This window comes from Pantherophis guttatus, chromosome 1, assembly GCF_059756535.1.
Source record: "Pantherophis guttatus breed Tessera chromosome 1, ASM5975653v1, whole genome shotgun sequence".
Lineage (NCBI taxonomy): Eukaryota > Metazoa > Chordata > Lepidosauria > Squamata > Colubridae > Pantherophis > Pantherophis guttatus.
Genome location: NC_142063.1, coordinates 301701087 through 301754480, shown reverse-complemented (window position 1 = coordinate 301754480; position 53394 = coordinate 301701087). Strand labels below are relative to the sequence as shown.

The 53394-nt window shown below is 38.4% G+C and overlaps 1 long non-coding RNA gene across 1 annotated transcript; it reads right to left on the bottom strand.

Moving 5' to 3' along the window:
* Window positions 1-22064: 22064 nt before the first annotated feature.
* Window positions 22065-52859, bottom strand: LOC148116911 (uncharacterized). The gene is made up of 2 exons (XR_015731540.1): window positions 52709-52859; window positions 22065-22535 (listed from the first exon to the last, which is right to left on the bottom strand). It is a non-coding gene; the product is annotated as an uncharacterized LOC148116911 (long non-coding RNA).
* Between the last annotated feature and the right edge of the window lie 535 nt (window positions 52860-53394).

Here is a 53394-nt window from a genome sequence, read left to right as displayed (position 1 = left end):
TTTTCAATAGATAATTGGAAAGAGAGAGAACAAAGTTTTTCTCTAGATGGAAATAGACACTCAAAAGAAGGAAAAACACTGTTCAGTCTGTTTTGGTTGATTCTGCTGCTTATTTGGAGAAGAAATTTGCCTGCATTCTAGGTTCCAGTTGAATTTTTCCTGGCAGATGAGCTTCTGTATAAAATGTAAGTCAATTCAAAATCATTCTTAGAGAAGAAGGAGAAATGTATTCTTTAATTTTTAATGGGATCTATTGATTCTCTTTTCATCCTTTAACTTTTAAAGCTTCAAATTAGATTTTCCTACAGCAGTATTAGATTACTGCTTCCATAATCCATGGACATGTTGGCTGAAAATCATGAGAGCTGTTAGCCAATACATCTGGAGGGCATCAAGCTGTGGAAGGCTGCCCTGGACAGTTTGTGAACAGGGTATCTAAATGACTGTTTTCTTCCATGTGAATCTTGATCATCTGGGTATCAAATAGGGAAGGCACTGCCATGCCTCTTTTGAGCTACTTCAAATCTTTCTGACTCAGGTTGTGAGTTAAATAATTAAATTGGACGGATATCCCAATGTAATTAAGAAGTTTTAATGTAAACACAGCTATTTATTTATTTATTTATTTATTTATTTATTTATTTATTTATTTATTTATTTATTTATTTATTAGATTTTTATACCGCCCCCTCTCCCGAAGGACTCGGGCGGTGAACAGCCAAAATTAAAAAACATACAATATAAACATTAAAATACGTTTAAAACAGAATTAAGTCCAAAATGGCTCCCCAATTTAAAACGCCTTACCCATGACCCTATAAATAAGACGAATTTAAAATTTAAAATTTTCACATTTAAAAAGGGGGAAGATTTAGGCCAGGCCAGCTTGATAAAATAGAAAAGTCTTAAGCGCGCGGCGGAAGGTGCGCAGATCCGGGATCCTACGTATCTCCGGGGGGAGCTCATTCCAAATCATAGGTGCCCCCACAGAGAAGGCTCTCCCCCTAGGGGCCGACAGCCGACATTGTTTGGCCGACGGCACCCAGAGGAGCCCCTCTCTATGGGAGCGTACTGGCCGGTGGGAGGCTATTGGTGGTAGCAGGCGGTCCCATAAATAACCAGGTCCTAAGCCATGGAGCGCTTTAAAGGTGATAACCAGAACCTTGAAGCGCACCCGGAAGACCACCGGGAGCCAGTGCAGCTCGCGCAGGAGAGGTGTTACATGGGAACTCCATGTCGCTCCCATCACCACCCGTGCAGCTGCACTCTGCGCCAGTTGGAGCCTTCGAGTGCACCTCAAGGGGAGCCCCATGTAGAGAGCGTTGCAGTAGTCCAGACGAGAGGTAACGAGGGCATGAGTGACTGTGTGTAGGGAGTCCCGATCTAGATAGGGACGCAACTGGCGGATCAGGTGAACCTGATGAAAAATCCTCCCGGACACGGCCATCACATGCTCTTCTAAAGACAGCCGTGAATCCAGGAGGACACCCAGGTTGCGAGCCCTATCCGTGGGGACCAATAATTCACCCCCAATAGTCAGCGATGGCACTAGCTGACTATATCAGGACGTCGGAAACCACAGCCACTCGGTCTTGGATGGGTTGAGCCTGAGCCTGTTCCTCCCCATCCAGATCCGTACGGCCTCCAGGCACTGGGACATCACTTCAAGGGCATCGTTGGGGTGGTCCGGGGTGGAGATGTACAGCTGGGTGTCATCCGCGTACTGATGGTACTTCACCCCAAAACCATGGATGATCTCGCCCAGCGGCTTTACATAAATGTTGAACAAAAGGGGCGAGAGGACCGATCCCTGCGGCACCCCACATATGAGGGGCCTCGGGGTCGACCTCTGCCCCCCTGTCAACATAGACTGCAACCGGTCAGAGAGAAAGGAGGAGAACCACCTTAGTACAGTGCCTCCCACCCCCAACTCTTCCAACCGGTGCAGCATGATACCATGGTCGATGGTATCAAAAGCCGCTGAGAGATCTACCAGGACCAGGACAGAGGAGCAGCCCCTGTCCCGAGCCCTCCAGAGATCATCAACCAACGCAACCAATGCCGTTTCCGTGCTGTACCCAGGCCTGAAACCCGACTGGAATGGATCCAGATACGACGCTTCATCCAGGTACTGGGGAAGCTGTCCCGCAACCACACTCTCAACAACCTTCGCCACAAAACGAAGGTTGGAGACTGGACGATAATTAGCCAATATTGCCGGGTCCAGGGAAGGCTTCTTGAGGAGGGGCCTCACCACCTTAAGGGTGGTGGGGAAGACACCCTTACCCAATGAAGCATTTATAATCCCCTGGAGCCAGCCTCGCGTCACCTCCCGGGAAGCCAGCACTAACCAGGAGGGACACGGGTCCAACAAACATGTGGTCGCGTTCAATCTACCCAGAATCCTGTCCACGTCATCTGGATCACAGGATCAAACTCATCCCAGATAACAGTCTCAAGACCTGCCTCTGTCACTCTTGCTGGATCTACCCAGTCAGAGTCCAGACCTTCTTGAATCTGAGTGATTTTGTCATACAGATACTGAACAAAGTCCTTGGCTCTTCCCTCCAAGGGGTCCTCCCGCGCTTCCTGGTGGAGCAGGGAGCGTGTCACCCTAAACAGGGCGGCCGGGCGATTATCTGATGATGCAATAAGAGCAGCAAAATGCGTACATTTTGCTGCTTTTATCGCCACTAGGTAAGTCCTAATATGGGATCTTACCAGTGTCCGGTCCGATTCAGAAAGACTAGCTCTCCAACTACTCTCTAGGTGTCTTTTCTGGTGCTTCATCTCCCTCAGCTCCTCGGTAAACCAAGGAGCCAGGCGAGATCCGTGCTGGGTCAGAGGCCGCAAAGGTACGACTCGATCCAGGGCCCCAGTGGCCGCCCTATCCCAGGCGGCCACTAGGTCTCCAGCCGAGGCGTGAGCCAGAACCTCAGGAATTGGCCCAAGCTCCGTGTGGAACCTATCGGGTTCCATCAGGCGCCTGGGGCGGTACCATTTTATCGGTTCCGCCTCCCTGCAGCGGGGTGCCGCAGTACGAAAGTCAAGGCGAAGGAGAGAGTGATCCGACCATGACAAGGGCTCAATGACTACATCCCCTATCTCAAGATCACTCAACCACTGTCCAGAGACAAAAACCAAATCCAGTGTGTTTCCCCCCATGTGCGTAGGGTCATGAATTAGCTGGGTCAGATCCATGGCCATCATGGAAGCCATGAACTCCCAAGCCACCTCAGACGTCTCACCCATGGACGGCAGGTTGAAATCCCCCATGACCATAAGTCTGGGGGTATCAACCGCCACCGCGGCGATAACGTTGAGTAGCTCAGGCAGGGTTGCTGCCACGTGGCAGGGAGCCAGGTACGTGATCAGCAAGCCCATCTGAACCCCATGGCCCCACTTCACAAGGAGGGACTCACAACCAGCTGTCTGAGGTACAGTGGTCTCCCTGGGCCTAAGGCCTTCTCTAATAATAACCGCTACTCCCCTGCCCCTCCCCTGTGACCTCGGCTGATGGAATGCGTGGAAGCCTGGTAGGCACATTTCTACCAGAGGGACCCCTCCCTCCGGGCCCAACCAGGTCTCCGTAATACCCGCCAGGTCCGCTCCCCCCTCCTGAACAAGATCACAGATGAGGGGGGCTTTATTTACTACGGACCTGGCGTTGCACAACATCAGACGAAGGCCCGGGCCATGAGGATCTGTGCAACCTGGCAAACGGGTGGAGCCTTGGGGGCCGGAGCACCCTACTGCTTGGAGACAGCGGGTGCGTGCTCCCTTAACATGATATGGCCCCCTGCTCCCCCTACATTGTGAATGTAGGTTGTTTTAGCTGGCTCAGAAATAGGATGTCTGATGCACACAGGTCCAATGTAGACAGAGAGGATAATGTCTCTCTCTGCACTATCATTCTTTCTTTCAAGAATGAATCTTGAAAGAGGTAAGTTTAAAGGAACTTGGAACATAAAAGAAGAAAGGTACATTCAGCTATTTGGGAAAGGTGTCCAGCCTGCATTACTGCTTTCATTTGGCCTGAACACCATCTGAGAATGATTGGTCTGATGTGACGATGCAGCCAGATATGATTGTCCTCCAGTTAACATTTAGAACAGCCATTCAAAATGAAGGTCGATAGTAGATTATATTAATCATCCTGTGATTTATCTGAAGATAATGTGTGTGTCATTACTTAATCAATTTTTATACTACATTTCCAAGAAGTACATATCAGATTTCTCAGATATGACTTCCCAGTTTCCATTATGACATCAATCATTCCATTTTCAATTGCAGAGCCCTTCTTGGGATCTCAGAATAGATAAGCCAATGCTATCAATAGAGATAGAGTAGGCAGAGCTCAAGGAAAAGAATGCAAATATAAAGCAGCTACTGGGTATCAAATGAACATAAGGATTGAGTCGGATTAAGGCATCACTTTCTTCATTTTAGTATCCTCAATTTTACCTTGCTGAGATCAAAAGCAATTCAAGTTCTAATTCTAACTGTTGAAAGCACTATATCATTGAGGGTAACCCAGTCCCAGACTCCTGTTGCTTTGGCAATTTTTCCTCCACCAGCAGGTTACAGAAAAAGAAGCAAGACTGTTTGCATTGTTTACTGAAGCACCAGGAGTGATTGCATTTGCAGATTTCCCAGATTAGGATCATCTCTCAACCATGTGAGATGTAAAACATCACATTCATATACATTTGCCAGATTGCCATCACTTGTATTTGATTTCATCCACAAAGTGTGCATACTTTTGGAATCAGGTTGTTTTTTCTATAGTTATTAGATTCTCTCTTTGAAATCAGATTCTGCCACTAAGGGAAAGCCAACCCATTTCCTGAATCCTACAAAGGGGACAGGCAGGGGATATGGTATGCAGCTATCCACATTGATACATGCATCCAATACAGCAGAAGTTTATTGGGGTGGTGGGTTCCTTAATAGTAGAAGCTGCCAAATAGCTCACTGTTTCCTTTAGGCTTGCCCAACTCTGCCATATGTAATTCATTTCTTCTGCAATTTCTCATCTTCCCATTTTTGTTTTAAAAGATGTGAACATTTGACATTTGACTAATGATAAAAATTTTCCCATGGACTTAAATTGTGCTATAATTTATCAACCCAAAGAACCATCCCTGAATGTCATACTAACTGTCCCACAAAAGTATCACATGATTTCTTTCCCAATCCCACAAGTGACAAGCTGTTCTAACAAAACATCATATGATTCATTCATTGGAAGAACAGGCATATCTGCCAAATCTGATTTCACTCAGTTTTTTGTTTTCTAAATCTCATCCAATTTCTGCATCAGTGAATTTTCATCCAATTTTCATCCAATTTCTCCATCAGTGAATTTGTTAAAAACAAATCACATAAAAAATTGGTACACAGTTCTTCCAACACATATATTCTAATTTATACATTTCAATATACAGTCTTTCTGGAGGAGTATACATTGCCTTCTAATAGGATGAGAAAGCCAATCATTTTCAACCAATGTGGACCTTTAATGGTATCTGGTATAGTTTAGATTGTGAATAGGAGTCATTGAGAAATACATCACTTGATTTTCTATCTGTAACCTCTCCATTCCTCCAGAACAGCCTAAAATATGCCAACAAAATCCAAAGGCAAAAGGATCTTCTCTAGATGTTATACTTTGAATGGTAGTTGCAAGTAAACCAAGACAGGAAGGTGCAATTGCTTTCCTGTCCTTTTTCTGGCCTTTGCATAGACATAAGATTGGCTATTGTGGGACCTGAAATTTCTTTGATACAATCTAGCTTGATTTTTATGAAGCTCTAATTCTTTTTTTGCTTTTTCATCAGGAGATCTGTATGATCTTTCTCTAGTCATCTGTATGAGTTTCAATCTATTTTGAGTCATGGGCCAAATTATCTCTGGACATGAATCTTGTGCAACCTTTCTTGCAGGATATATGCCTAAATTGTTTATGATCAATTTTCAACAATCTACCTGATGCTTATGGAAGCTTACAATTCAGCATGATTCTGATGAATTCCCATCACTTGTATATCTGTACATCAACACATATATTTCAAGACTGCTCATTCTAATTTCTAGCATTGTCCAACTTGGAAGGATGACTTTCAAATAGCTAATCTGGATCTTGAATAGCAAACTGTTTTTTTTTTTTTAAAGAAGAGGTGAAACGTAGAAGTTTTAATGAGAAAATTCCAGGCGCTAATGAGAATTGGGAAAGCCAGCATGAATTAAAAAGAGTAAGTGTTGAGAGTAATTATAAGTGGTCATTCCCAAGTAACAAGCAGCCTCTGTTCCTAAGAATTTTAACTGAGGCTTTGTGTAATTCTATTTCAATAGTTTGAGCAAAGCCAGAAAAGTCACATGCTGTAAATACATGAAGCAAGAAACTGATGTATGGCAAAGGAAGGGAAAATCTATATGGAAAAATGAGCAAATACAAATACAATCACTGGATAGAAAGTTGCCACATGTCGGTAATTAGGGGACATATAGGTTACACTGGGTGGGATTTCTTCATGTGTTCCAGATACATGGTTTTGTTTATAAGGCTCTATGGCTTTGCAGGAACACACCCACACACCCTTTCATTCTCTTAAATTAATAACACACCATTAAAGCTGTCTAGTCTCATAGATTATGCTATGCTTAGGCAGATAAGAGTTTTTTTTAAAAAAAAATCAGATGGTTGAAACATTAGTTTTTGAAATAATAATTTCCCAAAGGATATTAAATCATGCTTATATGGCATATGGGCTTCTCTTAGTTTCACCATCCAGAGTTCTCAATGTGAAAATGAGTGTAAAATTAGAGCTTTGAACTTCCTGTCTATTAATAGAAAAAAGCAAAATAAATCTTCCTAGAGATCTAGTGTATAAAGATATGCATCTTGCTTCAAACCATGGATAGGGTACATGGGATCTTTCAGATGTTGTTTGATCACTATAGCCAAGGTGGCTGAGGCTATTAGGAATTACAGTCCCAAATCTCTGGAGGACTAGAGAAGGTAACACACACTGAGTATGCATGTCCTTAAGTTGCATTTTATTTACCAGGTCAGAATTAAATGTAAATTAAATCTCTTTGGGTATGCTTTTATATCAGCAGTGTAGTATGATGTTATTGTCAATATTATTTTAAATCATGTTAATTTATTTACCAGAAATATCTTTCCGCCTTCAAGTGTGCACTTCAATTTAAAATATCAATTTAAAATAATGTACTATAATAAAATTATGTAATACTAAATTAATACAAAAGGAGAATTGGAAAAGGTATTTAGTGTGGCAATTCATAAAAGTAAAACTTAGACTTGAATGAAGCAGAGTAGGAACCATGTTGATACTTTTGAATTTTGGTGCTCGAGAAACTCTTGAGAGTACCTTGGATAGCCAAGAAATCAAACAAATTGATAATTGAATAAATTAATACAGAGTTCTCTCTTGAGATACAACTAACCAGGTTCATAAGAAGAACTAGCTCTCTAGAGAAGGCCCTGATGCTGAGGAAAGGTGAAGGAAAGAGAAGAAGAGGACAGCCAAAGCAAGATGGATAGACTCAGTTACAGTGGCAATGAGTGCAACCATTAGAAGACCTGGAGGACCACATTATAGACAGGTCATCATACAGAAAATCTATCTACTTATTGCTAAGAGTCAGATCTGTCCTCAACATAGTTCTTCCAATGCTGTACCCCGGTGGTGGGTTTCAAATTTTTTTACTACCAGTTCTGTGGGTGTGGCTTGGTGGGCATGGCATGGCTTTGTGGGTGTCGCTTGGTGGGCATGGCAGGGGAAGGATACTGTAAAATCTCCATTTCCTCCCGATCAGCTGGAAATTGGGAGGCAGAGAATAGATGGGGCGGGGCCAGTCAGAATTTTTACTACCGGTTCTCCGAACTACTCAAAATTTCTGCTACCGGTTCTGAACCGGTTCTGAACCTGCTGAAACCCACCTCTGCTGTATCCATTTATGATGTAATTGAGTGCATCCATCTTTCAGCTGATTAACCTCTTTTTACTTTCACCCGTCTCAGCATATAGTCTTTGTCAGAGAACTAGTCCTTCCAATGATGTGTTTGAAGAATGATGTGACTGAAAATTTTGTGTCGTGATAAATGAGTGAAACAAGAAGTACTTCCAATGTTCCTCACAGCTCTTAAATTGCACACATAACCAGTCAGTTGGGGTATTTCTGAATATGGATCTAATTCTCCTTTGAAAGGACATTAGTGGACAGATTGCAAGCATGGAGGACGGGTGCTAGATGAAGCAGGAAGAGCCCAGGCTCTATCTTTTTCAACATGCTTCAACAACTGTCTTGGTCTTTGCTTTCTCATATCCTTTCTCTCTTTTTCTTACCTGCATTCACTCTCTTGCTTTCTGCACCTGTAGAGAATGAGGAAAATATTGACAAAAATATGTAAAATAGTTACATAGGCAATGGGGACCAAATCATTCTTTAAATTCTGGTATACAAGATAATATTGGGAAGCAGATTCCCTGATTCACTGAAGTATAGGAAAGCAGGAGGTAAAGCCCAGTCACACTTGCAAAATTCAGTTTTTAAAGCCCATCTTGATAAAGTGTAATGCCGGTCTTCCTGTGGAATTGATTTTCTGGGGGGCTGGCAGCTCCTTTCATTTTCTCATGCTCTCTTTTGACCTTTCTCTCACTCTTGTCTTGCTCACTCATTTTCTGTCTCTGACTCACTCACTTAGTCTTGCTTTCTTTCTTGCTCCCTCTTGCTCTGTCTCACTTTCTCCCTGCCCCTATATTCCTATCTGTCAGCCAGCTCTTATTAGGCATGGAGTTAGCACTTTTTCCGAAGAGCAGGAGACATTAACAAGTCACATGCAAAAAAGACAGGTTTGGAAGAGTGTTATGCAAGCTCCATCATATGTTTTGGTTACCTCTCAGCTGGTTAAGAGGAACAGAACAGGACATATGGTTTGACTCCCTTTTAATGTCCCTTTCTCCATGCTTCACCACTAGGTGATGCAGAGGACTTGTCAAGGAGAATGGTGGCATTTTCTCTCACTGTCTCATGTGCCTTTCATTAGTGCCTGGATCCTGTCATTTGGACTATTTGGGGACTTGGTTTAGAGGTCTTTTCAAAGAGCACTAGATTATTGTGTCCAGAAATAGCTTGAGTGACTGGTGTAGTGAGCAACTCCAAACCTGTGACTTATCACTCAGGCAATTAGTGGTGGCCAAACCTTCTGTCCCAGACACCTCTCACATTCACTCAACCCTACTACATAACACATTATGAGAACCAGGTAATGCTTGATGGGAAGAGAAATGAAGCCAGGGTAATTCACCAATTGCTTTCTTTAAAACCATAAGGACAGCCTCAATTACTGCTCTCAATCCTGAGGCAGACTAGGACTTGGTATAATTATAAATATTTTTAATTCAATTTTAGTGGAATTATGTTTATAATTAAATTATAGAATCTTACAAACAGGAAAGTTTATATATCATGGGAATCTGCAATGGTTAATGCTCTTTTTCTTCAAGGGCATATAAGGGAGGTGAGCAAAAATTATAACTTTGTGTCTGTCATAAAGCAGAAATTAAAATAGGCTAGCCTTACTGATACATATGTGCCTATTTAACATTGCATATCTCCCGGTCTTGTTTTTCTTTCATGTTTTTTTTTCCATTCTGCCTAAAATTGGGTTCAAATTGAGTTCAAACCCTATAGAAATTTTTTTCCTATTAAGTTCTAAATGCATTAAATATTGCTGTTCAAACTTTGTCCAAACTTTCGTGCTGACTTCTTCACAAGTTTGCGGGTTTTGGTTTTCATTAACCTTTTTTTTGAGTTTTTCTCTTTTATTCTTCTTTTTTTGGCTTAAAATTTGCAGTCAACATTTATTTTTATCAGACTTTTTTTCTTTAAGATGTTTCATCAGTTTTGCATTTTGGACTGAATCCAATAACTTTGTCTCTTATTTTTGGCGATGTCAATTATCAACCTTTTGATTGTCAGTTCTTTTGGGCTAGTAAAGTGTGAAGTGTAAAAGATATTTAAAAATTAAACACACAGTACAACAGCTCACTGTCAAAACAAGGCAAAGAGGATGGAAATTCAGACAGAGAAGGCTTTAGAGAAACACTAAGTAACTGAAGTAAGGCAGTCCATACTGCATGTGCAAATGAGCCAAGCATCCCTTTCTTAGAAAGATTTATAATATGATCCTAAGATTGCTGCTAGGATTTGCTCCCTTATAAGCAAGGCTGGGGCTGCCTCTTTACACATTCTACTGGGGATTAAAAATAATAAGGCATAATAAGAGAGCCTGCAATACAGGTGGTCCTTGTTTTCCAGACACAATTGGGACTTGAAATTTGGACACTAAAAAGTTCAGTTGTTAAGTAGGTCATGTTCAATTTGCCATGGCCATTAAGTAAATCATGCAATTATTAAATGAATCTCACTTCCCCCATTCATTTTGCTTGTCAGAAGCTGCCTGGGAAGAATGGAAAATGCAATCATGTGATCCCAGAATGCTACAATGAAGACCCTTGCTGCCTTCCTGGTGACCAGCTCAAGGTCATCCAGTTGACTTTGTACCTAAGGCAGGACCAGAACTCACAATCTCCTGGTAAGTGGTTGCTTAACCACTATACCAAACTGGCTCCACCATTTCAAGTGTATAAACAACAGAACAAATCAGAAGGATGCAACAGGACAAATTGCAAAGCAAAATGTTTAGAACAATCTGACATGTGTTTTCCAAAGCGAATGTCTGAAACAAGTGTTATATGAACTATTCGAGCAGTAGGATTACAACTGACTTTAAAAAACAAATCTTTAACTGTATGCTACATTATTAAAGAATTTCTATAAAGGGGGAAAAAAACCTCTCAGTATTGTTGTGGATTTAAAACACAATCATGCATGGTCATTTAAAATGTATGGCTCCTTTGGCATCCTCATAGGAGTGGCAAAAAAGCAGCAACAAGTTAAATGGTTCCCCTGGAGAATCAGGATCTTGTAGGTCCCTCTGTTTTTCAGCTGGAAGCAATGCTTCTGCTTGAGTAATGTTCCAGATCCCTGTCTACTGACTGAAAGGACGGCTGCCTGCCAGCTGCTTGGCACAACCCCTCAACTTTCAGCAAGTTCTGAAAAGTAGTTCTCAATCCACTCTGAGTGAGATCATCCTGGAGGATAAGCAGGCTTGTTTTGCTATTCATTTGGGATGGCTTGAATCCCCAGCAAGTCGTGGTGTGGTAGGGCTCTTAGCCAAGAGTTATTTATTAGCATGATCTAAATGGAAGGAGAAGCTGAGGCCAATGTATTCAAGCTCTACAGTGACATCCTTATCCTCTAATAAGGAATATGTAAAGTGGGGCATCCAGATAATAAGCAGTTCATCATATCCGCTCAAGGCTCCACAACCTTCTCCCCCTTATGACTATGCTCTTTCCCTTGAGATTTCCTCACCATGTTTCCATTCTTTGCCTCACTCTCTTGGTCTCTACCTTCACAATACCACCAGATCCCAAGACTGCCTTCTTCCCAGTTCATCTACTTTTCTCTACTTTCATAGAATCCTAAGGTTGGAAAGGCTCTTGAAAGTTTTCTAGTCCAACTTTTTTTCCCAGAACAGGAATCCTCAGACTATCCCCAACAAATTGCCACCAAACTTTCTGGAAAATTTCCAGTGATGGAGCACTCACAGTTCCAGGAGATTAGTTGTTTCACTGCTTAATAACTTCTATTCAGAGTCAGGAAATCCCTCATTTAAAAATTATTGTTCTTTCTATTAAAAATGTGAAATCTACTTTGATCTTATTGTCTTCATGTAGCTATTTTAGGGCCCAATATGGAAACAGTTCGCCATTGATTTTTTTAAAAAAAATAATTATTTTTCAATCTACCCTACAGATCTGAAGTGTACCAGATTGATAAGGCTTGTCCAAAATCCAGATGTTCACTTTGGCATTCTATGGGATGAGTTTACCAATGCTATTATTGAAGTAGATTTTTCCATCTGAATCTTCAATTAAAAATAAAAACAAAGTCATTTTATAATAAATAGAATGAATACAAAATCAGATCACATTGGAATAGGACAAATCAATTATTCAAATCTCATAAAAGCAGCTATATTACTTTATATGAATAAATCTGTAATAAATCTCTATTACCAATATTGTCATCTTTATCTTGAAAAATAAATGAATGCTGACATTTAATCAGGGGATATCAAACAGTCTATACTGATTTATTAAAAAAGAGTTGCTGGCACTAAAGTGGTTTGTGATAAAGACATTGTCTATAGATACTAGCAATAGCAGTAGCACTTAGACTTATATACCACTTCACAATGCTTTACAGCCCTCTCAAGCAGTTTAAATGGAATTTTGAGTGGGATGTACTGTACCTTTTATATTTCCATTATTTCTCAAAGCCTTACAAGAGAAAGCGTAGCAGTGGAGATGCTACAATGTCTACAGGGGTGAAATTGTGTGGTGTCAAAATGATGAAGGAAGAGATTTTGCATCATGGCACAAGTCCAGGACCTTCTCTACATGTGTATCACAAATAGGGCTGCACCCTGAAATGCAACTCTCTAAGGGCTCTTTCATCTTTCTGACAAAAACAGTGAGAGTCTATGGATACTACTGGGTGATGCATGGTTTCTTTGATAGTTTTTGCCAAAATTGTATTGAAACAAGCACTTAATTAATATGGGCTGGAATTATAAAATAGAAAAATAAGTAATTGTATTGTCTCTTTGGAATGAAACACAAACCACTTATTAAGAACAGCAAACGTTCCTTTAATAGTAGACAAGCTATGTTGCTGTTGTTATATAGACAACAATACGAAATCCCAGGTTCCAGTTCATTAGCTGGTTTTGTTCCTTCATTTGCATTGAGATTTTCCCAAGAACCTAGGACATTTGTATACTTTCTATTTCAAAATGTGTACTAGTGTTTGAAAATGCCACAATATTTTAACTTCCTCATTTTGACTACTTTTTCCCAACTCTATATTTTTCATTATGGGCACATGATAATTTTTACAGATGTTCCAGTGAACCATTTTATGCTATGTTGTTGTTTATAATCAGTCTGTGCAATCTTTTTCTCTTCTTTGCACAATCTGCACTTTAAATAATTTGATGATTTTTCAGTTCTAGCCTTGATTGCACTAGTTCACACAGCTTGTGCTTGTGCAGCCAAAATCCAGTCTTCAGTTTCTCTTTCAGTGTTCCAGTTGTAAGCATTGCCAAGTTTCATCTTTATCCATTTTCCCTCTATTTTTTTGTTGAAATTGACTATGCAATGTTTTTCCTTGCCAGTATTCTGTTGTGTTTTTATTACATTATTTCAATGCTCATGTTTTGTTTCCTGTAGATTCAACAAGTTTCAATTTTTAACTTACATCAGTGCTTGCTCTTGACTGTGTTTTACATAATCAGCCAATGCATGCTTTTCTTCTTTTGATTATTTAACTGGAAGTAAATCTCTATCTCCACTTCTAAGGGGCAGCTATAATCTATCAATATCATTGTGGAATGATTGCATAGTCATAGTGAATAGTCAACACTTCTCTTGTTTTTTAGTTTAAACTGTCCAGTTCAACTTCCATCCAGTTAATAATTCCAGCAGTGTAGTTATGACATGTATGACCCAGGTAATGATGGTTTTGATGGTGTTCCTTTATTTAATTTTGTCTTTTGCATTTTTTTCTCAATCTTTGGGTGTATTCTTTACTAATCACATTTTTAATTGTTTATGTTTGATGTTATTAACTGTAAAATGCCCAGATGCTTGTAAGCTTCATCAAAATGACTCCTAATGGTTTGGCCATTCAGCATTTCAATTTCATAACTGCTTGTGATAGTTTCCTGGTTTACTGCCAATGTAGCACATAACTCTAGGCCAAATTCATTTGCTATATCTGTGCTAAAAAAAATTATGGTATTTGCCAATGACCAGATTTTGTTTTTTGATTTTTTTTCATAAAGATTCAGATCACCCACATAAAGCAAATATAAAGTTTATTAGTATTTTTTTGCTGTTTGATAGCTAAGATTTGTTTGCTTGTTTTTCAAAAGCACTGAAAGTGGGATCACAGCAATGGTAATAAGGGTATTTATTTATTTATTTATTTATTTATTTATTTATTTATTTATTTATTTATTTATTTATTTACTTACTTACTTACTTACTTACTTACTTCAAATTTATATACCGCCCTTCTCCCTAGGAACTCAGGGCAGTGTACAGCCAAATAAAAACACATAATAAATACATTAAGAACAGATTAAAAGGAAATATCTCAATTTGGCCCAAAATTTAAAAAGACAAACAAATTTAAAATCATTTAAAGGATTTTAAGGTATAATGTGTATCACCCCAGAAGATGCCTCTCCTATTGCTGACAAAACTATACATTTCATTTCCGACCACTGACTCTGTCGGTCTTCCACTACTTTATTACTTTTTCTATAAACATACTAAAGCCTTGGTAGTACAGTGGTCTAAAGCACCCTGTTATTAAGACCAGCTGCCTGCAATTACTGCAGGTTCGAATCTCGCCAGACTCAAAGTTGACTCAGCCTTCCGTCCTTTCTAAGATAGGTAAATTGAGGACCCAGTTGTGGGGGCAATAAGATGACTTTGTATAAAATATACAAAAGTATGAAGGCTATTGCTTAGCACATTGTAAGCTGCCCTGAGTCTCCGGAGAAGGGCGGCATATAAATCATTTTTTTTAAAAAAAATGTTTTTCTGAAACCAGTTGCTTCAAAACTTTTGATATTCCAGCTACATGGTAATAAATGAAACCCTTTTTATAATCAGTCCAGACCATATGAAAATTAGATTTCACCTTTTACAATTCCAAAATAATTTTATCAATCAGAAGTTCATCTTTTGTACCTCTGTTTTCCTTTTTATTTCTTTTCTGTTCTTCTGAAAGGATATCACTTTCTTTCAAATAATCTTGAATGCTGTTTGCTATTATGCCAGTGAGTAATTTAAACATTGTAGGCAAGCATTAGCAGCTATAGGTTCCTAGTATTGTCCATTTTGTTGGGTCTTTCTGAATCAGATAAGTCTTGTCAGTTGTTAACCAATTGCTGAGGTCTCCTTTAGGCAATTTTTCATTAATCTGTTTAGCTATAATTGGATGTAAGCTATTCTGATATTGGAGCCAAAAGTCATCCAATTGATAATTTCCTGGAGAAATCCATTTTTAAATCCTTTTCACACAATTTATAATAATTTCTACTGCTAATATTCGTTCTTCCACTTAATTCTTTACAAAATTCATACGTAAATTCTTTTATCCATCCAACATTTTTATTATAGTCTTTTGACTGTTCCATAGATTTTTCCAAACTTGGAATGTTTTCTTTTTGTTTGGTTTTCTGTTTTCAGAATTTCTGTTGCCATTTATACTTTGGTAGAATTGCCAATTGGAAAGAATTGAAATAGCTGATTTTGCTTAAATTGAATGATTTGTGCCTCATAGCATTAAATTTTCTTAGGTATTGCTGTTATCTGTTGCTTTATGATTTCCAAAACTTTTTCAATTTTTCTGGTGCTAAGCCAATACTTTTTTTTAATTAGGCTTGTCTTGTCTTTTAGGGTCTTTCTGATTTTTTCCCCAGTTGTGAATCCCTGAATGTTTTATTTCTAGTATGAATCTCCTTTAATCTGTTAATCTTTGATTAGTGATATTTGAGTCTGAATAAATATTTTCCACAATTCAAATATTTGATTTAAGTAGACCCATTTTGTTGGCTTCTATTTATAATAGCAGGCATAATGAATCAGAATCAGAATAGAGGTGGAAGGGACCTTGGAGGTGGAAGGGACCTTGGAGGTGGAAGGGACCTTGGAGGTCTTCTATAGGGTCTCCTGCTCAAGCAGGAGACCCTATACCATTTCAGGCAAGTGACTGTCCATTCTCCTTAAAAACCTCCAGTGGTAAAGTACCCACAACATCTGTTGCACTAGTTAATTGTCCTCACTGTTAGGAAGTTTCTCCTTAATTTCAGGTTGCTTCTCTCCTTGATTAGTTTCCATTCATTGTTTCTTGTCCTGCCCCCTGATGCTTTGGAAACTGGAGTGACCCTTTTAAGGATCCTAATTCACAATGCCATATTAGTAAAGGGACAAAGGTAGACTGATGGGGGCAACTAAGTTCTGTAGGAAACTTGAAGCATCTGACTATGCTTAGTTTAGAGGAGAGAAAATTAAGTTCTAATCAAATTGAAGAGGGAATGGACTTGTTCTCTATGGTCCCCAGGGATATGAGTAGAATTAAATGGTGGAAATTGTAGAATAATGGCTTTTGACTTACAAAAACATTAGAACAGAGTGTCTTGGCAGGTGGTAAGGCTTTGCTTTCCTGGGAGCTTTTAAGCAAAAGTTGTATAGCCATCTGTCATATGTTGGAGTTGCTTCTTGTGCTGAACAGACTAAATGACTTCCATGGTTCATTCTATTTTTTTTAATTCGGTCATAAAAGTATTCCTTTTGGCAAATATACCCTATCTGTATAATTTTTTTTATAGGTCTTCTGAATCAAAATACTGTATCCTTCATTAAGCAATCGTATCAGGAGTGGAAAGAAAAGGAAACCAATCCACAACAATGCTGTTGAGGAGAAGAGGAACAATTCAAAGGGGCAGCATTGCATCTATAATAAAGTCTTCTTTATTGGTTTGTCTCTCCATAGTGCCTCATTGTTTGGACTGTCACTCACTGGAATGAATGTGCTTTAGATGTTAACCCGCTCCCTCCTCAGCTCTGAATGCAGTCTACAAAAAAGAGAGGAGGAATCAAAGGATTATTGTTAACTGGACAAAAAGAGACAACATGTCTTGGGAAGCTAAAGAGATACATGCCCTGACTGAAGAAGGGGGTTGGGAGACAAGGTTGTCAAGCTTTATTAATGCCCTGAATAGGATGCTTCACTTTCACTGACTTCTTTTCAGCTTCACAGCATCTTTGGATTAGAGACTGGGCTGAAAGAGAGTAGCTGATAATCAAATGTATTAAGTCTGTAGCTCATAGTTGTCGACATGCACCCAGAAATAATGAAGAAATGTTATCAGTATTTAGGATTTCACTGGATCTCTGTTTGAGAAATTAGATTAGAACAGCCTGCTCAAAACTGGGAAAAGCCACTGAATAGGAATTTAGGGTGTTGTAATGCTAGCACATCTGGAGGATGTTGCAGAAGATAAGCTCAGAGCCTTATATCAGGAGAAAACAGAAGTCAGGGTTATGGGATGACTTGTTTTGTCCACGAATTGGCGACAAAAGCAAAAACATGGCTCTGAGAAAGAAGAAATGCGCTAATTCAGTCCATATGCTCCAGGATTTACATCTTAACTGGTAAAGATTGTAGATTATGACAATCTAATTTAGACCTCGAACAAGTGGTTACAGCTGAGAATTGGAAATGTTTGATCAGAACAGCATGTGTTTATTTATTTAATTAATAAATTCAGTTTGGACACCCTCGACCCCAAACTAAACTGACTCTGGGCTGTTCACAAATAGTAATATAAAACAGTACCAACCAAAACCAAGATGGCACTTGGACCTACTATACAAACATAAAACAAAAATAGCGATCAAAATAAAAGAATAACAGTGTTGGAAGGGAACTTGGAGATCTTCTGGTTCAGCCTTTCGCTCAAGCAAGAAAATCTATGCCATTTCAGACAAATAGTTGTTCAATCTCTTCTTAAAAAGCTCCACATCTTTGAAGGCAAGTTGTTCCACCAGTTAATTTTTCTGTCAGGAAATTTCTTCTTATTTCTTGATTGGTTCTTTCCTTAACCCTCCCAAGAGCCATACAATTTCTTTAAAGGGTCATCATATGATCTATCTCTGTGAGATCACATCATCCTCTTATACACACAAAAATATTATATATTCTGTATTTAAAATTGTATCTCCCATTTTCTGTCTTCTATCTCTGAAGTCTAAGGAAGAAACAGGGCAAGTGGAAACAGAAGTAATAGAAGACATTTCAGAATTGCAGTGACTAGTTCAAGACCAACAATTTAGATAACTATTGCTTTGTTTTCTTTTTTTAGAACATAAAAAGCTATTATATTTCAGTAAGTAATTATTATTGGTAAACTTCTAATATTGGAAACATTATGAATTAGAATTCCAGTTTCTAGGGAGCACAACAAGAAAATGCCATTGGACTCATATTCTTCACAGTTTTGTGTAGGCCTCAAACAGGTCATTGTGGCAACAGCTCAAGTAGGCCTTTTTTGTGATCCAGCAAAGGTTGGGTATGTTTGTTTAATATTCTTATGTTTTTAAATCCCCTAAATTAAAATTGATTTTCCTATATTGTCTAAATGCAAAGTTTTAGTCAGTCAAACCAACTGATCAATAAAGACCTTGCAAAAAATCAAAATAGATTGCTCTTTTTCAACCCCAACAAGAACACATGCCATGTAATCTTTATGAGGGTCCATTTTTGTATATGCATGGAGTAAGTCAAATCCTCCACAAGATATGCATCATAGACATACCTTACAATTTACACCTATCCAAACAGGGCAAATGCCTACAGCAAAGGTGTAAAATAAGTGGTCTGTCAGCCCCTAGTGACTTCCCAGAGTCTGTTTTGTGACCCCCCTCCCACCTGAGGCCCCTCTGGGTAGTAAGGAGAAAAAAACTTGGGGGCTTAAGGAGTAAAATGGATATTTAACCCTTACAAAAGATCAATGGATCTATTTTATCTGTCCTTCTACCCACCCACATATTGGGCCCTCTTTTTATCTTAGCACAGCCAGTTTTGGAATGTGCTTCATGGTTCATCCTTTAAGACAACAAAGCTATATATCCTTGGCCTATAAATCAGTGGTGAGCTGGAACCTTGATAGCACCAAATTATACTTGTGTGGAATTTATACACAGATTTACCTTCTCATCCAGGCCATTAAAATTTATCTCAGCTACAGTTATTTCAATGATAGAGATTAAATCAGTTCAAAAACTAAGTGCTGAGTACTTTCACATCATACTATGTCTAAGCTCTAATTAAGTGATGATGTGGAATAAGGATTTTATTACAGCTCTTATCTTCATCATGATTTCATTCTTTCTAAATCTGCCAAAGTAAACATAGATCCTTGTCTAAAAATCTTTCATGGCCTGCTATAGGTTGGATTATCAGGGCCCACATGAAAACCGTATGTGTGAAAATGCCATTTCTAAAGGCTATCCTTAGGGTCAAATGTTCAGCTGAGGTCTCCACTTCCTTCTCTTGCCTCTCCAGTGCAATGTATATTGGTGTTGATGTAACCCCTCAAAGAGAAGTGTGAGAACTGGAGTAATTTGTTCAAACCCTTCAATTCAACAATTTGGGTTCAAATGTAATCAGTTCCATTCCCAGACATCTAGTTAGCTAGAGGCATGAACTACCTTTCATCTATTTTCAGGTGCTTGATTTGCTGTGAGATCTTTTATCTGTCATCTTGCCCAGAGGTGGGTTTCAGCAGGTTCTAACCAGTTCTGGAGAACCGGTAGCAGAAATTTTGAGTAGTTTGGAGAACCGGTAAATACCACCTCTGACTGGCCCCACCCCCATCTATTCTCTGCCTCCCAAGTCCCAGTTGATCAGGAGGAAATGGCGATTTTTCAGTAACCTTCCCCTGGAGTGGGGTGGGAATGGAGATTTTACAGTATCCTTTCCCTGCCACGCCCACCAAGCCACACCCACCAAGCTATGCCACACCCACTAAGCCACGCCTACAGAACCGGTAGTAAAAAAATTTGAAACCCACCACTGATCTTGCCACATAGCAAGGGCTCCTCACCAAATGTGAGGATATGTTGTCACAAGGGAGCATCCTTCTCATCACCAAACCACTGCTGTTTTTGATCTGGTGTTCCAAGTTGAAAACATGTAGTGTTTTTAATCCTATGCTGGCAGAAGGCCTCCTATCTGGATGTTCCACATCACAGCAAAGAGGAGCTGTTGGAGCCTGGCAATCTGATGGGCTCTAAGTGGTCATCTGTTGATTTCCTCTCCCATGAAAAGCCCTCCCTTCCAGACGGACAATGATAGGGTGAGTGGTTGAAGGGATACAGGTGAAGCCAGGACAAGCCAGCCAGGAGCTGCTGAGAACCACATCGCCATGAACCAAAGTGTGGAGAAGAAGGAGCTCAAAGCCACAAGGTGCCTTGGCAGGGTGCTTCAGTGCAGTGGTGATAAAACAACATATAAATATTGACATTGTCAACAATTTCCATCTCCATAATATATTCCATCTGATCTCAATGAAAGGGTAGAGACCCACAGGAGACCCCAATTCTGCTCCACCTTTCATTCATGAGATTGATTGTCTTTCTGCTTGTAGATTATACTGGATAGGAGGGAGAAAGATGGCAGAGCTTGTACCCACATGGTCCTGAAAGTACCTCATGTTCTTGTGGGCAGGTAGCAACTTTAATCAAGGTGCATTGAAGATAGACTGTGGGGCAACGTTTTTCATACCAAAATATTTTTCCTCTGATTCACGGATGAAAAAAAAACCCTCATTACTGTGGAAAAGGGGAAGGGCCTTGAGCCTCAGTGTGGCAAAGAGCATCATGGAAGCATGTTAAGAAAAAACTGAGGTAGGGCTCCTCTGCTTCAACCAGCCAGTCAGCTTCTCTAATAGCTGCTGTTACCTACTAAAGAAAATTAGTTGTTCTCCTTTAACAAAGAGAAACAAGACTTCACTTCATTTCATGGCTTCATTCTGAAGAGGTGCTTCAGGCAAAGCTTCAATGAAGTGAAGTGCCTTTCAAAAATCTGCACGACCCTATTGACTAACCCTCTTTCTCCCATCCCTTTTTCCTTCCTTTGCTCCCTTCTTTCTTTATCTTTTTCTCTTGTTCATTAGGTTGTATCCTTCACTATGAATTAGGCAATATATTTTTTTTTACTCTTATGAAAATTTATGACACATCAGCTGCATACGAAGATTAGCTACTATAATATCATGATCACATTGCTGGTAACAGAGTCTACAATAACATAAGACCCATTTCCACATGAAAGCCTAACCTCATTTTCACTGAACTGGGATAATTGTCTGAAGGAAATACTGTTGCAGACAAAGTCAACAATGAAGCCACTGTGCTCAGGAGGAACCTGTTTAAAGGAAATCCTGGAATTGTTAGTGAACTTATTCATAACATTTAACAAGTGTAACTCAGTAGTTGCTAGACCAAACAATAAAAAAAAAGTGGAGCAACTTTGTCCGGTTTGTGGGAAAGGAATGCTTCTCTTAACTGATTTTCTGGGTTGACATTCCAGAGATGCCCAATGACAAAGAATTTGTTGGTCAAATATATCTTGAACCGAATGAGTTAGAGTTTTCATTTTGAGAACAATGTCCTTTATATACATTAAGAAAGAACAACTCCACATGTAGGATATTATGGTGAGGAAAATATTTGGTGAAAGATATCCTTCACGGCAGATTAAAAAAAAAAGATATCTATCTTAGAATTTTTAACTCTTCATGAGAAGGATTTGGTTGCTTATGTTATTATTTTAAGAGATAAGAACACTATTCACAATAAAAATAGGCTTTCAACTAACAGAGTTTTGAGTGCTAAGAACTCAGTGGAATATGAAAATATGTTCATCCTGTCAAAGGCCTTAGTTCAATAAATTGCATAATCTGTGCATTGTTAGATTTCTAAGTGTTGTGTGTCAGTCTTTGAGCCTTCACAAGTATATGTTCTTGGAACCATTAAGAAGTTGCAGGATTCTTGTTATGTGTCCACATGTGTTCTTTGAAAGAGAGGAGTGCTTGCTTTGAGAAGAGGGAATGGGTAGCTAATAATGGACAAGGATCATAGGCAGGGCTTGGGTCATATTTTTCTATATAGATTCACATGAATAGGAATTCCATGCAAAAGATATCATATTCTAAGAAATACATTCCTTTTAAGGATATTAATCTTAATCCATATCTGACATCTGAGCAATTTGAAAGCAAGTTCCTCTTGGACCTTCCAAGGATATCCAGCTGCTGGAACTTTGGATTTCATTTTTTATTTAGATTTGTTATGCACTATTATTTTCAACATACACATTTATTTAATTTAATACTCTGCCCTCTTGGCTGCTTTTTAAAACTATTCTGGGGTCCTCTGGAAGTGTATTATAGAAATAAGATAAATAATTTTAAACTTTGAATATGCAAATGCATTTGTTTAAAAATGTGTACAAAACAGATACAAATTTAGTACAAACTTATAAATAAAAAGAACATGTGCAAAAGAAAGAAAGAGACAGAAAGAGAAACTAGAAGAAACTGAACATGGCAGATGTTCTCATCCTTAGCAGGAGTTCTCCAAAATACATGTTTTTTCTTACATTACTTGAGATTCCTTTAACTTGAATCTTACAGAAGAAACGAAGCATGCCCTTTGCTGGTTGTCTTCTTGCCTCTCTTCCTTCTCTCTTCTTCCCATCTCTATTTTTATGAGCTGTTGGAGGGAAATAATCTAGAAAATGAAGAAAGCAACTGTGCATTAGAATCAAGATATAGAAGGAGCCAAGGAATTAAATAGACAGCAGCTCAGGATCACAGCTCAGGGCAAGAAGCCCATTTGATCATAACATAGGCTGTCCTTCTTTCTATATAATATCTAAGTGAGATATGAGAGATATTTCATATCTTTTTAAGCAGATGAGTCATTTCTAAATTAATTTATTCCTTATCAGGAATGCAAGTCCCATAGAAATTACTATCCAGTACATTGCCAAATCTTCAGTCATGTGTAAGAAGAACAGTCATTCACTGATAGGTGAATTTTACCTTCTTCATTTTTTTCTTTCAGGTTAATTTGAACTCCTGGCTATTGCGTGGACATGTCCATGACATTTTCTTGGCAACATGTTTGGAAGTGGTTTGCCATTGTTTCCTTCCACTATCTTTTCCTGAAGGACACTAAGTGGCCCAAAGTCATCCCACTGGCTTTGTGCCTAAGGCAGAATCATAATTTTATTTAAAACAAATAAATTAATTAAAATCTCATTCTCTTGTTGAGTTCCTTGAATTTGCTGCAGAATCTACAGTGAGAAATGGAAAACAGCACCCTTAGGCACAACCTTCACTTATTTAAGCTACATCTTATTTATGTATTTATTTTATTTATTTATTAATGAGATTTATATGCCGCCCTATCTCCAGCCGGACTCAGGGCAGCTCACAACAGTTAAGAAACATCTAATAAAAAAGTTAAAAATTAAATCCAAATCTCATAATTTAACAGTTAAAAGTACAATTAAGACTAACAAGTTAAAATTAAATTAGAATTAAAACCCCATCAGTCCAGACTGGCCAAACAAAACAGCCACGTTTTCAGGTTGCAGCAGAAAGAGCGGAAGTCGGGGGCCACCCGGAGCTCCAGGGGCAGTTGATTCCACAGGGTAGGTGCACCCACAGAGAAAGCCCTCGCCCTGGGGGTCGCCAGACGACACTGTCTGGCCGACGGCACCATGAGGAGGCCCTCTTTGTGGGAACACACAGGGCAATGGGAAGCTGTTGCTGGCTGCAGATGGTCCCCAAATATCCCGGGCCTAAGCCATGTAGGGCCTGTGTTTATTCCCTGTGTTTATTTATTTATTAATTCAACTTGTATGCCGCCTTTCTCCGAAGATTCTTCCTGACAGCTTGACTCTATCTAAGACAGCTTTTAAGAGCCCTGCCCAGAATGAGAAATTTTGACAATAATGTATGAAGTCTGGATGGCAGTCTAGACCATCCTCCCTACATTTACCATTATGATAAATAGATTCTTTTCATGCTTTACCATCTCATCTTTCTCTTCTAGGAGAGAGATTGCTGGAAGATGTTCCCAGACATATATAAGTGTGTGTGTGTGTGTGTGTGTGTGTGTGTGTGTGTGTGTGTGTGTAGAAAGCATTCACTCTCAGTCCTTCAAAATCCTTCTAGCTCATGCAATGGGAAAAACAAAATGATGGAATAAAAAATGAAATGGTGGAAATTGACTTATTGAAAAAACAAATAAAACACAGGGAGAAATAGGAGGCTCAAAAAGAAAAAATAGTAATTACGTGTAGACAATACTCCTTCCCCTACATTTCTGCTGGATTTTGAGCCAACAACTTCAAAACCCAGCAGAAATGTTTTGACTTACAAAGCAAGAGTTAGATTAACTAGGCTATTATGGCAATCATAGTATAATGGTAAGCATGGGTTCAGTTTAAAGGGTAATTTTTCTTTGGAAAACTAGTTAGTGCAGGGGTCACCAACCTTTTGAACCTTAGGGAGTGGGGGCAGGAAGATGGGAACTGCTTCAAAACATGCTTATCCCAGGGAAATATAATATTCTGCCTTTTTCATATTTCCTAAAATATTTCACTCTTCCAGGAAAGGGGTGGGTGCTAATTTCCTACAGGACCACTAAATTCATAATTTTAAATCCCGCGGACCACTAATATGATTTTTTTAAAAAGATAAATAGTATTCGGTGCAATATAAAAATGCAAATAATTTTTCTGCAGACCACCAAAATTTTCTCACGGACCACCAGTGGTCCATGGACCACCAGTTGGTGATCACTGAGTTAGTGAACTGATGGAGCTAATATGTAAGGGAATATGTCAAGCTTCAAAAGGTGCTTTTGCTGTTGCAACTATTATCACTTCTCAGCTTGCCAATGAACTATGTGGGGAGGGAAGGGGGAGATAGAACTTAGGTTCCAGGCATCAAGATGTCAGTTGTGAGAACCAAGGACGTTTTGGCAGGTGTTTACCAGAGCCAAAAGACTTTCTCACAACAATATCAGAGGTCTCCATTGGACAATGTGACCTGGTCTAATAGGGGGGAGGGAAGACCTGAACTTTAACTACAGTATGTGGGTTTGCGCAGGAAATAGTTAGATCTGGTTTTGCCCTCATCTTTGCCGATATGATGTACTCAATAAAGTTTTTGCAAAAAGAGAGTAGATCGTCTTAGTCATGCTTGCTTTGGTTGAGTTCATCAGTTGGAACATTGACAGAGTAAATCACTCCAACCCAAAGATAAGAGAACTTGAATATCAAGAGAGAAAAACTACTTTGGCAGCAAAACATGCAGGGAGGTTGAATTTATAATAGGAAGAAGGTGAGTAAAGGTTGGCATCATCTATTTCTACCCTTAAAAAATAGTTGACATCCTATTCTGGCAACAGGACAGCCAGGGAGTATAAATAAATCCTATGACAGATTGATAGTTTTGTTTAACTATTTTAAAAAAAAGTGCGGGTCAGCCATCTCTTGAAGTATCCTCTCTCCCTTTTGAAAAAAATTACCCATGCATGCATCAGTATTTAGTTAGACAACTAAGGCCATGGATTGGATGGGTTTCTTCCTTTAGAGATAAAAGGAGGAGTTTTATATCAAAGGGAGACGTATAATGCTGGATTTCCTTTACCAACCCTTCAGCCAGGTTCTGTGGCTAATTCCGACCGCAGGCTCTTGGTGATGTAAGAAATGCCTTAAAAGGATGTGAGACACTAGATATTGGACAAGGGCTGTCTGGGAGAAAAGAACATTGCAAACTATTTTGAGCCAATCTAACTATATTCCAGCCCTGTTTATGAAGGAAGGAAATGTTTTCATCTCAAAAATAAGGAAAAAGAAAAGCAGCTGCATCTTCTCATACACTATTTCTGTGTTGCTAGCAGAAAGTTGGGTTTGTTGAGTAACGCCGACATTGAAACAAACATAATTTCCCTGAAAGCTTAGTTGGGATATAACTGTAAGTTCTTAGCACTTAACACAAAATTGCAGAAAATCGAGGAGCTTCTGTACACACAAACTAACATAGTCATGATTACTTCGTGTGCCAATTTTCTATAAATGTGTAACTTAGAGGTTGCCTCACAGTCTAGGCCAGTTATACAAAAGAATAACAGAACAGAATAACAGAGTTGGAAGGGACCTTGGAGGTCTTCTAGTCCAACCCCCTGCTTAGGCAGGAAACCCCTTCACCACTTCAGACAAATGGCTATCCAATATCGTCTTAAAAACTTCCAGTGTTGGAACATTCACAACTTCTGCAGGCAAGTTGTTCTGATTAATTGTTCTAACTGTCAGGAAATTTCTCCTTAGTTCTAGGTTGCTTCTCTCCTTGATTAATTTCCACCCATTGTTTCTTGTCCTGCCCTCAGATGTTTTGGAGAATAGCTTCGCTCCCTCTTGTTTGTGGCAGCCCCTGAGATATTGGAATCATGTCTCCCCTAGTCCTTTTTTTCATTAAACTAGACATACCGAGTTTCAGCAACCATTTTTATATGTTTTAGCCTCCAGTCCCCTAATCATCTTTGTTGCTCTTCTCTGCACTCTTTCTAGAGTCTCAACATCTTTTTAAAATCATGGTGACCAAAACTGGATGCAGTATTCCAAGTGTGGCCTTACCAAGGCATTATAAAGTAGTACACTTGGTTTGTCAAAGGAGAGGCGGATGGAGAGGGAGGGACTGGAGGTTGGGGGATGAAAAGACTAGAAAATAAATAAAAAAGTAGAAGAAACTTGAGCTTGAAAATAAGGAGGTTGTGAACTCCCAGCTGCCTTTTGCTGTTTCAGAAAACAAACTGGTGCACATTTTCATAATGCTGCATTTTTTCTTCATTTTTTAAAAGCCTCCCCTGTGTGCTGTGAATTAAATCATATAGTAAAAAGGGCAAAAGATGAAATGGAAAAGTGATGAAATAAGCTGATGGATGAAAAGCCTCAGAGTTAGAGACGGCAGATTCCACACTTGTTAAATTTTCTTACCAAAAAATTGTCAAACTGTTTTTTAAAAAGCAAGATCATCATATATAATGAGCTATGCAAGCCTTAAACAAATCAAATAATATGTATTACGAATGCCTTATAATATGGAGAATTTCTTACTGATATTTTAGCCTTTTGACATTTTCCTATCCAAGAAAATGGCATTCAAAACACCTGCCATCTTCTTTAGTTTTCATAGCCAGCTGTTGAAGATCGTGAATGGAGCATAATTCTGCTGTCTTGGAATCTTCCTTGTCAAACATTCCTCTTAGGATCAGGGCAGTGGTGGAATTCAATTTTTTTTTACTACCGGTTCTGTGGGCATGGTATGGTGTGGATTGGTGGGCGTGGCAGGGGAAGGATACTGCAAAATCCCCATTCCCTCCCCACTCTTGGGGGAAGGATATTGCAAAATCTCTATTCCCACCCCACCCCTGGGACCAGCCAGAAGTGGTATTTTCCGGTTCTCCTAACTGCTCAAAATTTCTGCTACCGGTTGTCCAGAACCTGTCAGAACCTGCTGAATTTCACCCCTGGATCAGGGGTAGGGACTTGGGAGAAGAATTAGAGCAGGACAAGTAATCAGATCACTTTTCCGGAGGATATGGAGGAAAAAAAGTAAGATGACATAATGATGCTAATTCAGTAGAAGGAAAACCAATTTGACGTGCTATAGAGTCATATAACTCTTGAACTGGGCTACCACAAAACAAATGTTTCACATAGACTACCAATATGTCAGAGTGAAGGCTCACTTTCAAGGTCTCCCAAGTCTCTCACATTCCTCTTCTACATCTTGATCCACTTTTGTCCGTAATCTTTGTTTGCCCAGCTTCATGAGGCTCTACCAGCCTAAAAGTCTTGAACAAAAGTTAATGACAATAGGAAAGGTTGGCTTGATTTAGGAGATCGTTTTTTAGGGGGGATGTCTTCGTCACTATCATTTACTTTTGAATCAGTTGAACAGAAAGTATTACTGAATTCTGAAGGTTTGTGTGTGTGTGTGTGTGTACATATACTAATAATTTTACAAAACATTTTAAGAAGGTTCGGCCTACATAATCAAGAAGCATAATGAAATATATATATTTTTCACAACTTTGGAATTTGATTTCTGGGTTGGTTTAGTTTTTAGCTAATGTGTTTGCCCCTAAGGCAAAGTTAACAGAGTTGTGCAAGATTACTTTTCAGAATTAAACTTTCCTTCTGACTTTTATTAATTTTCATATTTTATCCAACTCTGTTCAGGAGAGAAATTGAATGGCTTGCTTTTTAAATGCAAAATTCAAAACTCATAATATTAGAACAGAAGCTCAGAGTCATTTTCAGTTAAACCATTATCTCGCAGTCTGATTTTTGCCTTTGACTAGGATGAAGTCCCATTGTCTTTAGATTAAGCCATAGTGACATCTGAACAGCCATTAGTTTTCAGTTCATTTGATATTATGCACAATTGACATAATGAATGTGACCGTTAAAGCCTATGGACAGATTGGGAGTCTTATGTTTAGAGGGCAACTTAACTTTCCTTGCTAATGGAGTTGATTTGCTGTAGAGATTGGTGAGAGACAATACAGGAAGGACACTGTGCCTATACAGAAAAACCAGCTGAATCCATATGTTGAAACAAATTGTAATTACCTTTCGGGGTAGTTGGGAAAAGGCTAGTACTCTTCACAATATTCAGGACTAACAGAGCAAAACAGTCATCTCTGTTAAACCTTTGTTTGTTTGTTTGCTTGCTTGCTTGCCTGCTTGTTTGTTTATTTTCTATGCTGCCCATCTCTCCTGCAAGGTGTCTATGGTGGCAAGAAATCAAGAGGAGTCCAGCTAATAAATGTTAGTAAAAGGCACACACTTTTGTGAGTTGGAGCTCATCCAATGCACCTAATGAAGTGAGCTGCAGCTCACAAAAGTATATGTCTTTTAATACACTTTATAACCTGGAAAAGGCGTTCTAGCATTTGTCAAAAGGTTTTCTTCTCTTCTGTGCTTGGAAATGTGATTGTGATACACAATAAAATGCAATAATGTAATAATATGGTTTTATTTTTAATTGCAAGTCACTCAGAATTTGTCTATACTTTTCATGAATAAATTAAAAAATGAATAAGTATGCAAGATAAATGCTCTCCCATTGAACTAGGGTTCTTTCTTCCAGTCCTAAACCAAATCAGATTGCAGCTATTATATGCTGTAGCCCTGAAAGTATCTACATTTGTATATATGTTAATAAGTAAATGTCTCAGTGCAGTAGCTGGGGTATTGGATTAGAACCCAGGAAATTTAGCTTCAATCCAGCCTTAGTTAGAAAAGCTCATAAATTATTTTGGATTAAATTTTAGAGTCATGGTGGCACACTGGTTAGAATGCAGTACTGCAGGCTATTTCTGCTGACTGCCGGCTGCCAGCAGTTCGGCAGTTTGATTCTTACTGGCTCAAGGTTGACTCAGCCTTCCATTCTTCCAAGGTCGGTAAAATGAGGACCCAGATTGTCGGGGGCAATATGTTGACTCTGTAAACTGCTTAGAAAGGGCTGTAAAGCACCATGAAGCAGTATATAAGTCTAAGTGCTATTGCTGTTGCTAAATACTTGCTTACTCCAGGGAAGGAGCAAGAGATAAAGAAAGAGAGAGAAAGAGACAGACAAACAGGCAAACAGACAGACATAGGAGTTCTGCTTGTGAATCAAATAAAAATGGAATATATAAGTCCTAAAAACATTTAACCGAATTCCATGAAAATTAAACAGAAATACTTCCAAAAAGAAAATGCATCCACGGTTGAATTGCTAGCTTAAAAAGTCATATTATATTATTCCTTTTTTGAATATTTTTAATATTGGATTCCAAACACAATTTATTCAAATACTGACACAGGCATTTTATCTCCAGCCAAGCAATGCCAAACTTTATGATCTCAAGAACACTGGGGATTTTATTTATTTTTTCCCTGTGAATTTTTGTTCTTTAAAACTTTGGCAGAAGAAATGACTTTGGCTACCATTATAGGTTTCCTGAGTGGGTTATATGGCAAGAAATCAAGGATTCAGTTACGTTGATTAAAGAGCTCATATCAATCAAGCCGTGAAAATGACCTTGTACAGTAAGTTATTGCAAAGGCTAGTGTCCAAGAAATTGCTGAATATGGATTGTTTCATTCTGCCATTATACATTACATGATTTGCTAAAAGTGAACAGAACTGGGAATGTCATTCTGTTTTGTATCTAGCAAAGAATAAGCTATCATTGAATCACAATGAATATTCTGCACATCTATGTGCACATTATTCTTTGAGCAACTTGCCAGAAATACTGATTTCCGAAATGATTTCATCCAGAATCCACCTTACTTAAACTACTGTAATGAGATCAGAAGAAAAAGTGTTCCACCTGCCCATTATTTGCTTAATATCACATCCAAAAATCCCAGCGCAGTCTGGGATTTTTTTAATGCTCTCTTCATCTACTTCATATGGGGAGGGGAAAACTGAAATTGTGGGACATGTACTGCTGCTCTGCCTCTTTTATACATATATTCAAACTATATATATTTTTTCAAAATTACAAGTTATTTAGGGAGGACAAGGATGACTACCTCAATCTCCTATTACCTCATCAAGAGACAAAGATTAGGTAGCTTGATTCTGTATAATGGCTATCAGTAATGCAGGGCTCTGAGTACTGCAAACAATTGTTTCAAGTAGGGTAAATTTTACTATTGTCTTATCTTAATATATTTGGAATATTATTTACCCTATATCAGTGATAGCTAACCTTTTTTGGACCGAGTGCCCAAAGCGTGTGCATGCAAATGCAAGCGCACATGCCCGAGCCCCAAAATGCAAAGCATGTGTGGCTCCCTGCGCATGCCCCATCCCCGCACATGCCCACGCAGCCTCTCCGCACAGACACACACCACCACGCATGCATGGCAGAGACCCAAAGATCAGCTGGCTGGCAGGAAGCACGCGCACATGCGCGGCAGAATTGAACTGGGGCAACAGATCGCGTGCCCTCAGAGAGGGCGCTGAGTGCCACTTCTGGCACATGTGCCATAGGTTCGCCATCACAGCTCTATATTATGGTTTGATTCTAAAGTATCTATTTTATTGTTATTTAAGTTTTAGTTGTTCTGGTCTACAATCATAACATTGTTGTTTTAACCAGTCACATCCCACTCTTGGTGACTTTATAGGCAAGTGCTCTCCCTGCTACTCTGTCAAACACAGTTTCTTTCAGTTGTTGGATGTTCATTTTTGTATCAGTTTTGATGGTATCAGGTCAGTGTATTCTTTACTTACTCCTTATTCCACTAACCATTCGTAGCATAATCATATCTATTATTGCTACTATTAGCAAAATATCCAGCAAATAGCATTTTTCTTTTCTCTTTCTCCTCCTTCTCACTCTATATAAATGGACAGACTATGTTGGAGATGTTATCTCAGATTCAATAGCTGTAGGCAACTTTTTCCAGGATGTAGCATCCTGGCAAGATCTACCACTGCTATAATCTCTTGTCAATCTCCCTTTTGCATTGTTGCCAGTTGCTCTCCAATCTGTATTGGGAAGGTTGGATTTGGCACCACCAGCTGGAGAGGTCACAAATCCAAACACTGTGGAGTAGTACTGCATGGGAGAATAGGGCAAAATTAAAATGAGAGTTTCAAGGAAATACTTATTGCCTCCAGACTAGACTGTCAAAGAGCAGTCTAAATTAGTCTAAATTAAATTATTAGAGCTATATAGCTCGTCCTGTTTTTTGTGATTGTCAAGGGTTGAAATGAATGAACCCTTGAAGAAAAATATATAAAATATTAATATTTATAGATGATTAAGTAGTTTAGACACATTATCTCAGCATTTACTTAACAACCTACAAGATAATATCAGACCAGTTGTAGGTATAATGGAGCTATGGTGACTGGCATCAGTTATGGCACAATTATGGGGCTGTAAGAGTCAAAGAATAATTTAAATTGACATTAATTTTATTTGCATGCATCCATTATAAACATATGACACGTTCATTCTACCCAGAATCTTCTCATTCAAGGCACAAATGACCAATTTCAATTATCTTACTTTGGATATATTAATATTATATTAATAAAATATAATATAATATTAATATAAACATTATGGTAAAGGTTCTAATGCTGGGAAAGATGGAAAGAGGAAGCAAAATCGATGGATTCAGTTAAAGAGGCAATGAGTGCACCAGTACACTCATTGTATGTGGTTGCTAAGAGTCAACATCAACTGGATGGCACATAATCAATCAATAATCAATCAAGATATGCATTGTCAGTTATTGTCTTCATTTGCCATAATATGGAGAAAGGAGAAGGCTAAAATGAAAGACCTTGCTTAATATTTCTCAATGAATTCATGGTTTCTGACAAAATTTTGGAGTTCCTAATTTAAGCCTCCTGCTCTTCACCATTTTTAAAAGAAACATATATTTCAAATAGTAACGGAATTGCTGAGTGTGTTTATCTATTGAAAAAAAGAGGGTCACCTGTACAATCAGTGCAGACATAGACATTTTAGATATAGAATATTGGGATCTATGGGAAGGCCAATCACACGTGCTACTGTATATTCAAATCCTTCAAAATGTGGTTGGTGGTTTTCCCAGTCCCCTTTTTGTTCACCCAATACCAGAAAGACTTCAGTAGGTCTTTCTGAAGATGTCAAGACAAATAACTTCTGTTGAAATTGTATTACCTTGATGTTTTCCCTAGAAGAAATCTGAGAACTCAAGCTTGTATAAGGAAGTCATGTTTTCCTAATTCTGATGGATATGGTGAAGATTTTGTTAATAAGGAACAAATTTGATGTGATGCCGAAAGAAACATAGTTATTCATGGTTTGTTTGTTTGTTTTTTTTAATTATATTAATTAGAGTTTGAAAAGCTGAGGTTTAAAGTGAAATTAGACTGCTGAGAAAGATTGATCATCCTTTCCCCTATGTAGCATTTTTTAAAAAATTAAAATCTCTTCCCTTCTTACAAATTGCCCTATAAGGCATGGATATCAGCTAGAAAATGGCACAGTTGTAAAATAGTAGATATTGACAGAATTTTTTTCTTTAAACTCTCTATTCCAGAAATTCCAGCAGTGCACCATTGTTGAGGGGGATGGGGGAGAGAATCTATTCATCTTATAATGTTTTGTGGAATATTTAGCACAGTTTAGGCCTAAACCAAACCTTTTCAGGACTCTTTCTGACAAAATCTGCTATCATAGAATGTTCCAGTTGCATGACTTATTCAGTGGCAGCTCTTGTAGATGGACAACATTTATCTTCCTTGATTGAGGGACCATCGCTGCTGGACTCTTCAGCTGTAATTTTAAATGTGAATAGAATCGTGGCTAGCTAGGCAACCTGCCGTTTTGCCTATCAATGAGTGTATTATTTATTGACATGCAAACCAAGAGTTTCATAGGGGGAGGGGAGCATTCCCTGAGATCTCTTTTGTCTGCTTTCTGTCTCCCTGGAAAAAGAAGATTTTAATGAAGCTTGGAAACTTTAAAAGGGTATTTATTTCCATTTGGGAAGAGGTGGAACACAGGGCAGCCAGAACTGCACAAAAGTGAAGTGCAGTGGATTTCAGACATTGTTGTGTGAGTGTTAAAGATTGTGACAGTTTTCCTGTCTCGAAAGTATCACCATTGTCAGGGTTTGCTCTAGTTAGTCTGATCCTTTCTCCTACAGCCGCTTGTTGGAATTTTAACTTTTTAAACCTTCTCCTCCCACTACCTTCCCTACTGAGTGGAAAGGTAAAGTACTTTTTGCTGATTTAGCAGGATTAAAAAATAAATTAAAGCCCCCAGGCTGCCTAGAAGTCTTGTTTTACCAGCTGCTAGCAGAAAATCTACTAATGATTACATTTTAAGCCCTTTTAGCACATTGAGTTCAGCAGGTTAAGCCTGCTGGACTGAATGGCCTAGGAGTCATGTGTCTCCTAGATCTGAGAGATCAATGTTTTATAGCAGGTTGGCTTAGAAATCAGCAGAGAAAAAGAACCATCACTCTTCACCTATTAAATATAGAACATTCAAACCTAGACCAGCTATATCTAATGGATGACTAGGATTTCCGGACAGACTTTCAAATTTCTGCCCAATGTAAGATTCTTACGTGTGTGAGCATTAATCTGGTCCTTTCTGATAAACAACGTTTTCAAGAGTATGAAAATAAAACATATTAGGGTTGCGTAGAGGATAGTTTTATATAGTACATAGAATCACTAGTTTTAGGAATATATCTTCCTTATAACTTGCGGTTGGTGCTTATGTGATAGGAAATAAAGATAAGCTTTATTTAAGAAAAAAACAATTTTAATTAAATGTAAATGGCAGTGGGAAAATTGCTTGGTCCTCACTATTTATTTTTACAATGTGATGTCAGCATTTCTCTCAAAGGGGAACCAGAGCCTTTTGCAATTGTTCAAGACTGAAAAGTATGGAGACTGGGAATGCATGATCTCTACTTTTGTGAACATAACTGGGTGCTTTACAAAAATACCAAAAAGGCTCTTGTAAGTGTCAAAGTAGGAATTTCTATTTCTCCCACATAACAAATATGTAATCCCAGACTTCAGGACAAAAGTTCTATTTCTTAGGAAGCCACACAACCACTATTTTAAATAAATATACAAATTCTGATATAAGATATATACACACACCAGTGGTGGGTTTCAAAATTTTTTACTACTGGTTCTGTGGGTGTGGCTTCGTGGGCGTGGCAGGGGAAGGATACTGTAAAATCTCCATTACCACCCACTCCAGGGGAAGGATACTGCAAAATCCCCATTTCTTCCCAATCAGCTGGGACTTGGGAGGCAGAGAATAGATGGGGGCAGGGCCAGTCAGAATTTTTACTACCAGTTCTCCGAACTACTCAAAATTTCCACTACCAGTTCTCCACAACTGGTCAGAACCTCCTGAAAGGTTCACATAATATGCATAAAGATATTTTGGGGGAATTGTATGAATGATGGCATCCTGATGTGTCCACTGAGGCAATAACAATAGCACTTAGACTTATATACCGCTTCATAGTGCTTTACAGCCCTCTCTAAGCGGTTTACAGAGTCAGCATATTGCCCCCAACAATCTGGGTCCTCATTTTACTGACCTCAGAAGGATGGAAGGCTGAGTCAACCTTGAGTCGGTGAGACCTGAACTGCCAAACTGCTGGCAGCCGGTGATCAGCAGAAGTAACCTGCAGTACTGCATTCTCACCACTGTCCCACCATGGCTCTTTAGACAATTGTTACTGACAAAATTGATAAATGAAGTGTGGTCCCTACAAATCTTTGTGGCACTCAGGGACAACTGTTGATGGTGGTGAAAATATCAACAAAATCAAGAAATGGCTATAAACATGTGGTCATGGCAGACATCTTAACATTTTTGTCAGATCCCCTCTCCCCAAATGGATGTCAATGTGGCAAGTATTTCCTCTCTTCTCTTCTCCACCTTTTCCCCTCCCCTCACTAAAAATGTTCAGCATTCCTAGAAACTCTCTTTGATAGCCACTACTTCAGAGGTGGATTCTACTTACCTTTACTACTGGTTGACAGTGGGGCCATGCACAAGCACATGAACAGAAGCGTTTTGATGACATCAGGATCAGTGGGCAGAGCCTCCCACCAGTTTTACTACTGGTTCTATAGAACCGGTGTGAACGGGGGCAACCCACCACTGCACTACTTTATATAAGCCAGCATCTGGATGCAAAATTCCTTTATCAAGGCATACATAATTTTAACGTCTCTTTGCTAATAGCTAAACATATGATGATGAAGAATACTGTCATACTATCGAGTGGTCTTTCTTGTTTAATATTATGTATTTTCCAACTGACAGAGGTTCTCTATGGTTGCTCAGGTAAATCTTTTTGTCTTCCTTTCTATCCTAGAAATATCAAAGACTGACCATTTGTATTTCATACTCAAAATCACAAACCTGCCACTCACACTTGGGTGAACAAATAAAAACTAGAACTTCAAAATGTGCTGCTTGCTTTGAGCAAGGATGCAGGTGGCAATTGCTTCTGTGTATATTTGGTTGATTCCACCAATGATTCACTAACTCTTTGTAAGTCAAAGGAAAATATAGACTGTAGTCTACACCAAAATTGTATGTTGAGCTTGTTCCCTGAAGCTGCTGGAGCTTTTGGACTTGACTTAGTCTGTGCTTGCTCAGTCTGACAAGCTGGCATGTGATAGGCATATTTTAGTCAAAAGGTTTTTATACTAGTAAAATGTTCCCAAAGTCGACTGTGTTATGAAGCACAATAAAAAGAGGGTGGAGATTCATTGCCAGAGAAAATAACAACCCTAAATATTCCAGACCGTTTAGTCACGTTACAGTCAAGAAAATCTTGCTTCCCCACCCCCTTCTTTTGCTATAAATGCAAATTAAATCAGGAATAATTTCAATAAGCTCAGTATAGTGAGACTGGAATAAAAACTACCAGAGTGTGAATGCAAGACGTTATTTCAAATAACAAAAGTACAAGCGGTGATTCTGCTCTTGTTTGTAGCAGCAGCAAAAGCATGAATAGAGGATCAGTTACATGTTGACTCCAGAAAAGGAAATTATTTACTGGAATTTCTTCTTGCTTTGCAATTTGATTCAGAACTTTTTCAGACTCAGGTAATTTAGGCCTGGATAATTTCAACAAATACACCGCCAGCTGTGGCAGAAACCATTTAACAATGTCACTTTTCCAGGCCACCTCATTTTGATGTTTGTTGTTGTTTCTCTTTCTAAGGGAATAGGACCTTATTTTGGCAAGATATCGGTACAGGACTCTCAGACACCAGGGCTTTCTGCTCAGCAGTATTAACATACTGGAGATGTCTAAGAAGGAAAATCAAAATAAATTCACATTCTAAAAGATGCAATAAATTATTTTTCTTTCTTTCTGTCTCCCTCCATCCCTTTCCTTCATTCTTTCTTTTTTCAGTGTAGGTTTATGTACATTTCCACTGTTTGGATATATGCAAAAAAACCCTGATACTTATATTTAAGAAAATAAACATGCAAAAAAGAAGTAACTCTATTATTCCATTGAAGAAAATAAATTATCCCAGAGCAATAGTGGGGCAACTGCAAAGCCCCTCGTAAAGCAATCTGAAACCAATCTATGATTGTCTTCTTTGCTAAGAAACACCAGGAGCATTTACCTTCTTTCCCTTTAGCTAGCCAGTACAAAAGTGCATTTAAAAAAAAAAGTCCTGCCTCCTTGTGCCACAAAATTACCGCATCCTTATCCTGCCCCTTCTGTGTTTTTCACTATATGTATTTGCATGCATTTTTCTGTGTTTTAGAGAGATTGTTACTGCATGATGGAATGGTATGTGGCAAAAGATTGACTACAAAAAACAAACAAACCCACAGGCACTGAAATCCTCCAAAATTGTTTACCTATATTAGTATTTCATGCCCTGTTAATATTGGGGGCAGAGAGAGAGAGAGTGGCTTCTTTATAAGAACTAACACAAAAAAGTATGAGGGGATAATTCCAGGATGAAAATATGTAGCAATGTATTCTTATTTATCATCAAATCTGAGACATGGATGTCTCTCAAAGTCTAGCTTCATATTAATGCCTCCCAGGTTAATGCAGTCTTTAACCTTGTGAACCTGTTAAGAAAAAGTACTGCCATTGTGGAGAGGTGAGTGTTAAATTGTTGCTTCCGTCAGTCGGCTCCGTGAGACAGAATCTTTGGCTTGTTAAGCTTCCAACATCAAAAGGAAATTAGGTGGATGTCTGGCTATGAAACTTTCAGGCACCAGGAATCAAACAAATGACCTGTTATACAGCTATACACTGACCACTTATCGAATTAAAACCAATCCTTAATTCCCAAATCAACAATGGGGTATATGGGCAACTAGAACAGCTGATAGCATTTTGTAATGCATTCCTATTTATCCCACTATATACCAGACAAAATTAGTTGCTAGTAATAGGATTCTGGCAGTCCCCATCTGTGGAATATTTGCTACTCAATTGTTTCTAGTTAGGAATTAAGCCAAGAACACATAGTGACAGGTTTATGAGCAGAAAGTAGTAGTTTATGATTTGCAAATATAGTACGGTGGGCAACATACATGCCTTGACTGGCTGGGTATGTTTAAAAGCTGAAAATACCTAATTAAGTTTTATAGTCTCCAGGGAGAATGAATTACAGAAAGATCAATAAGAAACAACCATTAAACCTGGCCATAAAAAGGGGTTAGCAGAGAATGAAGGAATCGATCCCAGCACACCCAAATGTCAGCAGGTGCCATGCTAAGCCTAAACTAGTAAACTCCAGAAAAGATTTGCTTTCTGAATCCCCATTGACATTAGATCATTTTTTTCATTATTGACACCATGCATTCAATTAGCTTTAAAAGGCAGTTGGGCATTGTACATTTCTTACATTTATTGCCTTTTTGCCAAAATCCTGTCTGTATTTGGAATGGTAATTTATTGTAAATAATATATTTAATAAAAAAATATCAAGAGCAATGACAGTACTTTTTTTTTCAGGGACGAACTGGCCATAGTACAGTCCTTTCATTTGATGCAAAAAAACCTTGTTGCTGATGTACTAGGAGTAGGTTACATTCACCTTTCAAGCCTCAGTTAAAATCCAGTGAACCCCTCCTGTCTATCTGTTTGTCCACAGAACCTATCTGTCCATCCTTGCACTTTGTCACTATGTTCCCATTAGACACTTATTCGGAAAATAACTATGAGACTTGTGTTCTTGTGCAAATATGGACAGGAATTACATGAGGAACCCTACACTCTGTGCAGCAATCCTCATAATAGGATTTATTTAACAGGAAGAGGAAATCAAAAATAGAAGCAAGGCCGGCCTGTAAATTTAAGGGAAGTTTCTAAATCACAAAACAAGGGAGGATATTGTTCAGGAATTAAGTGTGGCTTGAAAGACCAAAGGACATATGCTGTTTTCAATGTTTCCACGAAATTGGTTTCAGTCTGGAATGAAATGAAAAATGTCTCACAGAGAAATTCTTGAAAAGTTATGAGAAAAATTGGGGAAGGCGGTTGGTGTGAACTGCAGTGGAGACAATTTCCAGCAGTCTAATAAAATGTACCATAGATATTACCTCTTCATCTGCTTGTTTTGGGTCAAGCTAGAGGCAGGATAGGGTTTCATTTCTAAATGCCTTTATATTACTTGGAAGCTTCAAAATTTGCTTTACAAAGTAGAGAGAAGAGAGGGAGAAAGATAATCCTCTTCATTTGCACATACTTGGCAACCATAGAAATATAAATATCCTTAACTCAGAGTAACAGTTCATGCATCCAAAATATGCAGTAGTCCACAAAAATCGCATGCTATAATAAATATGTTACAAGTCATCTCAGGGGAGAATAATTGACAAATTAGTACAGCCTTGGAGAAAATTCTTTCCAGAAATAAAAATAGTTGTTTCTTCATCTGCTCTGAAATGTAAAAGATACCTTACATGAAGAGACTTTCTTTTCTCTACATTCTTGGAATTTTAAATATTGGAAATACTATTACAACCTAATAACATTATATAGTTATATAGGTCTAAGTCTGTACTTAGGCGAGAAGTAGGTCTGGAATTTTTTACAGTTCTTGAGTGCAGAGATTGGTCACTAATATATCAATAAAACAACAGTGGGGTAAAAGATAAGCACCTATCCTACCTTCATGATGTTCTGGAAGTCTTAAAATGTGAGTGTTAATGCTAACTATAACATTAACTGTACAATTTAAACAAATTTATGTTCAATTCTATTCTAGAAATCATATTTAATACTAATATAGTTTGAAAGGTTTAATTTACTGTCCTTCAATCATCACAAAATTAATGTTGTTGTTAGTTGCAAAGTCGTGTCCAACCCATTGCAACCCCATTGCAACAAAGTTAATACATGTATGTTACTTTTATATAAAAAACAGTGTACTTGGCTATTACTTGTGTTTTTTAATTCTGTAATATCCTAATTAATGGGGGGGGAATAAGAAACCTGATTTTCTCAGATGTTACAGTAGGCTGTTTGGTGAGTCCTATTGGTGGGAGGGGGGTCGTATGTTTTGTGGGGTTTTGGTTTTGATTTTTTTTTTTTTTTTTTTTTTTTAGGTTTATGGGGTTATGTTTGTACAGACACCTCAGCTATTTTTCTTTTCTGGGTTTATTCTAAAAGTTTTAAGAAGTTTTTTTTTTAAAAAAAACAAAACTGTAAGCCATCCAGTGTCCTTGTGAAGTCAGGTGACCTTTAAATTTAAATAATAGTAGTAATAATAACCATTGGGAAAATACCATCAATGCAATTAACATCTGGGCAATTCCAATCCTTAGATACACACTTGGAGTAGTGGACTGGACTCAAGCAATACTAAAAGCCATGGATAGGAAGACCAGAAGAATAATGACAATAAATCATGCCCTTCTACCATGCAGCAAAGTTGACAGGCTTGACTTTTTTTGCAATATACACAATCATGGAAGGCTACAAGTACTCCATACAGTTGAATAAGAAAAAAGTGTTAGAAGAATAGCTGAAGGACAAAAAAAAAACCCTACTAGGCAAAGCAGATAATAAAGAGACCTAGCAATGACTAAGAGCAGGAAAGTTGAACAGAGACAGAGGGGCTAATTCTGACTGTACAAACCAAGTCTTAACAACAAATGCATACAATGTTAGAATTGAAAAGACAGCAAGACACAGCAAATGCTGCCTATGCAAAGAAGCTGAAGAAACAGTAGACCACCTAGTTAGCTGCTGAAAGAAAATAGCACAGACTGACTACAAACAATGGCATGAAAAATAGCAACAAGGGTACATTGGAAGATCTGCAAGAAATACCATAAGCAAAAACTGGTGAGACTATAAAATACAGGAAGTAATAGAGAATGAAGAAGCTAAATTGATCTGGGACTTCAGGATTGAAACAGACAGGTACTTGCCACATAACATCCCAGACTTAACAATTCTTGTTAAGAAAGACAAAAAAGTCTGGATAGTGGATGTGGCAGAAAGGAGAAGAGAAGAGAAAGTACTGGAGAAAAATTGCATAATACAACGCTCTGCAAATAAAAGTAGAACAACTGAGGCAAAAGAAAACAAAGATAGTACCAATAGTAATAGCAGTAGCAATAGCACTTAGACTTATATACTGCTTCACGGTGCTTTTTCCCGCTCTCTAAGCGGTTTATAGAGTCAGCATATTGCCCCCAACAATCTGGGTCCTCATTTTACCCACCTTGGCAGGATGGAAGGCTGAGTCAATTGAGCCTGGTGAGATTCAATCTGCCAAATTGCAGGCAGCCGGCAGTAAACAGAAGTAGCCTACAATACTGCATTCTAACCCACCGCGGCTCTCTGGTGCCTTGAGAAAAAATCACCATCAGTCAACTGCAAATGGCAACTTTCTATGAAACAGCTTACATTTTGCAACAATACCTTTAATACCATCAAACAACATTTGTCTATCCCAGTTCCTTAGACAAGACTTGATAGGTTGATAAAATACCAATTCCAGTGTAAACATCTGGTTGACCATGTGTCAACAACAATAACAAAAAACAACGATGATGATGTTGATGATGATGATGATGATGATGATTATGATGTATATAATAATAATAAAAAAGCCAGTGAGGCACTACCCCAACATGATTGCGAGGCTTGCATCTTCTGAAGAAGATGAGTGCTAGGCCAGATCCTCATCCATTCTGGACAGGTATCTTTAGAGGACTAGAATAGGAGTGCCTATCTTGTAAATAATATGGTGATATTCTGTAATTTACAGAAACCCATACAGATCAGTCACCACTTGGGTCAACAATGACTTAGCTAGGTAACTAAGTTCCTTGACCTCTGTTGACAAATGAGCTACAGATTCAAGACTGTTGGCTGAGCAACCAGGGCCAATAGCTGCCTAGGTCTGTTGGAAGAAAAGTTGTTTACCTATTACAAATACTTCTTTTCACATAAATGACTACCTTCCAATAGTCCTTCAGGGAAAAAAATCAATTTCTGCAAAGTAGGATACCTGAATATTCTATCACAACAAACTAGGCAAGACAACAATCTTATTTGAGATGCATAAGAAATTAATATCTGATCTCTCTTTGAACCTTTCTGAATTGCAGTTGTATCCTATGGAGGGAAATATGGGGAAAAGAGGATTTCTAATTTTTAAATGAAAATAAATTTGATCTTCTTACTCTTCTCTAACCTTCATAAAGCAAAATGTAGCAAACACAGGTGCATCGGCAATTTCTAATATTGTCTTGGTCAGTGCAGTTTTTTTTAAATCAAGGAATTCCCTGAAGTAACTTCTGCTGTGTTTCTCCTATAAACATAAAAGAGCTATACTTGTGCTTTTCTTATCAGTGCTTCATGAAGATAGGAAAGGAATTGCTTTTAAGATACAAAGGGCCATTTAAAATAATTAACACAGACTTTCTGGCTAGGACTAAGTGCAGCAAAGTGTAGGTGTGACACTCTGTCTTCTGGTCAGAGATCAAAGCAATGTTTTCCAGGACTGAAAGCTTCAGAAGCTAGGAAATAAGTGTCCTTAATACAATGCACAGGGGGAAATGTCACTCATCTGGAGATTCTTCTGTTAAGGAAATGGGTATTAGCAGAATACCTTTTCACTGCAGTCATAGATTTATAAATGTACAGTAAGTGTCATTCCCCACTTGTGAAAATATAGATATGATGTCTATTTTGGTCATCAAATGATGCAGATGGACAGGTTATGTTAAAAAGCAAATAATTAAAAAGTCTTATTGGGGAAAAAACTCCAAATATGCTTTTTACATTGGTTACAAATAAGGGTGAAGTCCCTGAAAACCATTACTAGGGTATAATCCAGCAGTGAAATTCAATTTTTTTTACTACTGGTTCTGTGGGCGTGGTTTGGTGGGTGTGGTATGGCTTGGTGCACGTGGCTTGGTGGGCATGGCAGGGGAAGGATATTGCAAAAACTCCATTTCCACCCCACTCCAGGGGAAGAATACTGCAAAATCTCCATTCCCACACCACTCTGGGACCAGCCAAAGGTGGCATTTACCTGTTCTCCAAACTACTCAAAATTTCTGCTACCGGTTCTCCAGAACCTGTCAGAATCTGCTGTATTTCACCCCTGGTATAATCCCACAGTGAGATTTTGGAAATCTGGATGAACATGTGTAGAATTGCAGTGTGATATTGGTGTCCTATGCATGTGCTTTGGAGGAATCCCAGAGATAAATATGAAAGGGCCAAAGACTGCTGAGTTCTGAATCTCAGTGACCACCTTCCCACAAGTTCTTCCCATGTATGCAGATCAGTAATGGATTGCTACCAGTTTGCCCTGGATCAGGTGAATTGGTAGCGGCAGTGGCGGGAGGCTCCGCCCACCCGCCTGGATATCTCTGCACATGTGCAGAAGCGTTGCATGCTTGTGAGCATGAGCGCACCCATGAGCGAACCGGTAGCAACCAAAATTGCAACCCACTACTGATGCATCAGCTAACATAGCCTTCTCATTCACCCAGGCAAGATCCAAATTTGGGAGCAGGGTACTGTACACTGCTGGAAGATGGTGGCAGGCTCTTCAGTTCTCTATTCCAATAAAAATACTGAATAATAATAAATAAAATTAAAATTACAATAAAAATCAAAGTATTGTTTACAAAACGGAGATGGGGTAATCAACACTGCCTGAATATTTCCACTTGTTTTATTATAACTATTGTTGAAGAGATTTAAATATCAAGTAATTTGATAGAAAGCAAGCTTGTGAGCAATTCGCAAATCTGAACGATATAGAATCTAAATCTAAAATATAAACTTTAGATGATCAAACCAATATTTTATATAAACAATTCATAGGAAAATATCTTATTCAGAGAGCCAAAAGGCTAAAGCAGCTTCCAGGGAAGAAATGGCAGACTGAAGACTGAAATACCAGTAAATTATTCAAAGATTTTTTTTAAAAAATGCAGTTATGGATACCAAAGGGTCAGCACATGTGACATTTCTGCTCCATGAGCTGAATTGTCTACCATATGCTTCCAGGTGCAATTTAAGATGCTGGTGATTACCTTTAAAGCCCTTCATGCCTTAAAGTGGACTATCTCCAGAAGCGTCTCTTCTCAGTGATGTCTTCTTGTCTTCTGAGATCCAGCAGAAGAGGCATCTCTGGGTCCTGTCTGCAAGACAGTGACATCTGACAGGGTCCATGAAGACAACCATTTCTGCAATGGTGCTTGCTATATAAAGCAGGGCTGTCAAACTTGCAGCCCATAGGCTGGATGCATCATGCGCTGGCCATGCCAGCAAAGGGGGGAAAAGTTGCAATACGTCATGTGAGCCAAGTTCAGAGAGCACCTTCATTTCAACCCTGAGCTACAAATATTCTTCTTTATTGAAGACCAAGTTTTCAATATTTGTAGCTCAGGGTTGAAATGAAGGTGCTCTCTGAACTTGGTTGTTTCCTTGCAGACAGTTTATTACACAAACTAGGTAAGAACATCAGTGCTAGTAAGAAGTAAGGTTTGCTCTTATTTTATGTTCTAGTGGGTTGTCCAACAGGGCAGGGCAAACCATTAGAATACAAACTGAGAGCAATCCCCACTCCTTACTAGCAAATCATAGCATTATCTAGTTTGGGTAATAAAACATCTGCAAACAACAGCAACAACAACAACAACCAAGCTCAGAGAGCACCAAGGACCCCTCAACTCTGGCTTTGCCATCAAGCCTGAGGTCCTGATAGGATGGTTAAACCATTTCCTGGTCTTGTCTGTCTGTTAAGTTAATTTCTTTGCTGCTGTGCAGTTATTTTACGCTCGTTATGTTGTTGTTTTGTGACATTTCTAAATTAAATTTGAATTTTTAAATTACATTTTATTGGTTTTTAACTGTTAGCCATCCAGAGTATGCACATGAGATGGGAGGCCCTATATAAACTTATCAGAGGGAGAGAGAGAAGAGAACAAATAAACAGAAGGATACATAAATTATGCTCTTTGCCTTAGATACCATAAGTTTTAGGATAGGTTTCCTCAACATGATACCTTTTGAAATTGTTAGGAGTCTGCTGGTTCAGAATTAGAAGAATTGAAACTGCCATCTTGGGAAATATCTGACAGTATGAACTGAAATATTTTCATTCTTCAAAAACCTGAAAAAGATGTCACACAGATGGTCAAAACCTGTTCAGTCTTCTCATAAAATGCACTACATGGAACAATAGCCACGTGTGCCAAGAAGGCGGATTTCAATTTGAAGAGCTTGACAGTGAAACTAATAATCCAGAGCACAATGAACTTTATTGGACGTATTATATCATGAAGCCTATACAGTCATCTGTCTGGAATCTTTTAATTTGGATTCCTGTGCTAAATATCAACAAAAGGGCCTTTTTGGCCCTTTCGAGCACTGTGATTCTATGAACAGAAAAACCAGTAGTATTTTTTAGTATAAATAGAGACTCAATCTAGGTGACATGTTTGTAACTTTCTGCAGCCATCAGATAGCTGTGTTCTCTACAACAGTCTTGTCTAGCCTGTTATTTTTTTTTAAAAAAAAAATGTGGTGATAATATTGTAAAAGTGTTTTCAAAAAAACCAAGAACAAAAAAATATCCATTGCCTGGGGTGCCAAAACTGTACTGAATAACTTCTGTCCTGTGGAGAAGAAGGTAGTAAATCACAAGATTCTGTTTCTGTGCAATTCATTAACCAGTAAAGAAAAAAATGAAGGGTTAGAGTAGAGTAGTGTTATCTCCAGTGTATTGGGCCCTGTTTTGTTTAATTGTCTTCCTATTGGTTCACAGGATTCAACTGAATAAAGATTTACAAAATAATGAATGGGTTCCTCATCTTTGTATGCAACGGTGTGTCTCTACAATTTTTTATTTTTTATTTTATTTTATTATTTTTTTTGCAATTTTTCAGATTGTGAGCACAGTTGGAAGAACATCTCGTGAGAATTTATTGGGACTGGAGGCAAAATAATGGATAGGAATAACAAGTATTTAAATGCAAGTGACTTTTCATTACTTCACACAACTGGGATAGCCTAGAATATGGAAATCCACAGAAGTATTTTCTACTTCGTGGCTGTCAAGACTGTCTTTAAAAATGCATTTTTCTTTATTATGACTTTTCCTTTTCCTTTAGACAAGTCAGGCAACCCAAATTTCAAGGGAATGAAATAGTGGTTTTACTCCCTATGGGTCAAACATTCAGGTCTATAACAATGATGGATTAGCCCATAATGGGCCACTGGTTGGTCCACAATATTCCACAGAGCTCAGTTTAGAATAGGAAAAAAAAGAGCTTTTTTCAAAGTTACTGGTGAGTAAACCTGGCTCAGCTCCAGTCATGCAAGTTACATAAAACATCAGTAAGCATTGTGTGATGTTGGAACTCCCCCCGATATCCTAAAATGAAATCCCTAGTTTTATAAAGTTGCCAAGAAGAGTAAAAATTGTGTCTCTGCCAACATGCAGCTGTGTAAACCATTTTTGTGAGATTAACTCCCGTACTGTTTTACTAGCAAGAGCTTCTGTTTATAGAGAATGACAGCCATCTGCACAAAAAAAGGATGATGATATTTTTCATGTATAAATAATACAAGTTGCTTCATCCAACAATACTTTGTTTTCCCAGAGCAGAGCATGTGTGCAGTTTTTTGAAAAAAACAACAACAAACAAACTACTTTCTAACATTAAGTGTGGTTCTCCCAAAGAGACAAATAATGCATTAAAGAAACCTGTAAGTGAGACAAAATGCCCTAAGATTGTATCTGTTTTCAAATGACAATTATGGATTTGCAGGACACATGAGAGGTGCAATGTGATTGGTCTCACATCCATGTCTTCAGCTTCTATTGATGTTAAAATAAAATTTTATCTTAATGAAGAGTGCCTGTGGTGTACTTCAAGAAGGAAGTACAACCAAATGATTAAAGCCCCGGACCTTTGTTTTACATATATGGGTTTTTAACACAAAATCACAATGATTTTTTTTTTAACTCTATACACCCTATAGACACCCTTAGAGTAGTGCAGGCAGAATCTATCTTTCTTCATGGAGATGTGAAAGGTACTATGTTAAAAGTCTTTGTGAGATAGCTTGCTGCTTGAAAATAAATCACTGACTGGAACAGCTAATAAGAGTTAACAGTAATTTACTTATACTAATTGCTTCATCCATTTAAAAAAAAAAGTTAAAATATCTACCATGTGCACTTTGAAAAGTCTTACTGTGCACAGAAAAATAGGAAAGAGAACCCAGCCATCTCCCTGCAGGAAATGAAGTTTGGACCACTCCATGATTGCATCACTGCCACAGCAAAAAGAAGAGGAGGCTAAAATATGGTCATATTCTAATCTGCAGAAGCAAGCAATCATTGGAACCACCACCTCCCCCATGAAATATGTGGTAATTTTTTATAGCTGTAGCAATAGCATTAGATCTTTATACCACTTCATAGTGCTTCACAATGCTCTCTAAGCATTTACAGAATCAGCATATTGCCCCCAACAATCTGGGTCCTCGTTTTACTGACCTTGAAAGGATGGAAGGTTGAGTCAACCTTAAGCTGGTCAGGATCAAACTTCTGACAGTGGTCAGAGTTAGCCTGCAATACTGCATTCTAACCACCATGCCACTATAGCTCTTCTTTATCTTGCAAATACCTAAAGTACTGCAAAAAACACCAGTGATATTTAGAGAGGGCAGAGGGCACGTACTGAAACTATGCTCCTTGTACACCTTCATGCAACATCACAAGGATGAAAAGGCAAAATTTGTGCAATGAATAAATAAATTGAGTCCAAAGACAGACAATTTCTAAGGATAGAAAAGGAGTTTTGTGAGGATGGCTGGGAGAAATTTCTTAACTATTGGCTGTGTTTGTATAAGAAAAGTTTCTTTGAACACTCAAGAACTTTCTGACATATTAAAGCATATTTCACCCATCCATGGCCTTTCATCGGTTATAAATCAACCTGTTTTCTGTTCAGAATGACACAGTGGAATAATGGCAAAGTTAATCCAAAAAGAAAAACAAAGAATTGCTATAAAACTATTGGACCCATGAGGATAACCAAAACAGTTTGGAAAGTTGACTTTTTATTGGCCAGGATGTTTTATGGGAGAAAGAAATACACCAGGCACCTACTAACAATTGTTTATTCTTTCATGTGCCTTCTAGAAAGCAAATAGCCTGGATATTTTCTTTTGAACATCTGAGATATGAAATTTACCCAGATATTGCCTTTTAAAAGATAGACAAGTAATCTGACTTCATGGGAATTTCCTGTTGCTTTTTAAGGCTGCATTTTTAAAATGTGTTTATTTGGAGATAAATTCTATTGTAATTAGTAGGTTTTGGATGGAAACAGACCAAGGTTTTGAAAAATGTTTATGTAAAATATTATTATACATTTGTCAAGGTTAATTTCTGCTCAAGACCTCCAGTCAGCTTGTCCCATATTTCTTTATGAGGTGGGGCAATAGAGATGGAATTGATTACAGTTCTGAGATTACTATTCATAAATTGAGTGACTTTTCATAATAATTAATTCTCCAAATGAATCATTATCCAAATAAGGAGAACTGAGCAATCCTTTTTATGTATCTTGGTAAAAAAAAAAAAAAAACAATAGAACTTGTAGCTTTTGAATAATATTAATTTGGAAAAGTTAGGTAACTAATTTGTGCCACAGAATGAATATTTGAAAAACGTATTTTGGAAACACTTCATGAAGATGAGCTGGGGATCTCTAGGTTCACCTACATCCATAATACCATGCCTTCAGTAATTTGTTCTCCTGACGAGAAACAGATTTGTGCATGTGCCTATCCTATGATAAAGTAAGAAGGTGGAATATATTTAAACTTTTTAAAAATTCCTACTTGTATCTTATATTCCAAATCTGCTGACAAAATCTGCTGAAATTTCCATCTGTCACAAGCATTTAAATTTAACGTTTTTGTGAAAAATAGCCTTCAATGAAAATTACTCTACAAAGTCCAAATCCTTGTTTAACGGTAACACACTGAATGCTAGCAAAGTACAAAAATCTTGCTTACCAAACATGTTTAAGGTTAATTATTATTCCACCTTTAGGATATAACAATATACTTGTAGGTATTAGAAATCATTAATGTTAGTTTAAAGAATGCATTTATCTGAAATATATTCTTGTGGAATAGTTAATGGATATGCTAGTATCTAAACCTTTTTCTCATAACTTTATAAACAACTACATATTCTTTTATTCTATCATATTCTTATAGATAACATCATATGTTACAAGTACTTAACTTAGTTTCATAATAATAATAGTTTACGTAGCTTCATAACAATAATAGTTTAATGGCCATTATCTTTTAAATATGGAGTCCTTGGTGCTTTCTGAGCAGAATCAAGCAGAAAATAATATTCTTATCAAGGAACTAGGAAAAAATCATAAGCCCACCAATACTGGTATGGCAAGCAAACAATATTTCTTCCTACAACAATACTTTTACAACACCTCCATGAATATTTTACCATGCTCCAACAATATTCTACAGTATCTCCAACAATATTCAATAATATTTCTACCACACTTTTCATCGCCTCTATTGGCATTCTTCACAAATTAAAATGATTGGCTTTATTTGGAAGTGGATTTATCTTCTTAAAGAAAACAGAAAGGAACTGTAACTGAACAGGGCATCATAGAAAAGAAGATTAGGAAAAATTATATGGAGCAATGTTTCCAGTTTGGCTCCTGTGTGTGATAACAGCCAGATAACAGCCATTTTGTGAAAGGATGACAGTTAACGTCCACACTGTTCTCTCCAACTCTCAGACCCAGAGTACAATTTCCATCCAGAAGTGATGCCAGGGATTGGTGAAGTGAGGGGAGTGGTGAGGGGCAAAAAGGATACAATTGGGAGAAAAAAAATTGACCTTTCACAGCAGATACCCTAAACAAAGCTAGAGGACAGTTGATGAAGAATGGAAGATGGTCAGTGAACTGGAGAGAACAGGAGACAGTCAGTGCCAAATGAAGAATTCCTATGCTCTTGACCTATTGGGGGGGCGATAAATGTCTGTTCCTTTTTCTCTTCTTTACTGAAGACTAGGTTCAAGACTCACCTTCTTCCTTTGTATAGTCCCAATGTGAATTATGTTTATGGATTATGTCAACAACCCATTCTAGATGGGATGTCTAAAGTTATACTTGCAAACAGGTAATAGTAAGAGAATGGGGAAAGCAGCAACCATAAAACAGGACTGCTGCTGCCATTTACTGAAGAAAGATAATCCTCAGTTCCTGTGTCAGGCATGTAACAAACCTTTAGGAAGTACTGAATTCCTGCTGGTTCCCTTCTATCAATCTAGGGAGGCCAAATATTACTTACAGTGTCTCATCCCTGCATGAGGCCCTGACTACTTGGATTATCCTATGCTCTAAACTACTTCCACTCAATATGGCTTTTTATCTTGCTCCACTTATGCATATGTTTCCATCCTTTTTAGTGAAAGCTGTTCCAGAGCTTGCTGCTATGTCTCCAGCATTAAGACTGGTATTGCTTCCTGAATGGAGCCCCTGGTGATGGGGCAGTCACAGAAGGTTCAAAGGAGCAGGAGTTATCTGCTGAGACTGAGTTCACTGCAGCATTAATCAGAGGCTTGTCTCATCATGTATGAGGCCATCAGGAAATGCACAAGAGATCTCTGAGTTCTTTCAGGCAATCCAGAATTCCATATGTGCTCTGGACTGAATGATCTGATAGATGATGTATCATATCAATCCTGGTTCCAGAATATCTACTGTGCACAGAAAACACAGCACCAAACTTGTGAATAGAGGGCACACCGCAAAGCCATATTCAGAGAGTTCATTTCACAGCAATTCTAGGCATAAATTCAATCAGAACTCAGGGTTTTGCATGCAACTCAGCAGGCAACAAAAGTCAGAACTACCACATGTTCCTATTTACTAGGTTATTAACTTCAATAGACAAAAAAAATGAAAAAGCTACATAGAAGAATGTGTGTGAGAGGAAGCACAGGGCTGAAATGAACATTGTAATCCTAGCTTCTCGTACTCGATTAAAACTGAATATTTATACTATAAATTACCACATTAGATATATAAAGAGTATAATATTGAAAGGTAATTAAATCATCCTTTCCTGTATGAAAATGTTTCCCACAAGATTATCACTTCTTGGGACAAATGCAGTTTGAGGCAGCACTTCCTGGGTATGCTTCTGAGGAGATGGGTATCTTCCACTAAGGAGCGCAAGTCACTGTGGAAGTTTCTGTTCTGCACTCCAGGTAATAGTTTATTGTCTCACTTTTTAAGAGAGGTCAAGAAAAAGAAAGTGAGAAGCTACATCATCAAGTCTAATTTCCTTTAAAATTTTGTATCTATTTATGTATGCTTTCACTAAAGGGTTTTTGCCAATCCATTTTCTATTATAGAACAGTCTGCAATATGACTGTTCAGCCTTTCTGTGCTCTAAATATCCATCTTGTTGGAAGAAACTAATAATTGGAAGTCTAAATCTGGTTAAAATAATTACAACTATAGGTCTGGTGTATGTGTATTTAGTCGTGTGCTAAAAATATTGTCTTACCTCTTGGAAAATGTAGCATTCCACTGTTATCTCAAAGATGGGGGGAAGTTCTTATAGAGTCTCCTTTTCTCCCATAAGTAGGTAGACTCTAGATGTGTTGCATCTGTCAGTCCTCTTAAGTCCTATCATCCCATATATTCTTAGAGGGGTGATTTTCATTTCCCTTCACCTTCTCTTGTGATTCTAATTTCTTAGATGCATTTGACTTTAGGCATTTCTACATATTTTCTCTCTCCTGGGTAAACCTGGAAATGTTTTTCCTGATTATTTTTACACAGCATGGATGAACGGTCAAGTTCAGGACAGACTGATTATCCCTTCTTACTTTTGGGATACATTCTGTGCATACCAAAATGAATAATAAATGAAACATAATGAATACCAAAACAATTCATGAGTGGAAAAAAAGGTGGAAGGAGTTCAAGCTTACTGTTAAAGTGGACTGACACTTCAGGAAACAGCAGACTTCCTACAAGATGGTGTCTCACTACAGACACTGGTGATTGAGCCAGGAAAGCACCTCTGATCTCATTTGCCTTTCTCCATTGTTCCCCTAAAAAGCAGAGACATCACCCTGCCAACAAACGTGTGTATAGTCAAGGCTCTGGTTTTCCCAGTTGCAATGTATGGTTGTGAAAGTTGAACCATAAGAAAGGCTGAGCGCCAAATAATTGAGGCCTTTGAACTATGGTGCTGGAGAAGATTCCTGCGAGTCCCTTGGACTGCAAGGCAATCAAACCAGTGAGTCCTAGAGGAGATCAACTCTGACTGCTCTTTAGAAGGCCAGATCCTGAAGATGAAACTCAAATACTTTGGCCACCTAATGAGAAGGAAGGACTCACTGGAGAAGAGCCTAATGCTGGGAAAGAAGGGGAAAGAAGGGGACGACAGAGAATGAGGTGGCAGGATGGAGTCACTGAAGCAGTAGGCGTGAGCTTAAATGGACTCCAGAAATGGTAGAGGACAGGAAGGCCTGAAGGAACGTTGTCCATGAGTTTGCAATGGGTCAAACACGACTTAGCAACTAACAACAACAACAGTTGTTCCCCTGTAGAACAGTTTCAAGGTTGTGTCAGAAATGAGTTCCTTTGACCTTTGTTTGAAATGATGCTAAAGACAGACAAATAGCTGTCATGTTGCTCATTCCAAACTGACCCAAGAGAGAAGCTACAGATTGTATACTGGTACAGTAGATAGATTTTATGAAAACATTGGCACATACCTTATTTGATGATTCCCAGTGAATAATAGAAAAATACTGGTTAGCAAACTGAATCTCTGTCTTTGGGATTCTGGGCTGTCCAATTCCTCTGGTGCCCTGGAAGTAAAACCCACAGGAGTCCCCACTCCATGGGGCAGTGATAGGAGCAAGCCTAGTGGAAAAAAAGTGTAGAAGTTGCATCTCATCTTTCAGCCTTGTGAGGATACAGAAGAATCAGTAGGTACTTTACAGAGCTACAGAACTATGCTTGAAGTATGGTGCTGCAGCTCCTGCTTCAAGATCAATGCTGGGTTTGGGAACTGTGTTGTGCTGATGGAATCTAAGGAATCCAACACAGGCCCAAAGCCACAGTGGTCTGCTCTCCCCCCCCCTTTTTTTTTTCTTTTTCTTTTCTTTTTCACCAGGATCTGTGTGGTTCTTTCAGTTGAGGATGTTGACAGTGATAAGATCTTAACCTCAACAACGTGAAGCAGGTGCCCTGTGGATTGTGGATTATGATTTAGTGAACATCTTCCATTACTGCACGTGCCCTAAAACAGTATCTCCTAATAGGGCATAGGCAGGCACTGATAAATAAAAAATAGACAAAACTACTGTGACCTCATATTTAGGTGAACCAGCAGCAGCACAAATGGTAACTAGAAAAAATGCTAACAAGTTGGAAAGCACTTAGCAATATGATCTGA